Genomic DNA, 72,089 nt, shown 5'->3' on the forward strand with positions numbered 1-72,089 from the left:
CTGTACTATTAGAATTTTAATAGGTTTGCACTGAATCTATAGATTGCTTTGGGGTTCCCATGGACTGCTTGGGTTGATCCACAGATGAGACACTTCTAGCGTCTCATGTGCAGGCTTCTTGATGGAGTCCAGGTTGTGCGTGGTGTGGTTCTTGGACTTGACCATACCTGCACCAAAGCCCACAACTCCCAAAACACCTGTGACTAGAAGAGCTCCTCCAGTCTTTACTAACTGTCTTTGAGAGAGAATTCTCTTCCATTATTCCTCCTATAACATAGAATGAAAAGCATATAATCTGTATACAATATTGTACTAACCAGAATTAAATGTACTTACTAACAAACTAACAAGTCCCTTGGAACAAAAACAGGGACCATATTTCTTGCTAAAAACCTGTATTTTAGCCTTTATTTTAATACATTGCAGGGACCAGCAGTTCCAGTTCCTGTTCAGGTAGGAGCTGATTGACTGCAGGAATTCATCTGATGCAGAAGGGTTCAATATGCTGACACCAAGATTTTTGTTGGAACTAACAAGAACGTTGCCTGCACATCCTCACTTCCCTTCCCTCTTCTTATAAATGACACTGGCTTGACCAGAGATGTTAAGATAGTTTTAAGGACAGGAGCCCTCCATCTTCTGGGGTCACTGGCACCTGAATAAACCTCTTTCCTTGTCATCAGCACCTGTCTCACAGGTATTGGCTTTTATGGCAGCAGGCAGCTGAGCCTGTGTTTAATATCACTGTTAGTGATTCTGTGGCTTTCAAGGATTTGTAAGTCATGAATGTGACTTCAGAGCTATTTTGAAAAGATTTACTATTTTATTTATATGACTGTTTCTTTATAAATTCTAAGATAACACCATAGAGGAAAAAATTATTTTCTGTTCCACTATATGACATAGATTGATACTAAACAAACAAAAATTAAGTCTTCTAGCATGGGCTAAGTTAATATAATGAAAACATTTCTTCGTGAAAGAAATGACATCTCAATAATATTGCTTATTTTTAGAAATATAGAAACTTTCAACTGAGGTGGGGCCAAGAAATTATTTCTCCATTTCTAGTGCATGAAACTGTGCCAAGCAATATTAGTTAGTTGCCAAGATGGTGACCTGTTCTTCCTCCTGTCCCACCAAAGTATACATTTAAGATATACGGGATCTCTGCCATGTGTTCATCTTCTTACAATGTTCTAGTTGACATTGTATGTCCCTCTCTCAGTCCATTATACCTAGCTGGATGTTCTGAATAAATAGTTTAGGTTATGAATAAATAGATTCAAAATACATATTTATTAAAGTATGTTTGCAGATTTTTTACTGTTATATTTCTCAGCATGTCACTTCTGCTTCAGTATGCCCATGTATATCCAGACTCAGCTCGGTTTCTTCCAGTCCATTTAACTTACTTAATTGCTCATATGAATTTTAGAATTTGTCTTTTTGATATGTCCTTATTAATTCAAACACATTTACAGAAAAGTTGAGGCTACAACAGTTTAATTTTTTCATACCATACATCTTATGCTTTCATTTTTGGTCAACTATCCAATAAACACTTCTGACCACATAGTTTTAGTGTCACAACTTGAAGTGACCATCCTGCCAGGAGGACTCTCTCTCATTATAAAGTTGCACTGTGGTTTTGTCACCTCCTCCCCTTATGGTGGATAAACAGGAAGGACTTAACACATGCTCAGCCATGTAAGTTAGCCTGTATCTTACTTGCCACAAAGGCCAATTGATTACGCCTTGGTGGTATTCTCACTTAAGAAAAGTATTTTCTAAATATTTTGTTGAGGTGGTGATGGTTGTTCTCAAATAACTTGAATTGAGGCTGTTTGCAAAACATAATTTTCTTTCTCCAGTAGTTATAAGAGGTCAGATAAATATGCACATAGGAGGCCCATACATATATTTTTGCAGTCAAATTATTGTTTCTATGTAAATTCATTTTTGTTGATTTTATTGCATTTATTAGAAAGTATGTTTTCTGAAAGCTATGTCATGTCGTTTTGCAATTTCTCGTATCACCGAAGCATCACTAATGCTGAGCAAATCCTCAATAGATATTCCATTATGACAGATGCAGAGTGAGTATATGCTCACCACTGAGAATGAAATTAGAATTTCTTTGTATGTAGTATTTCTTTATACAAGTAAGGTTTATTTTTATCTCCACCCCTCCCTTTTAACTTTTTTTAATTCAACATCCCAGACTCAGAATATGTCTCTTTCAGAATCCTTAAAACTGAATGTTAACTAGATTTACTGTGGTGATCATTTCTCTCTATATATATATAGAGAGAGAGAATCATTATATACCTAAAACTAATATGATGCTATATGTCAATTATACCTCAATAAAAAATAATAAATAATGTCTGATTCTTTAATAAGTTCAACCTAATTATCTATCACTGAATAAAGTGAGAAATAGTACACTTTGAAAGTAATAAACATTCCTTGCCTTCAGTAATTCTAATCAAACACTTAACAAACAATTACCTTCTTGTGTAAATATTTTTAGAAACTTTTTTGAGGTTCAAACTTCAAGATATCTTCATTTACTGAATAATAATTGTTAGAAACACACATACACATACACACACACGCACACACACACACACACACCTGATCAGAGAAGGAACACCCTACTTCTTGTGAAAAATTTAGACGTCCTGAGTTCCACTTTTAAGCTTGTGTGCATATGTATGTATGTTTATATACTTGAAAAAATCTTTCTATAATTTCAACTTGCCTGATACAGCATATTTGATTCCACTCAAACTTATAGTAGCATGTGCATAGGATGATTAAAAAGTTTATTAACCATCAGTAGATGAGTGGATAAAAAGCTATGGGACATTTACACCATGGAATACTATGCAACTATAAAGAAGAAGGATCTCATACCCTTTGGGACAGTATGGATAAACCTGGAGAATATTTTGCTAAGCAAAATGAGCTAGGCAGAGAAAGACAAACATCACATGATCTTACTTATATATGGAATCTGAGGAACTTAATAAACTGATGGGCAAAAATGACTCTGTGCCCAGCCAGGCGTGGCTCAGCAGTTGAGTATTGGCCTAGGATCTAGGAGATCATGGTTCAATTCCTGGTCAGGGCACATGTCTGGGGTTATGGGCTCCATCCCCAGTTGAGGGCATGCAGGAGGCAGCCAATTAATGATGCTCTCGTCATTGTTTCTATTTCTCTCTCTCCCTCTCCCTTTCTCTCTCTAAAATCAATAAAGATATATTTAAATATATATATATTTAAAAAAAAAAAAAAGAAATGACTCAATGACATGGAAGCATGGATCATACTGATGAATCTCAGAGGGCTGGAAAGGGAGAGATTAACCAAAGAACATATATGCATAACCCAATGACACAGACAATGGTGTGATGAGAAACTGGGGAGGGTTGTGGGATGAGGTGGAATGGGTCAATGGGGAGAAAAAGAGACATCTGTAATATTTTGAACAATTTAAAAAAATAAAAATTTAAAATTTAAAAAAAATTTAAAAGCTTACTTAATTTTCCTTTCTGTTTTTATTTTTTTAATTTTTACACAGTACTTACAGCCATTTTTTATAATAATTTTTTACTTTTGATTCAGAAAGAGCTTATGCACTCTCACCATTTGTTTCTCAAATGGGACACTTTTTATCACTGAATTCAGCATTTTAAAGTCATAAAATCATGTTAGAACCTAACAGTTCTTTCACCAATTAGCAAAATCTACTGCGTAGTAAAGAGGTGGGAGGAAGTACTGTGGTTTGTGCTGTCTTTTCAACAGAAGAAGGAGATTAGAATAACAGTCATATTTTTCTCCAGGATCTCTTGTTTCAATCCTAAATTGGAAACTCAGGACACGTCTAAATTTTTCACAAGAAGCAGGACATTCCTTCTCTGATCAGGTGTGTGTCTGTGTGTGTGTTTCTAATCACTGTTATTTAAGAAATGAGGAACTCTTGAGGTTTGAACCTCAAGAAAGTTTCTAAAAATATTTACACAAGTGAGATAATTCTGTTTCTTAAGTGTTTGAATAGAAGGCAAGGAATGCTTATTACTTTTGATGTGTGCTCTTTCTCACTTTTTTCATTGATAGATAATTAGGATAAACTTTTTAAAGAATCAGAAGTTATGATGTAGCTATAAGGTGAACCTTTTCTCTAAACAAAACCAGAAGAATGACTCTTTACATTTGGGAATAAAAAATTAAATTTCAATTTGAATTCTCACCTTTATGAGTTTTGTGGTCTTATGCAAGGCACTTATCTGATGTGATACACAACTTATTTATAAATAAATTACCTCCGTTGCTTTCAACTGTCATGTTTAAATATGAAACAGGTTTTGTTTTTAAAATCTAAGGACTATACATATTTATTAAATAGCTATTTTTTGAGAGCTCTGCTAGACATGGTAAAATGTTACTGTATAAACAAATGTGAGATTATTTTTGTTAATGAAAATGCTGATAATAACTTGTAAATGAGGAGGAGGATGATATGAACAGAAGTGGAACTAAAATGCACTAAGAAAAAACATTCAACAAAAATTCATCTATGTATCTACCCAAATTTACCTTGCAAAGAAAGTACTTATCACCAAATAAAATAAAATATAACTAAAATAAAATATAATACAAAACTGTATGTATTGTCATTCAATATCAGTAATGGCAACATTTTTTATTAAATATCTCAAGGAAGGTAAATTTAAAAGAACTCATTATGTATTTTTACACTTTTGAAATAATTGTTTATTCTTTTATAATCAAAATATGTTTTAAAAAAGAATTTTACATGGCTTTATATGAATTCTTGCTCTCATTCTTTCCTTTTTTTATATATTCATGGGAAAAATTTTTCTGTATTCTCACTTTTCTGATAAAAATGGATCATCTCACCACACAGAAAATAATAAATAAATAAATAAATAAATAAATAAATAAATAAATAAATGTGTGTGATTGTATTTTATTCAGGAACATTTATAAATGAAGACTTTGGATTCATCTTTGTGGTAGATAAGCAGTCATAACTGTAAGATGGAGTTAGTCCAAGATCAGTGGGCTCTTCGCAACATGGGTATGTGCTTTCCACAGAGATGTGTAGTTTGACCTGTATATAATTTCAATATACCTAGAATCTGATACAAGTATGTAAGGCTTAGAAAAGGAATTTATTCTAATTGACTTATGTTCATTTTATGTTCATTTCACATTATGTTAATGTTATATTTTAAATCAAGTCTCAAAAAATTTGAAAGTGTTTTCCCCTTTACTTCATTAACTACCTAAAGTAAACTCAAAATTTGAGGCAACTTGAAATAGTGAAAGGAATTGAATTTTAATTAAACTTTTACCAGTCTCTAGTTTTGAGATCTGGGGCAATTCCCAGCCTCTATATACTTAAGTTCTCTTTCGTGTCAAGTAGAGATATAAAACATGTTATATTTATCTTAATGGATTTCTATGATATTCAAATAAAATGACATATATTTGAAAGTATTTCTAAAGCTAAAAGTATTATAAATTATTCACAGTTTATAGCATTATATTAAGTAAGTAATATATCATTGGCCACCTCTAAGATTCATTTCTTCATTCATAAAATAATACCTCCCTTCACATGTTTAATAATTAAATTACATATTGTCTGAACAACATTTTAGTTTAATTTTAGGTGTGAAAGGTAATTAACTTTAGCATTTCATTTGTAAAAGGCTTTTACATATTTAGTAATTTTTAGTATTTTAAGGAGAGTTACTTTTTTGTTCAGAGACAAGATTTTTTATCTGTCATTATCCTAAATAAAACCTTGTACTACTTTATTCTTTGTATATCCTTCACTATGAAGAAAATTAGACACACTAGCTTTTACTAAGTGTTTAATATGTGATTGACTTTATTGATATTAAGTGCATATTCTTTTATTTCACTTTTAAAAATAGCCAGGTTGTATTGATATCCTTTATTATTTCTTTCCTTTTTTTTTACATTTTTATTCAATTTGTGAAGTTATTAACTTAGTAAGTATGGCTTTGTAAGTTAAACATGTCTAACTCCCTAAGTAAGGCCCAGTCTTTTTCACTGAACAGTGTCTTTATTTTAATGATAGATTTTATTATACTTTAAGAATTAGCATATAGGATCTTGCTAAAGATATGTTGCTATAGAATAAATATAATTTTATTTATACTACAAAGTGTAAAAATCATAATAATGAAATAATATAAAACAAAACTAACTTGATCTTATGCTTTAAAAGAAATGGCAAATTAAAGTTTAAAAATTTATGATCCAAATGGCAAAAAGTCCGTGACTCATACTGACCTGAATTGTTTTTCTCCAGATATGTGTGAATCCCCTAATTACAAATCTAAACTCATAAATGATGCTACTTCTACACCATGGCAAAAAAAAAGACCCACATTAACCACAAACATACATGGAGAAAAACGTAAGTAATATGTTCCATTTGTCATCATGAGGTGAAAATTGGAAACTCTGATTATCAGCGATAAACATTCAGTTTCTTTTTCCTTTATAAGAAAAGCAGAAATGAGATTAACTCTAAAATTGTTGAGTTTAGAATCTTTTCATGCCCTAAAAATGATGAGATTATCATAATAATGACAATTGAGACTGCAGTTTCTAAGGGGTTACTGAAAACTAGCTGTAAGAAATGGAAAATAGAAGAGAAAAGAAATACAAAATATCCTTCAGTGTTATGTTTTTAAACAGTTGGCAGCAATGACTTGACTGCTACTCACAGAAAGGTGCCCGTGCAGTGAGGATATGCTCTCTGTCTTTTATCAATGCAGAATATGATTAAAAATGAGGCCTGGAATAGTTTAAACAAAAAGGAAAAAAACAGACTACTCTCACTTATAAATTTTGATTAAATGTTAAAAAAAGATAATTATCAAATGGCACAGATTTCAAGAGTTAAATATGGAAATGGAAATGTTTCAGATGGAAAGATTGTGGTGGACTGAGTGGAAGCTACACTGACACTCTCCCGGGGGAAAACTGGAATTATAACTAAAATATAGGAAAACCATCCTAAATAATTAACTGCAACTGAAGGCGAACTAGCAAGCACCCTCATAACCAAGGACCTAAAGCAGAGAACACACTGAGACTGGCAGGAAGTGTGGAGGTGTGAGAGGGCTAGCTGGGCTCCCACAGGTAGCAGCTGAAGGTCCAGAGGGATAGCTCATCTGTGGGAAGGGGAGGTCCCACTGAGGACTCTGGGGCCTAAACCCCAGTCTGGGCTTCCCAGCCAAGAGCACCAGAACTGAGAAAAGTGCCCACATAACAACTGGCTGTGAAAAGCAGCATGGTTTCTGTCTGCCTGGGAGAGATAGCTGGAAATGTAGGCACCCATTTAAAGAGCCAACACACAAAGTTTCATGTGCAGCTACTACCCTGGGCTCCAGCAGAGAAAGGACAGAGTGGATAGGAGCTGTTTGAGAAGAATCTAGGGTTGTGGACTCTGGAGATAGAGCTCAGAGGGCACCCCTCTGGATTCCTGTGCTGAGTCATTCCACCAATCTACAGAGGCAGACATTTACCTTCCAAGCAGCATTTGCCTGAGAGAAAACAATTTCCCCATCCTCCTGGAAAACCTCTCTCCCTACCCAGAGGAGTTTCTCCAGCCTGAGGCTCATTAAGAGAATCAGATTAATCCACCTGCAGGCAGAGGCAGACCTCAGGGTGCTTTGAGTCTTTACCTGATCTGCCTCTGGACTCGGGCCTTGGTAAAACAGTCTTTGGTGTGCATCTTGGCCCTGTCCAACCACACCCAGCCCCAGCAAAGGGAACCTCAAGCTGTGAGTTGTTGATAGCTCCAAACAGAGTACACAAAGCCAGTCACAAATAGCTACTAACATTGGCCCGAACCAGAAACCGTCCAAAAAGACTGAGACTCCTATCAGGCCTACCCAATACATAGAAACAAACCCAAACAGGCAGCTAAAATGGGGAGACAAAAAAAACAAGGCCAAAATGAAAGAACAAAAGATGACTGCAGAAAAAGAGCTAAATGAAACAGAGATAAGCAATCCATCAGATATGTAGTTCAGAATACTGATTGTAAGAATGCTCAACAGCATGAAAAAAGAAATGGAAACTATGAAGGAAATGAAGACTGTCATGGCAGAAATAAAGAATACACTAAAAGGAATAAACAGCAGATTAGAAGAAGCTAAGGATCGAATCAGAGAATTAGAAGACAGGGTAAAAAAAAAAAAATCAATCAGATATTCAAAAAGAAAAAACAATTAAAAAGCAGAAGGACAGTCTAAGGGAGCTGTGGGACAACATGAAACATAACAATATTTGCATCATAAGGGTGTGAGAAGAGGTTGAAAGTAAGCAAGGATTAGAAAACCTGTTTGAAGAAATAATGGCAGAAAACTTCCCTAACCTGATCAAGGAAAAAGTCACACAAGTTCAGGAGGCACAGAGAGTCCCAAGCAAGAAGAATCCACAGAGACCCACACCCAGACACAGCATAATTAAAATGCCAAAAATTCATGACAAAGTAAGAATACTAAAGGCAGCTAGAGAAAAGCAACCTGTTACCTACAAAGGAGCTCCCATAAGGCTGACAGCTGACTTCTCATCAGAAACTCTACAGGCCAGAAGGGAATGGCATGAAGTATTCAAGATAATGCAGAACAAGGATCTGAAACCAAGACTACTCTATCCAGCAAGACTAGCATTCAAAATAGGTGGTGAAATAAAGAAGTTCCCAAACAAAAAAAAGGCTAAAGGAGTTTACCACCACCAAAGCAGCAACTCAGGAAACATTAAAGGAACTGCTGTAATTAGTAGTAGAAATAGAAGCATTGCAAGAAATGTTAAAGGGACTGCTGTAATAATAAGAAATAGAGAGAGAAACATAGGTAAAAGGATTAATATAGCAATAAATAAGGGCCTATCAATAATAACCTTAAGGGTGTTAAGGGAGAGATCATCAGCAATACAGTCATGGTTGTGGACTTGAACACCCAACTGACTTCACTGGATAGATCTTCCAGACAAAAAGTCAACACAGAAACATTGACTAAATGGCACACTACGTCACCTAAATGGGACACTAGGTCAGATGGATTTAAATGATATTTACAGAACACTTCACGCCAAAGTGGCAGAGTATACATTCCTCTCAAGTGCACATGGTCATTCTCAAAGATAGACCACATGTTAGGACACAAAACAAGTCTCTATAAGTTCAAGAAGATTGAAATCATATCAAACATCTTCTCATACCACAATGGCATGAAATTTGAAATAAACTGCAGTAAAACACTAAAAAACATTCAAACACATGGAGGCTAAATAGCATGTTATTAAACAAAGAATAGGTTACCAAAAGAGACCAAGAAAGAAATCAAAAACTTCCTGGACACAAATGAAAATGAACACACAACTCCAAATCTGTGGTACACAATGAAAGCAGTCCCGACAGGAATTTCATAGCACTACAAGCCTACCACAAAAAACAAACAACAAGAAAAAAAACAACAAGAAAAACTTCTTAGAGGCTCTCTAACCCTACAACTTAAAAACTTAGAAAGAGAACAACAAGAAAAGCCCAGAGTAAGTAGAAGGAAGATAATAATAAAGATCAGAGCAGAAATAAATGACATAGAGACTAAAAAATCAATACAAAAGATCAATGAAACCAAGAGCTAGTTCTTTGAAGAGGTACACAAGATTGATGACTAATCAAGAAACAAAGAGAGAGGACCCAAATAAACAAAATCAGAAATGAAAGAGGTGAAGTAACAACTGACCCAACAGAAATACAAAGGATTGTAAGAAAATACTATGAACAACTATATGCCACCAAGCTGGATAACCTGGATGAAATGGACAAATTCCTAGAAAAATTCAACTTTCCTAAACTCAATCAGGAAGAGTCAGAAAACCTGAATAGGCAGATAACTGCTGATGAAGTTGAAGCAGTAATCAAAGGGCTCCCAGTACACAAAAGCCCTGGCCTGGATGGCTTCACAGGGGAGTTTTACCAAACATTCAAAGAAGAACTAACACCTACCCTCCTCAAACTATTCCAAAAAATCTAAAAGGAAGGAATACTCCCAAGGTCTTTTTATGAGGTCAGCATTAACTTAATTCCAAAACCAGATAATGACACTACAAAGAAAGACAATTACAAGCAATATCCCTGATGAACATAGACGCTGAAATCCTCAACAAAATATTAGCAAATTGGATCCAGCAATATATTAAAAAGATCATACACCATGAACAAGTGGGATTTATTCCAGGAATGCAAGGCTGGTACAATATTCACAAAGCAATAAACGTGATACATCTCATAAACAAATTGAAAGACAAAAATCACATGATCATATCAATAGATGCAGAAAAAGCATTTGACAAAATCCAACACCCATTTTTTATAAAAACTCTCAGCAAAGTGGGAATAGAGGGATCATACTTCAACATAATTTGGGCCGTATATGACAAACCTATAGCCAACATCATACTTAATGAGCAAAAACTAAAAGCATTTTCCCTAAGAACAGGAATAAGAGAGGGGTGTCCACTTTCTCCACTCTTATTCAACATAGCAGTGGAAGGCCTAACCACAATGATCAGACAAGAAGAAAACATAAAAGGCATCCAAATTGGAAAGGAGGAAACAAAACTGTCATTATTTGCAGATGACATGATATTGTACATAGAAAATCCTAAAGACTCCATCAAAAAACCACTAGATTTAATAAATGAATTCAGCAAGGTAGCAGAATACAAAATTAACACCCAAAAGTCAATGGAATTTTTATACACCAATAAGGAACTCTCAGAAAGAGAAACTAAAAAAAAAAAATCACATTTACCAATGCAACTAAAAAAATAAGATACTTTGGAATAAACTTAACCAAAGATGTAAAAGACCTGTACTTGGAAAACCACAGGACACTGAAAAAAGAAATAGGAGAAGATATAAACAAATGAGGAAATATACCATGTTCATGGATTGGAAAAATTAACATCATTAAAATGTCCATACTATCCAAAGCAATCTATAAATTCAATGCAATCCCTATTAAAATACTAACAGTGTATTTCACAGATCTAGAACAAACACTTCGAAAATATATATGGAACAAAAAAGACCACGAATAGCCATGGCAATCTTGAGAAAGAAGAACAAAGTTGGAGGGATCACAATACCAGATATCAAGTTATACTACAAAGCCACTGTAATCAAAACAGCTTGGTACTGGCACAAGAACAGACATATAGATCAGTGGAGCAGAGCAGAAAACCCAGAAATTGACCCATGCTATTATGGTCAATTAATATTTGACAAAGGAGGCAAGAACATACAATGAAGTAAAGACAGTCTCTTCAATAAATGGTGATGGGAAAATTGGACAGGTACATGCAAAAAAATGAAACTGGACCACCAATTTACATCATACACAAAGTGATTTAAAATATTTTTAAACCCTTAATAGCTTCACTCCCCAAAACAATAAGGAAATCTGATGCGTGGACTTGGTTAAAAACAGTATGTAATAATCAACTGTCTACAAAACCATAAAAACAAGGAAAATGTAATAAAAGGAAAATTCCATATTTATAATACCAAAATTCAGAAATAAACTAATTAAAGATGTTGGAAAAAATTTTATTACTTTAAAGTTGTACTAATGAATATAAAATAAGACATATATAATAGAAAAAGAAACTATTCAATGATAAGACATTTTAAAGATATAAGTTATATCTCTATATTTATATATTTAATGTGATTCTGTTGAAATATATATACATATTTAAAATTGATTTTAGAGAGAAAGGAAGGGGGAAAGAGAGAGAGAAACATCGATGTGCTAGAGAAACATCAATTGCTTGCCTCCTGCACTCACTTCGATTGGGAATGGAACCCACAAGCTTTTTGGTGTGCAGAACAACGCTCAACCAACTGAGCCACCCAGCCGGGCTAATGTAGTATATTTTAAATGTGGCAGGTTCTTGTAAAGCTCATTTTAAAGTTCTTAAGGCATAATGAAATGTAATGATAAATAAAATATTTTTTAAAAGAAATGTAATATAATATTATGGGCACTATAAGTACTCAAGCATATTATAAAAGTAGAGATATTTTACATATAGTTTGAGTAGAAAGACAGATTAGATAATATAGCAATAAATGTAAACACATATAAGAGTGTATTATATGCTACAGGTAGTATTTCATATCAATGAGATACAGTGATTTATTCACTAAACAGTGATAGAAAAATTTATTAACCATTTGGAAAAGAAAATTTTTTGTAAATTTGAGTTTCTGCCTCATTTATTGCACACACACACCAAATAAATCCAATAAAAATAAGAAACTATATAGCTTATGATGGATAATTTATTTTATAAACCCAAAATAAGGAAAGCATTTTTATTAATATCAAAAAAAGAGTAATGGTTTGGGCAACTCAACTATTATCCACTTAAGCACCCCCCAAAGTATCATAAATAAAGTTAAAACAAAAATGATATCTAAGATGAATATTTGCAAAACATATGGCAAAAAATAAACTAATATTTTAAACCTAAAAAATAAAATTAAAAAATTACTTTATACAAATACAAGAAGTCTCAAAGAAATAAAATAAAAACATGACAACCATAGTAGAAAATGTTCAATCTTTTGTTATCTTGTTATTTATAACAAGAAAAATAGTTAAAATTAAAAAAAATAATATTGGTCATCAGCTTTATACATTTAAAAATGTCAATAATATTTAATGCAGAGGAAAACGTGAGCAAAAAGGCTTTTAAATTTATATTTGGTACTTCAAAAATCGGTATAGTCTCTTTAAACTAAAATTTTCAATCATTACAAAAATTTAAAACGTAAGTGCTCTTTGACTCAGTAATTAGCCTTTGAGGAATCTTTCCCAGAGGGACACTAAAAAATATGTACAGGTGTGCATAAAATGTTGTTGATATCATTATATCTTAGTGCAAACTAAAAAACAATTTAAATATGCATTGGAAAAAAATTAATTTTATCCATATACCAATAAAACACAATGCAAGCAGCTATTTAGAAAACTATAACTTTATAAGACATGTTTAGAATAATTACTAGGATATTTTCTTAAGTAAAAAAAAGATAGAATATTTTGTATAGGTTCTTAAATATATGTTTTTAAAAGGGGTTTAGGAGAACTGTACATATTTATTATTGTATCTTAATGGAAAGTTTTAAAAACGATAACCATGGTTTACTCTGGGGAACTCGTAAAGAGAAATAGGTGGAAATGTTACATTTTTATAGTCTTTTTAAAAATCATTTACAAAACACTTATTTTATCTGTCCTGAGAAAAATAATTGAGGCACAAACGCTGATATCACCCCCACATAGAAAACATTCTAACGTTTATGTTAAACATGAACAAAGCAGAACCCTTTATCCTTTATCTCATTTTTCTCACTCGGTTTTCTTTGACAGAATCTCCATTTTTCCTTGCCCGGGCCATTGCTGTAGCGATGGGAATCCATTTCATTGCAATGCTAATGATATCCAGTGTCATCGTCACAAATTGTAAGTGATAACAGAGAAGTAGATAACATTGTTGACCTAATGATTGTAATACGTTACTTTGATAAATCTTCAGAATTAAAGAAACATATACTAGCAGTATTGAATGTGTCTTTACATTTTAGATATTAGTCTAGAAACTTGTCAGCTATTTATTTTGTTGGTTTTTTGGGGTTTTTTTTAACCTTATATAATCTTTTTTTATGTTTTAATTTATCTCTATTGTTGAAAGTATTACAAATGTCCCCCTTTTTCCCCCCTTGATCCCCTCTACCCTGCACCCCCTCCCCCCAGGCCTTCCCCACACTGTCGTCTGTGTCCATGGATTGTGCATATGTGCAGATAAGTTCTTAAATTAATCTCTTCCCACCCACCCACTCCCGCCTTCCCTCTGAGATCCCTCAGCCTGTTCCATGCTTCTATGTCTCTGGATCTACTCTGTTCATCGGTTTATTTTGTTCATTACATTCCACATATGAGTGAGGTCCTGTGACACTTGTCTTTCTCTGTCTGGCTTACTTCACTTAGCATAATACTCTCCAGGCCCCACCTCTTAAAGGGTAAGGGAGCCTTTTTTTTTACAGCTGCATAGTATTCCATGGTGTAAATGTCTGAAAAGATGCTTGATATGATTTCAATCTTCTTGAACTTGTAGAGACTTGTTTTGTGTCCTAGCATGTGGTCTGTCTTTGAAAATGCCCCGTGTGCACTTGAGGAGAATGTATATTCTGCAACTTTCGGATGAAACATTCTGTAAATGTCAATTAAATCCATCTGATCTAGTGTGTCATTTAGAGTCACTGTTTCCTTGTTGATTTTTTGTCTGGAAGAGGTTTTTTATTTTTACTGGAACTATGTTACAACAACACAAACCCTTCTAATCATTATAATTATTATTATTTTAATAGCATCATTCAACCAACCAGCTTCAATTTCTTTGAACGGTAAGAAAAAGTTTTTTAATATTTTGAAGCACAAATTGCATGTATCTGTGTATACTGGGTTTTAGGCATGTATCCAGTGCTGCTAACAAGAAAGTTTATAAGACACATCATGTATTATAGACATCTACACTTGAAACCTATAGAATCTTACTAACTAATAAATGTAATAAAAAGAATATGTATAAGAAAATAATTAATTCTTGTCCACAATTCACTATAGCTTTTTTAATCTTATTTTATTTTTTACAATAAGGGAGTACTTGTAAAAAGTAGACACAGTTTTGGCATAGCTATCTACCATCTATCTATAAATATGTAGAGGTATGTCATTGGGTATTACCATAATGATTTAATATTGTAATTTTAGAGTTAGAATAAAAAAGATATTTAACCTGCCTAGAAAAAAGTCTACTATAATCTTTAGACATATGCAGAACTAATAACATATTCTCCCTTTCTAGAAAGTTACTGTGGCCCATGTCCTAAAGACTGGATATGTTATAGAAACAGCTGCTACCAATTTTTTAGTGAGAGCAAAAGCTGGTTTCAGAGCCAAGCTTCTTGTATATCTCAAAATGCCAGTCTCCTGAAGATATACAGCAAAGAGGACCAGGTTAAGTATCACTTGAATCCATATTCCTAAATTTAGTCCTAACATATGTGGCAACCTCTAGAATGTGAACCTGAAATATAATAGATGCACTGGGCTCTGATACACCAATCCCAAATACCTCTGTATTAAAAATAAGAAAACACAAAAATTGCAGGTATTATATATGTGTTGTTAAAGTTGGAATTCTGCCAGAGTACAGAATGCATTTTCCCCAACTTTGGGAAAAATTATTACATGAATATAGCCTTGTATTTACTAAAATTCTGAGCACTGACTTTGTGATTTCAAACAGGATTTCTTTAAATTGGTGAAGTCCTTTCATTGGATAGGACTGAGACAAAATTCAACAGTTGGAACCTGGCAGTGGGAAGATGGCTCCATTCTCTCTCCCAATCAGTAAGTCTGTACCAACAGGTCTCTAGTTGTGGATTTGTCTCTAAGTTATTCCTGTGATCACTTAACTATCACATTTTTCTCCCCACAATGCCAGGAAATCCCCATATGCTAATAGAGTCAGCCAAAAACTCTTAAGGACTAGATTGAGTACATTGTGGAGCAGAGCAGCCAATACCTATAGTAATGAGTGACATCGATTGTTTGCTATGTCCTAATACTGGGCAAGATAGGGCTAATACCACGCTCATGTTACAGATGAGGAGTCCACGCAGATAGGTCAAGTATCACATACATTCTTTTATGAAGTTATTACCAGATTTGTTGAGATAATAATTGACATTCAATAAAGTGACATTCTCTTTTTATTTATGCCACAAGTGTACAATATAATAGATTTTGACAAACACATACATCCAGGAAAACATTAATAACATCAAGATAACTAACATATTTATGACCTGGAAAACATTCCCACTGCACCTTTATAATCCCTCCTTCACGCCCCTCCTACCTACCTCTTTCTGTCTCTAGGCAACTAATCTGTTTTCTCTCTATAGATTAGTTCGTAATTTATAGGATTACATAAATGGAGTCCTGCAGTATGTACTGGTTTTTTATGTCTGGCTTTTTTACTCAGTGTATTATTTTGAGATTAGCCACCTCATAACATATAAAGAGTTCCTTTCTTTTTATTCCTGAGAGTTTTTCCATTCATTGGGTGTTGCTCAGTTATGTTTATTCTTTCATATATTGATGGATATTTGGGTAATTCCCAGTTTTTTACTATTAAAAATAAAGCTACTTGCTATGAACACATGTGTGCAAGACTTTGTACGAATATTGCCTCTCCTTTTTCTTACATAAATACCTAGGAATGGAATGGATGGATCCTACAAGGAGTATATGTTTAATTTTTTAAGAGACTGCCAAACTATTATACAAAAGGGTTGTGCAATTTTACAATCCCACTAGCAAGGTGTGAGATTTCTAGTTGCTCAACATCTTGGTCAATACTTGTTACAACCAGTCTCTTAAATTTTAGCCATTCTAATGTATGTAGTGGTATCTCATTGTGGTTTGAATTTGCATTTTCTTAATAATTAATGATATTGAGCACCTTTTCTGTGCTTATTTATCATTCATTTTTCAGTTTTTTATGTCACTGATTTCTGTTCTGATCTTTATTAACTATCTTCTCACTCAAGGTTAACTTTTGTTTCTCTAGTTTCTTATGGTAAAAACTAATATATTGATATGCAACCTTTCTTTTTTCTAATTTCATGCTACTAATATGTGAGATGATTTGGCAATATCCCACATATTATGAGCTATTTATTTCCATTTTCATTCAGTCCAAAATAGTTTCTAAATTCCTTTTTGCATTGTTCTTTGACCCATAAAATTTCCAGATGTGTTAGTTTTCAACACTTGGTAATTTCCCAGAGATCTTTCTGTTATTAATGCCTAATTCCATCTTGATCAAAAAGCATGCTTTGTGACTTGAATCTACTTGCATTTACTGATAAGTTTTTATGGGCCAGACTATGGTCTATCTTTTTTTATTAGTGTTGACTCTAATACAGATGTCCCCCGTCCCTCCCCCTTTGCCTCCCTCCATCCTGCCCCCACCCCGCCTAGGCTTTCACCACATTGTCTGTGTCCGTGGGTATGCCTCCCTGCATATATATTCACTGGTTCATCTCTTCCTGTCCTCCCACCCTCCTGCCCTCTGAGATCTGTCAGTCTGTTGTACTTATCCATGCCTCTGGTCCTACTTCTGAAATGTTGTATATGTCCCTGTATACCTTAGAATTGATTTCAGATGGCCTCATTACTGTATGGGTTGAGATTTCATTTTTGACAGAAAAGAGCTTGTTCACTGGAAACATTAATAAGATTTTGTAACATCTTATCTCATTTTTTCCACTCTGCAAGTGCAAAAGTTCACTTGTGAAGCAAAACACCTAGCATGCTAAATTTCTCTTCATGCATATAATAAATATTGATTGAGTGCTACTCAATTTCCAGAAACTATGCAGACATAACTACAGAGATGAGTAGAACGTTACTCCTTCAAAACCTTCACACCTCAGTTAGAAATATAGTTATGAATAAACAAGTAAAATCCCATGTAACTAATACTCTGGCAGAAATGTTATGAGAGTGGTACAGAAAAACAAACATAGAAGTGGAAGAAACACAGGGAAAGAGTGAGATTAGAAAAAATGAGGTTCTAATGTGCATAGATTGAGACCAACTAAGAGCCGTTACTAAATATCTCTTAATTTTTTTCACTTATAGTGCCTAGTTGTTTCTGTATAGACAGAAATAATTCTCTTGTCCATTCTAATACTTATATAATCAGACCATGGTCCTTTTTTGGTGTCAATTTCATATTGAAGTATGTGTGTATACACTGGAGGATTTTATAATTTTTAAAATTTTTATTACCAAGTAAAATTGCATATATCTGAAAAATATTGTGTGTTTTTCACAAAACTTGACACTGCATTCTCAATTTATTTCTAACCTAAATATTTGTTTAAAAAACATTTTAAAGCTTTTATCTCACTTTGGTACACATATAAAGAGATTCCAGACTTTCTAAATTGATTAATTTCCAATGTATAAAAATAGTAGCACATAAATTTATAATAATATGCAACTTTTACTTCTTTTATTATCTGAGTTGGCAAATTTTGCTTATCTGTAAATTAAGAAAGGCCAGGAAAATCCTTAAATCTCCTGAAATGGTATTATTTAAGCACCTATATTTACATAAATATTATTTTATTTTTATATTTCTGCATTATGAAGTTATAAATGTAATTTGTCTTTCTCCCGAATCTAGACTCACACTGGTTGATGTGGCAAAAGGAAGCTGTGCAGTTTACGGTTCAAGTTTTAAAGGTTACACAGAAAACTGTTCAACTCCAAACACATACATCTGCATGCAGAGGACTGTGTAAAGGCTTATTGTTTATAGACTATAAAGGATTCAAAGACACAAACTCCATTCTCTGACTTTTCTCCATGAAGACAACTTCCAGAAGAAAATACCACCAATATTTATTAAATACTTTTTCATCTGACATGCCACACATCATAACCTTGTTATGAATAAAGGTTAACAACTAAAGATTTTATCTTCTATCACAATGTTTTGTTCAATTTGTAAATTATTGATTGATGAACAAATTCATTTTTTAAGTTTAATACTGTTGATAATACCTATGGCTGAACTTAATTTTAAACTGTGGTTTTATTAAATATTCACAAATATTAAACTAATAAGGCTTTTAGAACTTTTCAAACACAATACATTTGAAAATTAAATATACTTAAAGCCTGGTGAAGGGTATATGAGGGTTCATTAAATTTGCTATTTTTGAAATATTTCTAAAGTTGAAAAACCAACAGAAACATCCTCAAAATTTCAAAAGGCCACTACTAATAATATAACCCACAAGACCTTTGGTAGAAATTAAATTATTCCTTATAATATGAATATGGCACTGAAACTGCTGAAAAAAAGAAAAAAAAGAAAAAAGAAAGATTTGAGTTTAGGGAGGCCTTCCAAGACTTCTCAGAGCAGAAAGTGGCATCTGAGTTGAAAATCGTAAAATGAGTAGGAATCTGAGCAAATCATTAGGACACCAGAACCTTTGGCAGATGGAATAATACCTGCACGTGTGCAGCAGTTGGAAGAGCCTTCCATGGACACTTTAGAGTCATGAGAACTTTTAAAATTCTCTTGAGCTTTACAACTATTTCCAAGACATTGCTTTCCAGGCTTGTGAAAAAGCTGACTTCTCTAAAGGCCACGTGCTCTCTCCCCTGTGGGCCAGTGTCATTGTCATGAAACAGAGAAGGCTCCCAAAACAAGACAAGAACTGGCGTTCGATATGGAGCTACATATAGTGACTCAACTTCATCTACAGTTTTGAAGCATTTGGTGGCCTTAAAGCTTCAGTCATTAGGTGTTTTTTGGCTACTTCCTCCATTTCATTAGTTGTAGTCAGTCTGTTCATATTTTCTATTTCTGTTTTGTTCAGTTTTGGGAGAGTGTATGTTTACAGGAATTAACCGTTTCTTCCACATTGTCCAATTTGTTGGCATACAGTTGTTTATAATATTTTCTTACACTCCTTTGCGTTTCTGTGGTGTAAGCTGTTACTTCTGCTCTTCTACTTCTCATTTTATTATTTGGGCCCTTTCTCTTTTTTTCTTAAACTTCAGTCATTAGAGTTTTATATGGGATTCAATCATTTCAAGATACATCCTTTTAGGTAAATAAATGTTTTTCTTAAATAAAGTGGAAAATTACCCTGGAAAAGTGAATGTTTCCTTTTTTGGTTTTTGTAAAGTTAAATTTATTGGTGTGACATTGAGTAATAAAATGATATAGGTTTCAAGCGTTCAGTTCTGTGATACCATCTGTATATTGCATTGTATGCCCACCACCCAAAGTCAGTCTTCTTCCATCACATATTTGACCCCTTTTGCCCTTTCCTATTTCCATCCCCCCCTTTCTTCCGGTAACCACCACACTGTTGTCTACATCTATGAGTTTCTGTTTGTTTTTCTTGTTTCTTTATTTGTTGCTTTCAGTTTTATATCCCACTTATGAGTGATTCAATTTCCATATGTTGTCTTCTTACATATACAATGACCACGGTCTTTGCAATTACCAGCACATAACTGACCATTATTTATATATTCGCAAAGATTATTGGCAGTGTCAGGTTTTGTTAATTGGTGCCTAGAGAGAGAGAAAATTTTATTCTATTTTGTTTTATTAGTATTTTTATTGTTCAAAATATTACAGATGTCCCCTTTATTCCCCATCGACCCCTTCTACCCTTACCGATGCCTCTCCAGGCTTTCACCACAATATTGTCTGTGTCCATGGGTTATGCATATATGCATATAAATTCTTTGGTTAATCTCTCCCACCCACCCCCACCTTCACTCTGAGATTCGTCAGTCTGATCCATGCTTCTATGTTACTGAATCTATTTTGTTCATCAGATTATTGTGTTTAGATTCCACATATAAGTGAGGTCATGTGATATTTGTCTTTCTCTGCCTGGCTTATTTCACTTAGCATAATCTGGTAAGGGCTAATTTTCAAAGTGTACAAAGAACTTGTACAACTCAACAAGAGGAAGACAAATAATCCAATTTAAAAATGGGCAAAGGACCTGCATAGACACTTCTCCAAGGGGACATATATACAGATGGCCAAGAGACGTGAAAAAAAATGCTCAACGTTGCTAAATCATCAGAGAGGAATTTCTATTTTAAATAAAATTTATTTCATATATCAATTCTAGTTTTAAAAATTATTATGCATTTATTAAAGTATAAAAAACATACATTTCTTTGGCAGATTTATTTATATATAAATAATAAATAATATTTGTTCCATTCAAATGTTAAGGAAGGAAAATGGCAGAGTAAGAAACTCCAGAATACTGGTCCACTAAAACAATGATAAAGTTGACAAAAACTGTCTGACTCAACTTTTTCAGAAATCTGGAATCTAATTTTAAAAAATTACAACTGGTGGGCTTCTTTATTGAAGAAAAAAGCTTCTAAGTTTTGGTAAGAATGTATTTGTTTCATTCAAAAGTAAATGAGCCCTGGCTAGTGTGACTCAGTTACTTAGAGCATCATCCCTTATACTGAAGGGTCACGGGTTCAATTCCTGATCAGGATACACACCCAGGTTGTGAGTTCCATTCCTATAGAGGAAGGAACCTATCACACTGATATTTCTCTCTCTCCTGCTCCCTTCCTATCTCTCTAGAATCAATGAAAAACATATCCTCAGGTGAGGATTTAAAAAAAATAAATAAATGAAAGATGCTAAAAATGTTTTAGTCCTGATTGTTATCCACATGTGCTTGACAAAATAGAACTTTTTAAATTTATTTTAATAACATGCTAGGATGAACTGAGTACCTTCTATATGTTAGCATTTTAATAAGAAAATTGGTGTAATATTATAAGAGCAGTTTTCAAAATTTGTGTCAGGACTCCTTTTAACTATTAAAAATTATTGTGGGACTCAAAGCAATTTTGTTATCTGGGCTATAACTATCCAAATCTGTCACATTAAAAATTAATTCTTATATATTAAAAAGATTCACTTAATTATATATAACAATAATAAATACATATACATTTCATGTTAATACAAGACTAATGATATCCCCCCAAAAAAATAGTGCCAACATTGACACTGCTTTATAGTTTCGCAAATCCCTAATTGTCTAGCATAATAAAAACAACTGAAGCTTTATATCTGCTTCATATTTAGTTTGTTTTGATATATTATGTTATAAAGCTTCAGAAATACTTCTATTCACTCAGAAAAAAAATAAGACTGAAAGAGAAAATCACATTTCAATATTATTATGAAATAGTTTTGACTTCACGGTCCTCTCAAAAGTGTCTTTGTACATTATGTAGTAATTTACTATGATTCAGAGAAATGAAAATTAAGCCTATACTTAGAAAATCAGCTGATTTCTACTAGGGTATAAATTATTAGCCTCCATACAAAGCATTATTGCTATTCATTTCTAAGGATGAAATATTTGAAGAGTTCTGAGTTGGAGTAATCAGGATCAGGTTTAATAGAAAACTTCACATCATGCAATTTAACATCTAATCACATGCACACTAGATAATTAATATTGCTATTCTGGGTCTGGTGTTTTAAAATAGCAGGAAGATACTTACTGGTCCACCGTAAAAGCTGAGCCATCTAGTGAAGCCGATTCCAGGTGACTGCTGTTGTAATATGAACTGATCCAAATCTTTCCCTTTTGACACTGCATCATTGACAATTTTTTTACAAAATCCTGAATAGAATGAGAACAGAAAAAAACCAACAACCTGGTACCTTAGGTTGCTTGCCTATGTATATGCAATTTAAAACTTGGATTTACTTTATTAAACATTTTTATTTTATCTGGAATTATAGCACTATAATAAAAAATGCTAGGGATTTTTTTTTGGCAACTCACTAATAACCAATAATTTATTTATTCATCAAACAACTACTGTGGAGCCCTTATAACACTCTGAACACTGTGTTGCGTTTTGAGCATTGAAAGGCAATAAATAGACTTGTTATCCAAGGATTTAAGGAGGATGCAAATCAATTAATTAAGGAATTGCCTGTAAAGGGAATTACATAATAAAATGACAGTATTTATCAGGAACTTTTACAGGACCAGGTGATCAAAATAAATGTTTTCATATTATAGTGGTTTTAGGATAAACCAGAAAAATAAATAGGCATTTATTAGGGTAAAGTTACAAAGGGTTGGGGAGAGGATGGTAAAACTGTGAGGAGATTGAACTACACTTTAAGAAGCACAGGAAAGAAGTAGTTAAAATAAGTGGGTGAAGAAGTAGAAATGTTAAGTTGTTGGTGACTAAGGGAGTTGCAGAGAGGCAAGAGTCCAGACGTGAATAAAACTTGCACAGATATACGGCTTAGGGGCTTTGTACTAGGCCCAGAAGAGTTTCCAGAAAAGGAACAGCACAATCGGGTGTGTATCACATCAGCCTCCCTGCACTGAAACACTGATCTCAGAAGACAGAAAGCCCAGAGCCCAAGAAATGCCTCCTGGAGAAACTTACTACAACTTAAGAAACATATACTTATTTTTACCATCTCTTTTTCAGTCTCTAATTTAAGAAAACTTGAAAGCAAAACTGAACAACGAACTTCACAATCTTCCCAAGGACTCATATTGTTAGAAATAGAGTAGCAGTTTTCCCCATGTTGGTGCCAGTTGTCTTCACAAGGGTGACATTTCCAACCTAAAGAAAAAATTAGAGTAAGTCTAAGTGTCTCATGTTAGTATATTTATATATAGAAATATATATGTTTACATTGTGAAAAATAGATGATAAGCAATATATAAATTATATTAATTAATTAATTATTGTATATGCACACAAATAAACACACAGATATTGTTATTTTCTAACTCTTAGAAAGTATGACTTGGTCCCTAATTACCTTGAACTTTTGTTGGTAGTGATGGAATCCCTGAATTACCTGAAAACAATCCCTTCTGGTCTGTTTCCTGACTGGAAGTGAAATTTCCTGAACATGGCTCTGTTACTAAGGAACAAATGACAAATATCAGTGTGGTTTGTCACATTTGTCCTAAGATAAATTTGCTATTGCACAAAACACTTCATTTGTTATGTGACTACATATAGGAAAAAATACATTAGCAATGACATCTAAAAGGCTCAATATAATTGGAGGGGCATACACAGACAAATCTAATAATAATACAAGTCAGATTGGAAAATTAATGTAATACAGGTAAGAGCACAGATTATAGAGCAATTGATTCTGCTTAGGAAAATCCTCAGGGAGGTTTCTCAGAAGTAATCATGGTGTAAGTTTAAGTAAGAGATAAAGGTTAACAGGTAGCAAAAGAAAGACAAGCTTTTATTTCAGGTGGATGGGACAGTAGGAATGAGCCTCAGGGCAAAGTCATGAAAGTTCAATGGAAAGGCCAGGTTAGTAATTTGATGTGCCTCTTAAAATCACCTCTAGTACAGAGACAATCCCAACAATAAACTGGTACTGAGGAAATTACATTAGAAAATAAAAATAAAAAATAGTAAAGAGATTCCTTTCTATGAGAAGTGAACAAGCTGACTCCTTTTCTATCATAGAGACTTACACTTTGTGGCTAAGATCCCAACAGACACAAGGAGCCCCAAGCAGATGATCCCCAGAATCACTGAAATTAACTTCCATGAAGAAGGCGGAGCAGAACAGCCTATTAGAAAGAGATCAGTAAATTGGTTCAAACATTAGCTTCTATATGCTTATTCACAATTCTTTAAATTTTTCAATTATAGTTTATATTCAATATTATTTTGTATTAGTTTAAGGTGTATAGCATAGGAGTTAGGCAATCATTTACTTTACAACATGTTCTCCATGATACTGCAAGTACCCACCTGGCACCATACATACTTATTACAATATTATTGACTATGTTTGCTATATGTACTTTGCATCCCCGTGACTGTTTCGTAACTACCAATCTGCATTTCTCAGTCCCTTCACCTTTTTCACCCAGTCCCCCAAGCACGCTGCGCTCTGGCGCCCATCAGCCTGGCCTCCTTGTCTCGGAGTCTGTTTCTGTTTTGTTTCTTGAGTGTTTCATAACCAAACTCCAAAGCCATGTCTATAGGCCTTACGCAGCTGTGTGATTTCGCTCGTCTGCCACTTCATTATGTAAAACTGTTCTGGAGTTCATAGTCTTGATATTAATTTTAATATCAAATGCAGGAGTGAAATATTTATACTGTTTTTAAAATAAAATATATAAAAGTTACATGCAACACTTTTATGCAATTTGAAAATTTGAGGAAAGATTAACAAGAAATTAAAAGCCAATCACGAATTGTTTCACACAGAAGCACACCACCATCACTTTGTTTTATTACCTTGACTATGTCTATTTTAACAAATTAAAAGTTTTAACTAATTTTTACTATTTTAACAGGTCATTACATTTTTAATAAATGTTTGTAAGCTGACTGTATAATATTCTCTCTCATGTATATATCATAAATTTTGACTCCTCTCTTTTCAGACATTGAGGTAATTTCTGCTTTTTTCTATGATAAAATATATTGCAATATAGTTTGTCATCAAATCTGCTACTATCAAGGTTGACATTTTATAGGCAAACATTGTGGACTCTAGTTTCAATTTACATTTTTTTCAGTTTCTTGAATGTGAACTCTTTAATGTACATATTAACTATTTTTATTTCTTCTGTGAATAATCTGCTAGCATATTTTTGCCCATTGGTGATTTTAATGTTGTAAATATTTATTTTAATGAGCCTATTATATATTCAGAAGGAGAAAATAAGAAAACATTTACTCTTTATGCTCCAGTTTTTACATGTGGGAGTTAAGGGTTACAAAACAGTATATACAGATTAAAAGTTTGAACAATTAATTTTTAAATTAATTTATCTACATCAAGCATAAAATTGTTCAGACACTTAGATATTTACACTAGTGAAAATCTAAAGAATTAGATATTCAAAAAGGTGATTGTATCAAAAGGTTAAGTATGCATCACTGTGCTTTTTATATATGTTAAAATATGGAAACAAACTATTCAAATGGCACTATTTCCCCAAATGCATACAGTCATACATGGTTAATAAATGATGAAAATAAAACTGTGCTGATAAAATAGAAACATAATAATGGCAAAATGTTGAGTGAAAAATATATTTTATGTATTTGATAATGGCAGGTGTAGTTATTTTATTTTTCAATTACAATTTACATTCAATATTATTTTGCGTTAGTTTCAGGTGTACAGCATAGTGGTTAGACAATTACATACTTTACAAAGTGTTCCCCTGATATTTCCAGTACCCAGCTGGCACCATATACAGCTGTTACAATATTGTTGACCATATCCCCCATGCTGTGCTTTGCATCACTGTGACTATTCTGTGACTACCAATTTGCATTTCTCAGTCCTTTCTCCTTTGTCCCCCCAGCCCCCTTCCCCTTTGGCAATCATCAGTCTGTTCTCTGCATCTATGAGTCTGTTTCTATTTTGTTTGTTACTTTATTTTGTTCTTTAGATTCCACATGTAAGTGAGATCACATGGTATTTGTTTTTCTCTGGCAGATATAATTTTTTAAATTAAATAAATCAAATAACCACAAATTCACATAAAGTGTGAATCTGATTAATTTTCTTTATTTCTTAAATTATTTAGCATTGTGATTGTTAACTTCAAAGGATTACATATAGTAAATTAAATAACTTTGTGCAAAATGTATTTGCTCACTTGAACTGTATTTACTTGATCTAAAGTTTAGGTCCTGTTGGACAATGTTTGTCATTATCCACAGTCACAGAGTATTTTAAGATTGGGGAGGTTAGAGTTTCGTTTGTGTGTAAAATTTTGTGCATTTGTTGCATTCAATTTCAGACATATTTCAGACATTGTTTTAAAAGTGTCAAGTAAAACAATAAAATAAAAGTGAGAAAGCTACGAACCTGGGTGCCCAGAACACATGGTCCCTTTACTTTCAGAGACATTAGCTGTCCTCTGCCGTTGGGATGAAAAAACTTGCACCTCAGAGTAAGTCACACTTTCTTCTCCCATTTCTAAGAAACAGAAATGTATGGAAGGTGACATGAAAGATTTACTACGAATGCATTGGCCATAGACGTGCCATCGCCAAAATAAATGGTGTGTAAAGATGTTATCTGGATTATAGTTAAACATAATAAATAACTTGGCGCTTCTTTCATGTTACAGAATAGCTTTAAGAACAGATGATCATTAAAGTTTATAAAAGACTTAAAAACAAATTTTTATGGCATATCATTCTTTATTACACTCAAATTAAATATTTTTTAATTACAAGTTACCAAATTACAAATTGATCGCACATGTTGAATTAATCACCGTCATTGCATAATAAATAAAAGATTTTTTAAGCCAGGCTGTGGCAAGTTTCCCAGCTTTACTTAACCTGCACCTCTTTTGGCCTTTGTCCCACGGCATCTACCTCCACGCTTAGTAGCCCACTCTCCTCAATTATGATATGTTCTTATGGACCTTCATGCTTCTGGTTAAACTCTTCTCTCTTTTTAGTATAGATTTGTTTGCCTGTATTGCTCCATTATCATCAGGTAATTTAAAAAACTATGACAAATTCTACCTCTGTCAAGAAAACAGATCTTTCAGTAAGAATTTATCTCTCTCTTTGCACGAACTCTCCTTGTTTATAACATTTCTCTTTAAACCCATCACACCTTTTGTTTTGTTTTATACACCCATTTCCTCACTGGGACATACTCTGTCGGCAGAATTCACATCTTACTAATTTTATTATTATTACCATTACTTATTAGGTTCATTTGTGCACTTTATAATTCCAACAACTTGACTTTGATGCCAATCTGAATATTTTATACATCAAATACATTCTAGCTCAAAAGGAATCTTAAAACTTTTTTAAAAAGCTTTGCATATGTTTTCAGTGCCTAAACAGTCCATGGCTATTCCATGTATTACTGAATGTACAAATCTAATAGTAAGTTTTCTGCACTTTTTTTCCAGTAGAATTTTGGATTTCTTTATTTTCTTCAAATATCTTTCTATATAGAATTAAGAATTTCATTCCAAGTACTTCTAATGATCTCATTTCAAACGGTTATCCTAATCAAGAAAATATATTCAAGTCTGTTCTGGTCTGCCTTCTTGTCATCTATTTATCTATCAATCAATCTATAGATCTTTCATCTATCTGAATATGTACCTCCTTATTTATAAATATCACTTTTCATGTTTCTATTCAAATTATTTTGATCAAATTTTATTTAACAATTTTTAAAATACTATACATTAAGTAAGATAAATTAATATCATGAAAAGTACCTGCTTTTTAGAAGAAGATGCCAGGATCTTTGCAGAACACGTATTTCCTGGGAATGAGATTATAATTCTTGGGAGAAAAGTCTGAGTATAAGAATTTTTGATGATCCTTGGTATAAAATCCAATGCAGAATATAAAGAGAAGACAATAAATAATAGTCTAATGTCTTTGTTTGTCCTATACATGAAATTAATAGATGAGCAGAGTCTGAAAATAAGTGCTTTCTGGATGCAACCACACAGGAAACCCTTACATCTAAAAACGTCACCAGATCTGGGCCTTTCATCAATCTAATCTTTAGTTACTTTAAAACACCTGGTCTGTTTGCAGTAATGCTCAATATGGTTTACTCAGCTCTTGGACTTTGAGGCAACAAAATACAGATTTTTTTCATTAGGAAAGTAACCCACTTCCACCAACACCTCCTGCAAAGTATCATTAAACATCATATCTTATTTTTAATTACTGTTCTAGGAACTAGAGCTTTAAGAGTAATGTTTGTGGTGCCACTTTTTGGTCTCTTCCATTTCAAGAATAGTTATGCTATTTAGCTCTGGGAATTTTGCACACTTTTTCTTAGTACAAATGAGCGTTATGACTCTTTTGTCATAATGTAAACTCTTTCAAAAGTCAGTATCTGTGAAACAAGGATAAAAAAGAGAATTTATGAAACATACAAGTTTTAGCCACATTCAAATATAACCCATAACTCTCAAAAATAATTACATTCCCTCAATTATGAGGTTAGTCCATTATTTAGAACTTTAGCATTTAATATTTAGAATTTAATAATTTTTCTCCTTTGGCTACTTGAAAATTTTAAAAGACTTTGAAAATTATTATCCAGTTATATTAAGTGAATTTCTCTTAAAATTGGAAAATTGAACAGAATTCAAGCTCCTACATACAGAGAAAGTTGGTCATATTGAAGAAAATGGTCACTAGTTCACTTGTGAATACAGAAATGCTGCAGGAAAACTAACAGGGGCCTTTTTATGCTTTTTCCTAGTTTTCTGTTGGGAGGGTCTGTCTTCATATCCACTGTTTGGCTCCAACATTACATCAAAATTTTGCTAATAACTGTGCATATATTTATCACAGTTCCTTATATTTCCTTTCGTTTTAGCATCATTTGTCATTTAAATTTTTAATGGAATTAAATGTACCTGTCTTGCCTATGAGCTGAACTTATAAGGGTGAATAAAGGTTAACTAGAGGGGGAAGTAAATGGGAAAAGCTTAGTAGGCAAAGGAAATAGCATTTGCACATTTCTTATCCAGGAATGAACCTTGTATATTGGTGGAATTATTTTTTGTGTTTATTACTAAATATTTTATCTCATTTATCATTACATAAATAGGGTTTTTCATCCACTGTCTTCTAATTGGTTTTATTTGTGTAAGAAAATACTATCTATTTTTTAGCATATTAATTTCACAACCTGCTAATTTGCTGAATTTCTTATTATTTGAGCTGGGTTTATCATTGATTCTCATATTATTTCTGTGTGTTATCATATCTTGTGGAAATCAAAAGCTTTTTTATTCCATTTTTATCTTTTTATTTATTGATTTTTTTTCCTAGCCTAATTACATTGGCCAACTTGACCAGGACAACCTTAATGAAGAGTGGAGATAATTGGCATTCAGTGGAATATCTCAAGAGTTCTACAAAGTAGAACACTGGCTTTAAAATGCACACACACACATGTACACATAAGTATATATATGTACTTCACTCGGTAAAATGTCTCCATATGTTTTTACTTTTTTGAGTTTTATGTGAATATGTAAATATTATATATGAATATATAAATATATAAATATCAATATATATTGATTAATGTTTGTGGATGCTTCAGGTGCACTTGAAAAGAAGGAATATTTTCTATTATCAGTGTGTACTGGTCAACATATATCCAAAATACTGACAATATTACTTAATTATTTATAACATAATTTATTTTTTGTCCAAGTTTTCTGTCATATATTGAGTGTGGCCTGTTAAAATCACCTTTTTTTTCCAGTTAAAAATATTCTTACTATCCCCAATAAGCAGTTACTTTTCATTCTCCCCTCTTTCCAGCTGCTGGCACCCAGGAATCTGCTTTCTGTATCTGTGGATTTAGCTATTCAGGATATTTCATGGAAATGGAATCACACTATATATACAGGGTGGGGCATAAGCAGGTCCACAATTGTGAATGCGTGAAACACAGAGTGTATTCTTGTATTGTTATTAATTTTGTATTATTTTCCATACGAACTACTGTAAACCTACTTCCACCCCACCCTGTATGTCACCTTTTAATATCTTTCACTTAAGCGTAATGTGTTTGAGGTTCATTCACATTCTAGCCTGTGTCAGGATTCCATTCCTTGTTATGGCTGAATGACATTCCACTGTGTGGATGTGCCACAGTTTGTTTATCCATTCATTGACGGGCATTCAGGATTTAGCACTCTATTACTCTCCTGAGTTTGATCAGCTCCTGTTCGACTTCAATCTTTTTTAAAATTTTGCATCTCTGTTCTTTTTATGACTCTATGAGGCTATCTAATTTAATTTGCAGTACTGTGCTACAGTTTTCTTCGGCTTTGTGGTTGTTTCCTCTTTTAGGTGCACGACTTTTCTTAGGTAGAAAATATTCTATTCACATTTTTGAACACTTAAAAAGGTTTTAGATAAATGTAGTCTGTTGGGGACTTTTTATTCCTATTTTTATCTGGTGGCTAAGATCCCTTGTCAGAGAGCTTCCTCTCCTGTCTGATCTGCCCTATTTGGTGCAGTTTTCTTTATGGATGGTCCTGATGTGGAGCTGGGGAGACGAAAGCATACATTTCTTCTCTTTTATTACTTCAGGGTTCTTAAATCCTCCAAATTATTTACTGGCTTTTACCCACATCTCTAAGATGCATCACCCCTTCTTTCTTGTATGCTTCAACTATAGGAAAAAAATGTTTTTTCAAGTTTCTCATTTCTTATCTCACATTGCAAACCCTTCCTCAGTTATGAACTACCAAATTCCAAACTATTTTAAGTATTTTGGAATTTATTGTTGCAGCTTTATCTTCCTGGGTTGATTATGTGTGTCCTTCATGTATGGCCTCTGTTCTTCTCTTTGTAATGGAATATTTTAAGGACTAAACCCCATACCCCGTAGCTTAGACATTCAGTACTAGGCTGGAGTAAGCGCTCTTTTAATCTGTTTTCTCTACTTACAGTTAATTTGAAGGCTGTGGTGTTCTTTGTCACTGGAGGGGCTGAAAGGGAAAGAGTCTTATATAATTTTATTTGTTTCCTTATTGATTTTAAGGATTTGGGGGAGACATAGGGGATATTTGGAGTCAGGCAAGCATCTCTGCAATATGAAACTGAGGTTTAGCTAGTACATTTATTGAGGTGTCCTTTATTTTAGATTCTTACCCTAAAATCTATTTCCTACTCTTAACCAGTAAAATCTTGTATGGAAAACTTGTAAGTTCTCAGTGAACAAGATTTCTAAAGTATTAACCTGTGGTGACTGTGTTCTCCATGGACATATTTGCCCTATTGCAATTCTTCTATGTTATTTATGCAGTGTTTTAATAGACAGCTATAGCTCATAATGGCTGAAAAAATGCAAGTCTAACAATTTTCAAAAAATATATATCTTTATTGATTCAGAGAGAGGAAGGGAGAGGGAGAGAGAGAGAGAAACATCAATGATGAGAGAGTCATTGATCGGCTGCCTCCTGCACACTCTCTGTTGGGGATCAAGCCCGCAACCGGGCATGTGCCCTGCCCGGGAACTGAAGCACGGCCTCCGGGATCCTAGGTCGATGCTCAACCACAGAGCCATGCCCAGCAGGGCAAGTCTAACAGTTTTAATGCTGGACCAAGTAAAAACATAGAGAGAAAGAGGATCACGTTGGATTTTACAATATAGGTTTTATAGTAGCCGGAAGCATCTCAAAGGCTGTGGGGCAGAAAAATGTGGCAGGTAATTAGAAAATATTGGAAGTGCTAGTTAGTACTATACAGAGATGTTTTATGATATTGTTTAAAATGGCAATTGCTCCATCAGTTATGAGATTTCTCCCACTTACACATGGTAATATTTTTGCCCCATTAAAATCCAGTTAAAATGAATTTGATTGCAATCCAAATTCAATGTAGATATAAATTAGAAATAGAGTGACTAAACGTTTTTATTTTATATCACTTAAGGATGTAAATATATATATATATATATATACATAAATTATAAATATGTAATATTTTTCTTTATATTTGTACTAAGAAAAAGAAATTAGCAAAGTGATGTCATCAAGATGACAGATCAGGAAGCCCTTAACCTTACATCCAAGTAAAAACACACCGAATCAACAATAATTCATGATCAAATTCCCTTTGTGAGAAATTCAGAAACTAGTTGAGAGGCTCCTGGGTGAGGGCAAAACTTCCACTTTAAAGTGAGTAGGGAAAATTGAGACACACCGTTGCCATAATCTCTACCCTCTGCACAGCTCCACAGAATCAGGAAGAAAGTTTCAGTTCCCAACATTCTTTTAGGAGGAAAGACATAGGCTGAGTGTACAATCCCCCAACTCTAAAAGGGCTAGCCAGAACACAGGCTTCTGTCTTCTACCCAGAAGGTCTTTAGACTAAAATAATTTATTTATAATACTATGTGTTGGCAAGAATATGGAACACATGCATACAAACTATGGTAAGATCATAAATAAGCTTTATAAATACATTTTCATAATCTTTTTAAGCGTCATCTAATGGAACTAAATATATGCCATCCTATAACTTAGAAATGTAACTCCTAGGCATATATTCAAGAGAATTGAGGGCATGTTTCCAACAATGAGATATGCAAAAATGTCCATAGTAATTTTATTCATAATGGTCAAAAAGGACTCTCCATAATTCTTGGTCCACCCTTTAGGGTTTTGGTTTGTCCTCTGAATTATCCTTCCTTTTTAAGGTAGCAATTGTTTGTAACTTTATAGATTTCATAGTGTACTTCCTGCTTGTAAATATTTTGGGGGACAAAAATTCTCATTTATGTATGTTTGTACATATGTATGTATGTATGCATGTATGTATGTATTTTTACTGTCTGTTTTTTGTTTTGTTTTTTTTCAGATCAAGCTGGCCATCTTTATGCTGAAATAATTATTTTGCAAAAATATTTTTAGGGTCTCCTATAAATCTTATTGGGTTCACTCCATTCATAAAAGCCACAATGCATGAATCTGTGTGAGCTTCTCTTATGAAGCTTCTGCTAAGATGGCTGAGGAAAAATGCCCACAAGCTTCCTAGAAACCTTGTGGTTTAGCCAAGATGATTTGTAAAGTATACCCTTAATAGATCCTTTTGTGACTGAATTGAGGCACCAGCTTTGCACTTTCTGTGATCTTAATAGAGAATTTTATAGTCACATCTATAGCTTTTTCTCTAGAATATGCTTTCCTGAGAGTACCTGGATTTGATCTTTGCTAAGAATTCATTTCTTGATTTTAGCATTGTTTTGAATTCATTTTAAAAAGCTGGGAATCTTCTAAACCAGTAAGCTCTGGTGTACAAATCTTTGGTGGGGAGTATTGGTGGACATCTTGCACTTTGGCTATAACACATACCTTGTAGATTTTCACCTCTTATAATGAAACAGACTGATAATATAAAACACAACTGTTTTTGTACAGCAAAATTTATAAGTACATTTACAACTGGTAGGATATGACCTAGAAAAGAATAAGGCAATGTGGAGAGTAGGGTGGATGCTTATATTCTCATTTCACACACTTTGACAGGGGTTGTCAAACTATCACCTGTGAACCAAATTTGCCCCACCATCTATCTGTTTTTATAAATAAACCTCTATTGTAACAGTCATTCCATTCATTTATCTTTCTATGTCTTCTTTTAAAATGCTATGGCAGAGTTGAGTAGTTTTGACAGAGACTGGCCCACAAAATTGAAAATATTTGCTACTCACTTATTTAGAGAAAACTTTCCAACACTACACTATGATTTATTTAAAAAATTTTTTTCTTAATATATATTTATTGATTTCAGAGAGACAAAAGGACAGGGATAGAGAGACAGAAACATCAATGATGAGAGAATCATTGATCAGCTGCAGCCTGCAACCCGGGCATGTGCCCTGACCGGGAATCGAACCCCGATCGCCTGGATCCTAGGTCGACGCTCAAATGCTGAGCCAGGCCTTATTTTCTCTTTAAAATTTTAAAGAGAAAATTTTTCAAAGGTCCAAAATTATGGAAATAAAAAGGGGAGTTTAAAGATTCCAAAAATTTCCAGATTTAGATAATTTTTAAAAATAAGGCTCCAATGAACATATTCATGTAAAGCTTTAATAAAATCAAATAATATAAAGAGGCAGAAGAAACGGAATTAAAATAAATAGTTGGGGACCAAGAAACATCCAGTAATACACTCCTAATATATTTGCGTGAAGACATGATTCCTCTCTAGATGAAACTGCTGATATTTGGTTTCAGGAGAGCTCATGTGGAAGTATTCCTCAGATTTGGTCATCTAAATAGGATATCTAACTGATTATTTCAAGTGTAAGTTATCAAATTACCATAAATAGTTACTGCCCTTATCCTGGTCAAGAGTCAAAAACTCACTCCCAAGCCTATCTTGAGATAAGCAAAGGGCTGTCCCAGTGTTGTAAAATAAGTCTATTTTAAGGCAAACTTAGAAGCCACTAATGAAGGAACTAAGAATTAATCTGCAGCGTTTAAATTTAATGAACTATGAAGTAACAATTACAACATATTTTAGAGATATGTTGGTATAGTAGGCAAAGCTCTAAGATGACCCTTAAAATCCCCACGTCCTACTGCACTGTTCTTTCCCCTTGAATCTGAGTGGAGTTTGTGAATATGATGGGATGCTACATCTTGATAAGATTATGTTAAGTGGCAATGATGAGGCCATTTTTTTAATCTTTATTGTTGAAAGTATTACAGATGTCCCCCTTTTTCCCCCCCATTGATCCCCTCCACCCCATATCCACCCCACCCCCAGGCCTTCCCTATACCAGTGTCTGTGTCCATGGGTTATGCTTATAAACATGTCAGTTCTTTGATTAATCTCTCCCTCCCACTCCCCCGCCTTCCCTCTGAGATCCCTCAGTCTGTTCCATGCTTCTATGTCTCTGGATCCATTTTGTTCATCTGTTTATGTTGTTTATTAGATTCCACATATGAGTGAGATCATGTAGTATTTGTCTTTCTCTGACTGGCTTATTTCACTCAGCATAATACTCTCCAGTTCTCTCCATGCTATTCCAAAGGGTAAGAGATCCTTTTTTCTTTACGGCTGTGTAGTATTCCATGGTGTAAATGTCCCACAGCTTTCTTATCCACTCATCTACTGATGGGCACTTGGGCTGTTTCCAGATCTTAGCTATTGTAAATTGTGCTCCTATGAACACAGGGGTGCATAAGTTCTTTCTGATTGGTGTTTTGGGTTTCTTAGGATATATTCCTAAAAGCAGGATCACTGGGTCAAAAGGCAGTTAAATTTTTAATTTTTTGAGGAAGCTCCATACTGCTTTCCACAGTGGCTGCACCAGTCTGCATTCCCACCAGCAGTGCACCAGGGTCCCCTTTCTCCACACCCTCGCCCCGCACCTGTCGTTCGTTATTTGTTGATGGTAACCACTCTGACAGATTTGAAGTGATACCTCACTGTGGTTTTGATTTGCATGTCTCTGATGATTAGTTACTTTGAGCATTTTTTCATATGTCACTTGGCCATCTGTATGTCTTCTTTGGAAAAATGTCTATTTAGGTTCTTTGCCTATTTTTTAATTGGATTGTTTGTTTTCCTTTTGTTAAGTTGTATGAGTTCCTTATATATTTTGGAAATTAACCCTTTATCAGATGTGTCCTTGGCAAATATGTTCTCCCATACAGTGGGCTCCATTTTTGTTTTGTTGATGGTTTCTTTTGATGTGCAGAAGCTTTTAATTTTGATGTAGTCTCATTTGTTTATTTTCTCCTTTGTTTCTCTTGCTGTAGGACATGTATCAGCAAATATATTGCTGAGAGATGTCTAAGATTTTGCTGCCTATGTTTTCTTCTAGGGTTTTTATGGTTTCACAATTTACATAAGTCTTTTATCCATTTTGAGTTTATTTTTGTGGATGGTGTAAGTTGGTGGTCTAGTTTCATTATTTTGCAAGTACCTGTCCAATTTTCCCAACACAATTTATTGAAGAGACTGTCTTTATTCCATCATATGCTCTTGCCTCCTTTGATGAATATTAATTGATCATAATGGATTAGGTCAATTTCTGGGTTCTCTGTTCTGTTCCACTGATCTATATGTCTGTTCTTGTGCCAGTATCAGACTGTTCTGATTACAGTGGCTTTGTGGTATGACTTGATATCTCGTATTGTGATCCCTCCAACTTTGCTCTTCTTTCTCAAGATTACTGTGGCTATTCCTGGTCTATTTGGTTCCATATAAATATTCAAAGTGTTTGTTTTAGATCTGTAAAATATGCTTTTGGTATTTTAATAACGACTGAATTGAATTTATAGATTGCTTTGGGTAGTATGGACGTTTTAATGATGTTAATTCTTCCAGTCCATGAACACGGTATAGTCTTCCACTTGTTTATATCTTCCTCTATGTCTTTTTGCTACATCCAATAGTTTTCTGAGTACAGTTCTTTTACCTTCTTCAAGTTTATTCCTAAATATCTAAATTTGTTTGTCACAATGGTAAATGGAATTTTTTTTAGTTTCTCTTTCTGACAGCACATTATTGGTGTATAAAAATGCCATCGATTTCTGGGTGCTAATTTTGTATCCTGCTACGTTGCTGAATTCATTTATTAAATCTAGTAGTTTTTTGGTAGAGTCTTTAGGATTTTCTATGTACAATGTCATGGCATCTGCAAATAATGACAGTTTTACCTCCTCCTTTCGAATTTGGATGCCTTTTATGTTTTTTTCTTGTCTGATCACTGTGGCTAGGACTTCCAGTACTATATTGAATAAAAGTGGTGAAAGTGGACACCCCTATCTTGTTCCTGTTCTTACAGGAAATGCTTTTAGTTTTTTCCCATTGAGTATGGTGTTGGTTGTAAGTTTGTCATATATGGCCTAAATTATGTTGAAGTATGATCCCTCTATTCCCACTTTGCTGAGAGTTTTTATAAAAAATGGGTGTTGGATTTTGTTGAATGCTTTTTCTACATCTATTGATATGATCATGTGATTTTTGTCTTTCAGTTTGTTTATATGATGTATCATATTTGTTGCTTTGCGAATATTGTACCAGCCTTGCATTCCTGGAATAAATCCCACTTGGTCATGTTGTATGATCTTTTTAATATATTGCTGGATCCAATTTGTTAATATTTTGTTGAGGATTTTAGCATCTATGTTCATCAGCGATATTGCCTGTAATTGTTTTTCTTTGTAGTGTCTTTATCTGGTTTTGGAATTAGGTTAATGTTGGCCTCGTAAAAAGACCTTGGAAGTGTTCCTTCCTTTTGGATTTTTTGGAATAGTTTGAGGAGGGTAGGTGTTAGTTCTTTGAATGTTTGGTAAAACTCTCCTGTGAAACCATCAGGGCCAGGGCTTTTGTGTACTGGGAGCCCTTTGATTATTGCTTCAACTTCATCAACAGTTATCTGCCTATTCAGGTTTTCTGACTCTTCCTGATTGAGTTTAGGAAGGTTGTATTTTTCTAGGAATTTGTGCTTTTCATCCAGTTTGTCCAGCTTGGTGGCATATAGTTGTTCATAGTATTTTCTTACAATCCTTTGTATTTCTGTTGGGTCAGTTGTTATTTCACCTCTTTCATTTCTGATTTTGTTTATTTGGGTCCTCTCTCTTTGTTTCTTGATCAGTCATCAATCTTGTATATCTCTTCAAAGAACTATCTCTTGGTTTCATTGATCTTTTGTATTGATTTTTTAGTCTCTATATCATTTAGTTCTGCTCTGATCTTTATTATTTCCTTCCTTCTACTTACTCTGGGCTTTTCTTGTTGTTCTCTTTCTAAGTTTTTAAGTTGTAGGGTTAGAGAGTCTATTAGAAGTTTTTCTTGTTTTTTGATGTAGGCTTATAGTGCTATGAACTTCCCTCCCTTTCATTGTGTCCCATAGATTTGGAGTTGTGTGTTCATTTTTATTTGTTTCCAGGAAGTTTATTTATTACTTTCTTGATCTCTTTGGTAAACCATTCATTGTTTGAAAACATGGTTTTTGGCCTCCATATGTTTGAATGTTTTTTAGTGTTTTTATTGTGGTTGATTTCTAATTTCATGTCATTCTGGTCTGAGAAGATGTTTGATATGATTTCAATCTTCTTAAACTTGTAGAGGCTTGTTTTGTGTCCTAACATATGGTCTATCTTTAAGAATGTCCTGTGTGCACTGGAGAAGAGTGAATAGTCTTTGGCTTTGGGGTGGAATGTTCTGTAAATGTCAATTAAATCCATCTGATCTAGTGTATCATTTAGGGTCACTGTTTCTTTGGTGATTATTTTGTCTGGAAGATCTATCCAGTGAAGTCAGTGAGGTGTAAAAATCCCCAAGTATGACTGTATTGCTGTTGATCTCTCCCTTAAAGTCCTCTAGAAGTTTTTTTTATAAATTTAAGTGCTCCTATATTAGGTGCATATATGTTTTTCAGGTTTATATCCTCTTGTTGAATTTATTCCTTTAGTATTATGTAATGACCTTTCTTGTCTCTCTTTATGGTTTTCATTTTAAAGTCTATTTTGTCTGATACGAGTATTGCTACCCCAGCTTTTTTTTATTCCCATTTGCATGGAAAAATTTTTTTCCATCCCTTCACACTCATCCTGTTTTGAGGTGGGTCTCTTGTAGACAGCATATATTTGGGTCATGTTTTCTTATCCATTCAGCCACCCTATGTCTTTTTATTGGGGCATTTAATCCATTTACTTTTAAGGTTATTATTGATAAGTTCTTATCTATTGCCATTTTAATTCATTATGCCTATGTTTCTCTCTCTCTATTGCTGCTTCTAATTATAGCAGTTCCTTTAACATTTCCCGCAATGCTGGGTTGGTGGTGATAAACTCCTTTAGCCTTTTTTTTTTGTCTTGGAAGCTCTTTATTTCACCATCTATCTTAAATGATAGTCCTGCTGGATAAATTAGTTTTGGTTTCAGATCCTTGTTTTGCATCACCTTGAATACTTCATGGCATTCCTTTCTGGCCTGTAGAGTTTCTGATGAGAACTCAGCTGTCAGCCTTATGGGAGCTTGTTTCTAAGTAACAGGTTGCTTTTCTCTAGCTGCCTGTAAGATTCTCTTTGTCTTGAATTCTTGGCAAACAGGTTCTCTAACCCTTACTTACTTTCAACCTCTTCTGAAACTCTTATGATGTGAATATTGTTATGTTTCATGTTGTCCCATAGCTCCCTTAGACTGTCCTCCTGTTTTTTTCATTGTTTTGTGGTTTTTTGGCTTTCTGATTGAGTGATTTTTTTCTACACTGCCTTCTACTTCACTGTTCCAATCCTCAGCTTCCTCTAACTTGCTGTTTATTCCTTCCAGTATATTCTGTATTTCTGCTATGTCATTCTTAATTTCCTTCATAGTTTCTATATCATTTTTCATGTTGTTTAGCAGCCTTATAATCAGTATTCTTCACTTTATATCTGATAGATTGCTTATCTGTTTCATTTAGCTCTTTTTCTGGAGACTTCTCCTGGTCTCTCATTTGGGGTTTGTTTTTTGTCTCCCCATTTGAGTTTGGGCTACCTGTTTGGATTTGTTTCTATGTATTAGGTAGGTCTTCTGGGACTCTCAGTCTTTTTAAAGGGTTTCTGGTGCAGGCCAATGTCAGATGCACTTTGTGACTGGCCCTGAGTACCCTGTTTGGAGCTATCAACAACCCAGAGCTTGAGGTCTCCTCTGCTGGTGCTAGGTGTGGTCGGACAGGACCAAGATGCACACCAAAGTCTGCTTTTTCAAGGCCTGGGTCCAGAAGCAGATCAGGCAAAGACTGAAAGCACTCTGAAGTCTGCCTCTGCCTGCAGGCTGATTAATCTGATTCTCTTAATGAACTTCAGCCTGTAAAAACTCCTCTGCATAGGGTGAGAGGTTTTCCAGAAGGGTGGGGCATTTGCTTCCCCCCTCCTAGGCAAAAGCAGCAAAGTGTCTGCCTGAGAAAGATGTCCTCTGCAGTATGGGGAAGTGACCCAGCACAGGAATCCAGAGGGGTGCCTTCTGATCTCAATCTCCAGAGACCACAACCCTAGATTCTCCTCACACAACTCCAATCCACTCTGCCCCCCTTGTGCTGGAGCCTGAGATGAGAGGCTGCATACAAAACTTTTTGCTTTGGCTCTTTAAGAGGGTGCCTTCATTTCCAGCTGTCTCTCCCTGGCGGACAAAACTCTGCTGCTTTTCACAGCCAGTTGTTATGTGGGCACTTTTCTCAGTTCTGGTGCTCTTGGCTGGGAAGCCCAGACTGGAGTTTAGGCCCCAGAGTCCTCAGTGGGAACCCCCACAGCTGAGCTATCCCTCCGGACCTTCAGCTGTTGTGTGGGGGATCCCAGCCAGCCCTCTTGTGCCTCCACACTTCCTACCAGTCTCTATGCGGTCTCCCCTTTTTCTCCTTGGTTATGAGGGTGCTATCCAGCTCATCTTTAGTTGCAGTTATTATTCAGGATGGTTTTTCTATATTTCAGTTATAATTCCAGTTTGTCTCTGGAAGAGTGTCAGTAGCTTCCACTTAGTCTGCCCCCCATCTTTAATCCTTTGAGGTTATTTTTTTACAAGTGCCTTCTGAAAAATATTTTCTATTGGTTTCAGGAGAGAAAGAGAGAGAGAAACATCAATGATAAGCGAGAATCATTAATGATCTGCCTCATGCACACCCTCTACTGGGGATCAAGCCTGAAAGCCAGGCATGTGCCCTGACTGGGAATTAAACTGTGAGCTCCTGCTTCATGCACTGATGCTCAGCCACTGAACCATGCTGACAAGGAAAAGATGAGGCTATTTTTCAAAGGTTGAGATTCCAAATCAGTCCATTGTCAGTTAATCAAAACATTATTATGGGTGGTAATTAGGATATCATTCAGATGCAATTAAGATACCAAATCAGATGAACATTTAGACTTTAGAAAACAGAGAAAGTCCAAGTCAGAGATGCTCTCCTTCTGTTCTTCAAGGAGCTAGAAGCCATGGTGTGACTGTTTATGGAGAAGGGCTGTGTCTGGAGCTGACAATCTCAGTCCTACAACCACAAGGAACTAAATTCTACCAGCACACTGAATGAGCTGGGAAGAGGACTCTGAGTTTCAGATGAGAACACAGCCTGGCCAAGACTCTGGTCCCAGCCTTTAGACCCTGAGCAAAGGGCAAAACTAAGCCATGCAGAGTTCCTTGTCCATAGATACTATGAGATAATAAACATGTGTGTTAAGTTTCTAAATTTACTGTAATTTGTTATGCAAAAAACAGACAGCAAAAGAAGAAAAACAATGTGTCTTTCCCCAGAGAATATATCATAAATCTCATTTCAGAAGAAAAAAAAGTCCATGATAAAAAGATATTTATAAAAGAAGTCTTTCCTACCCCAAGACTACAAAGATATTTTCAAGATGAAGGAAAGCAGAATGCAGTAAGAGTGGGAGGAAGAATATTAAAAATGAAATGGGTCACATGGTCATGGCCTGAGTATGACTAATTGATGTGATCACACCGTGAGAAAGACTAGGCATGGGTGACTGGTATCCTCTATTTAATCCAGAATTTTCCATTTTAATATTCTGACATAATTTGGGAGCTGAAAAACCTCGAATCTGTAATTGAGAGGCAACAGGAATTTCTTCTCTCAGTGAAGACAATTTTTTACATAGATAACTCTCTGAAATTAAACATCATCCACCATACTTAATACCTGCTGTTTCCTCATTGCTCCTGCAACCATAATAAATGTTCCTGAGTTCTCAGAGGGAAAAAATGCAGCTATGGCCTGGACACCTCGTAAGATGATGATGTGAAAAGTAACAATTTGAACCTATATTTGGATATAGCTAAATGAATACAGCGTACGTTCATTCTCAACAAAATTTGTGAAAATAAACCATCCTTGGTTCAGTATAGAGAAAAAACACTCAAAGCAGGAAACAAGCAAACAAAACAAACTAGAAACCCACAGGAAATTGCCTTAAGGGAGGCACATAGGGACATGGGCAAGTGGCACACAAAACTATTAATTTTCATTATAAGTTTATCTATGCCATTTTTAAAATTGAATTTAAAATGTATTATTTTGAAATCACATGGACAACAAAGCCAAACATTTCAAATATCCAGAAAGTACAACGTATGTTCTTAGTTAAAGTTAGACATTTGATAAACTTTGTGTTTATTTTGCTTAAAGATGCGTTGATTAATGTAGTATAGGAAAACAAATCATAGCATAAAGTTTGTCATGTATGATGCTGCAAATACCATGTTTATGAATGAAAATAAAATTTTAAGATTGTTAATGTACAAAAATAAGCCCAGAATATTTAAAACATGGAGGGATGCTAAAAATATTGGGCTTCACCTTGGTAAAGAAAAGAATAGCTATCCTGTTCTTTCTGGACAGCTTGTGTCTGGGGGAATCTGTACATGTTCAACATAGCCAAGTACTTGGACCAAGGCAAAAAACACACACAACTATATGTCAAAACCTCTTTAATGGTCATAAGTACACTAACTTCATGTCACTCGATCATACACATGGATGCTTTAGAAGGGGTTAAAATTGTTACTCACTTGTATTTATTCTCTTTTCTGCATACACATACCTTAGACAGGTTATCACAGCTACAGTGTTCCCATATGTTGCATTCTCTGGTCAGATCTAAGAATAAGCTCATAAAGAACTGAAAAGATGTTGATTGCCAGAAACTTACCAATCTTGGGAGAGAGCAGAGCCATCCTCCCACAACCAGGCACCATGTCTTTCACCGTAAGAAAGTCCAATCCAGTAAAAATATTCATTGGAATTCATAAAACACTGCTTGGAAACAGAGACAAACATTAACTTAATTTGTCTACTCTGGGAATAATGTACTTTCAAGAAAGTCAATGTCCAGCATAAGATCCAGCCTTTAAATCACTCAAATTGAAATGATTTTTAACGTCTAATTTAAGAGGTATAGTCAAATGCCCCATATTTTCTCATTTATCAGGTCCACTCATTATAGAGGGGAAAAAATCTCACTTCTTGGGGGAATAAATAAAGTTATAAAGGGAGTTAGAGATTCCCTGGAACACTTGCTTCATAGTGGATCAACGATCAAGTCTGATCCCAAATCAGCAGTATCTTGAGGAATCAATTTCATGGATCTAACCTACTCAACCTATACTCAGCACATGTCCCTCATGCACCTAGAGAAATTCTTCACTTTTTCTTAAGAAGTAGGCAAGTTTATGAACATATTCTCCAGGTTCATGTGACCTAATATCCCAGAGTGTTGACAAAACTTATATAATTACAAAAGAAATTATAAATTCAACTATAGAAATAAAAATTACAAAGTTGTTTAGTTGGATCTTTGAATAAAATATAATGACTCATTATTTCTCGCTTGTTTTCTTTCTAAAAAGTCTCTTTTACTTCCTCTGGCATCTATCTTGATTTTTGTTCTTATAATATATGTCTTTGAGAAATTCTGTGTAGGTTGCATAATGATTGTTGCAAGGTATTGGAAATTAGTCAGTTATTTGTTCAAATGTAACCATCCAGTTACTATCTGATTAAAGACTTGATTCAAAATATTCAGTTTACTTAAATAGCATTTTCCTAGGTCAAAGAAAATGTAATCGGAATTGAATACATGCCAGTTCATCTCCGTTTTGCAACTGAAGTAGACTGGAATTCTGAGAACCACAAAAATCCCTACTTTCTGCCCAAGTTTTTCTTTCATTGGAAATGAGGTATCCAGTCCACTTTTCTTGACAAGAACAGCAACCAGAGCCTAAGAGAAAAAGTAAAGCATGACTTTTCTTGAAGTCATTGAAGACTCAATATAATCAATGAAGATTCAATATAATCAATGCTATTTACTCATTCAAAAATCACTTGTTATTTATTCTTTCTACAGCCCAAGTGCCCCTCAGTAGATGAGTGGATAAAAAAGCTGTGTGGCATCTACACAATGGAATAATACTCAGAAGTAAAAAACAAATAAACATACAAACAAAAAATGGAAATACTACCTTTTGCAACAGCATGGATGGATCTGGAGAGTGTTATGCTAAGTGAAATAGGCCAGTCAGAGAAAGACAAATACCATATGATTTCACTTATATGTGGATCTAATTAACAAAATAAACAAAATAAAAACAGATTCATAGTGGTCAGAGGAGACAGGGGAGGGGGGCTGGGTGAAAAAGTTGAAAGGATTAAGCAAAAAAAACACAAATTCATAGACAACAGTTTGGTGATTACCAGACGGAAATGGGATGGGAGGGAGGCAGGAGAGAGTAAACGGGGGATGAACAGTGATGGAAAAGACATGACTTAGGGTTGTAAACACACACTATTCAGATTGATGTATTATAGAATTGTACAATTTAAACCTATATAATATTATTAACCAATGTAACCTCAATAAATTCAATTTTTAAAAATCTACTACTGTGCTGGCCAGTGTGGCTCAGTTGGTTTGAGCATCCTGCCATACAGCAAAAGGTTGTGGGTTCAAGTCCCTGTCAGGACACATACCCAGGTTGCGAGTTCAGTCCCCAGTTGGTTGGCGAGCATTCGAGAGGCAACAGATCTATGTTTTGAACACTGAGGTTTGTCCCGTTTCCCAGAATCACTTAACTGGGCTAACTTTCAGTCTCCTCTTCCAGTAGCTACATGCAGAGAGCAGCCCTCTTGTGTCCTGCCTGCCTCTCCTGTATTAACACTCTCTTTCTGACCATTCTTCCATGCACATCCAAATAAACTTTTCACTCAAAATCATTCTCAGGGTCTGCTGCAGAGAGAATCCAGGCTGAAATTTCACTGAAATGTTCAGATTCAGTTATATGTTTGGTTTTGAAAAGTTGGGTGTCCTTCCAGAAGATGCCTCCCTCTTTCAAGATCTCCTATTGGAGGCAACCACACTTTTTCTCCACAGTTGCCGGAAGCCATCCTTGCTGCTTGACACGGTCCTTCAAGGAGGAGACATCTGCACATCCAGTGCTCCATGGGACTTGGCGTGTGGCACATCCCTCTTCCCATGCTTGTTCCCCTTCCTGACGCTCTGTGTCCTTGCCCGAGTCACTGCACCAGAAAAGGGCATTGCCCCAGCTGGAAACTTTTCCCTAGCAGGGGAGTCGGATAGAACTGGAAAAGACAATGATTCAGTAAAAGCCCCAAGGAGTAGGGGAAAATCATGTGCCGCTGTGAGGAACTCAGGCTGTCAGCAGAGAGTATAGGGCTTGTTAGGCCCATTACCACAGGATGTTCCCCACCAGGGAAGAGGCCTGGGTCCGGGCCCTGCTGACTCGCCGGTGCAGGGCCATCCACAGGGAGGCCACCAGTGAGTCCCCACTAAGGAATGTATTACTGGGGGATGTTTATATTAATGGAAAATTCTGGGAATCCCCACAAGGAAAGAGCAGTCTCGGAAAGAGATTATTTCAATCTACACCTGGACCCTTATTGTACACAGAATAATCACACACAGAATAATCATACACAGAATAATCATACACAGAATAATCATACACAAGATATCACAATGAGGACGGACTGCTGCAAGGAACGTAAACGAAGAGACCAAGGCCGGGTGCCAGGCAGGCGGTCAGTCACCACAGCTAAAAACAATCACACGCAGGCTACATAACCCTTACTTAGGACTTGCATAACCTTTACATAAGAAAAGTTGACTTAGTTATTCTCCTTTTAGTTATGTGGTAGAGCAATAAAATAGTAACTTCAGAATGTAAATAACAAATTAGAGAGTAACCTGTAGAATAGCCTATAGGAATATAAACAATAGGTAAGACTAAAATTAACATACCTAAAGAGATGTAAATTCTTTAGTGAAGGTCAGATAAGAAGGTATATTCATTAACTGTGAAAGGCCAAAACAGAAACTGGAACAAAGCATGATGTCATGTTGTTTAACCAGCAATAAAATCAAATAGTATAAATATAGTTGTAACAAGGCAATAAAAATGAAGCTGATTGTCCTGATGCTCTGAACGCTGTCTCCGTGTCCTTCATTCTTCGCTGACGCCATCCACACCTTTGGGGACCCCTGGACCACTGGGGCTGGCCCCCGGCACACAGTGATTTACTATTGCCCTTGTTCAAAGCACGTGGTGACTCCAATAGCTACATCATTCAGACTGAAAGAAAGAGCTAAGGAATATAAACTAACGTCCCCTTAAAATATGAACAGTGAGATCTTTTGTCTGCCCAGCAATTTCTAACTAAAATATTGCAGAACATACTCAATAGTATACATGCCAAGAGCCCCAAATTAAAAATTCATTTTGATCTCATTGCTTTGAAAATGCATGCATTCTCTGAGCAGAGAGAACTAAAAAAAAAGCTGAACAAAAGTGACCAAGGTACACATTTTGTTTCTCTTAGGAAAATCTGGATGCAATCACTGTGTGAACCGATGGTTTCAAAGCAAGAGGTTAAGATAATTTTTTTTAAAATAAATAAAAGAAAATAAATTAAGTTCAATAAAATCAGGAAATTTAAAAATAGTTTTTCTTTTTAGTTAGAGACATAAACGGAATCATTACCAATATGATTATATTTATATAATACAGTACCAATATATTATATTTATATAATATTTGTTCCAATTAGATAAAATACATTTTGATGTGTTTCACTGCCTTCTAGTGGCAGAGTAATGAGTATGATTTGTAAAAATGTAAGAACTTCTGTTTTTAGTCATAAGTAGAGTTTTTCTTGAGAAAACAGTTAAATAAGCTGTTTCTTACTAATATAATGGTTTTGACTTCATCACTTTCCCCACTCCCTGCACTGTGCAGGATAATAAAATAGAGATGGTGTGTGTGCGTGTGTGTGTGTGTGTGTGTACTCACACCAGATTACAAGTAAGCAGAACTTAAAATCTGTATGGCACCAGAACACTTTCATCTCCTGAGCCTAGTGGGGTAATCTGGGTAGAGAGAAATTATTATTGTTTCCTATGCTTTCTTGTCTCAGGTTTCACACCCTAGCACCTTACTAGTAGTTCAGTTCTATGAAATATGAATTGCTTACTCCAACCTTAGCTTAAACTCAAAAAATGCAAAGGAGCAGTCAAACTCTGAGACACTTAAATTATGTGCGAAAGCAGAGCCATCTTCCTAGGATCGGTTGCTGAGTGTCTGACCCAGTACAAAGATGGTAGAGAGTTCCTAAAGCCCCGGTCGGGAACAGAATCAAAAAATGGAAGTGAATCCCTTGCAGCCCTGATATAACAAGATTTGTTTATTTCCTTTTGCTTGTGCAACTCCAGGCCCCTGGCATTTTCAGTGAAGCGAGTGAATGCCGTCAGACTCAGCCACCTATCCTCATGCCCCAAAGTTACAGCAAGAGAAGAATCACATGGCTCGTTGCTCTCTCTTGCTCTCTCTCATCTTTTCTTTATTATTAGTTTTTCACATTTTGATATAGAGTACAAATCACCACCAAACTGAGCTTATCTTAGGAGAGGTCAGAACTTAACTGTTTTAAGGCCCACATCCTTCCTAGTGTTTAGAGATTCCATCTCAAGTCGTCTTTGCGGGTATGTCCTAGTTGCATAATCAGTCAGCACGGGATTTGAAAGCAGCCACGGCAAGACGCTCCTTCTTAAAAGGATGAACTAATTTTTATTTTCATACCTCTACTATGGTCCCACATGTTATTTCAGAGACATAGAAAAGGCTAACTAGTTAAAACTGAATTACAAAGATGAGTTAAAATTATAATGATTCAACTTTGTTGAGTAAAGCAGTGGAAAACAATGAAATTTTACTGTGTATTGAATGAAGCCAGGTGTTAGAATTTTGATCACCTATTTTATCTCTAATTACCTAAAGTATAAAACATGGACTTATTAAGTTTATTTAAATGATGCATCAGATGGTAAGAATATTGAATATATATATTTTATTTATGATTTAGACCATTTCATTTTCACAGAAACACAGGTATCTATAGCTTAATGTTTAATAATGACTTATTTTATTTATTATAAATTTACTTGAGTGTTTTATAACCTTTTTCCAAAAATAATCTTGTGCCCTTCATATAATTTCTTAAGGCACTTATGCCAGTTTTATAATGATTATTTTAGAGTAAAAGTAATTTATTCAAAAGTCCAGATAATTTGTTCAAAAGTCCACTCAATGTCAATCAAATTAAAAGTGTTCAGCTTAATTTTGAAGTATTTTTCAATATCCCCCAAAGGTAACATTGTGATACTTGGTTTGAGAAAATATTGATTCGTCTCTCCTCTGTAAGTGAAACACTGAGATTCTGACAATCACAGTGTCCCAGCTCTCTTATTAAAATTTTTGCATCATTAGAAAGGAGGTAATGCTTGAATCTATCCCCAGTGTACTCTGGAACAGACCAAAGTCACAGAGCAGAGAGATACAACTTCAGAAAGAAATGAAGGACTCATATTAAAATTAAAGTTTGAGCAAGATTGTGTAAAATAAACATGGCTTGGAAATACAGAACTGTGGTTGCTGTAAAGTGAGAAATGGATAACAGACCTGCCTCATATCAAAACCTATTTAAGACAGAAAAAAATCAACAAATATTTTCTTCTCACCCTTTGGAATAAAATATAACTTACATAGTCAAAAGCAATAAAAACATAAAGCTTAATAACCATCGGATTTAAAACCCATGCAACTACCACCCATGTCAAGAAACAGAAAATTTCCAGGATCACCAGGATCTTTGCTTATTTAAACTTCCAATTACCATCTTCTTTCTCCTTCCATATTTTACCACCATCTTTACCTCTCGCATTATCTTGATGTCTAGTTTAGTTTTGCCTAGTTTTGAGTTTTATATAACAAGAACAATGCAATGCAAACTCTTTTGTGTCTAGCTTATTTTCTTCAAGTTCTTGTAAGAGTCATCCAGGGACTTATCTTCATCTTATTGACAATGACTAGGCTAGATGTAAATTACTGCAGCTGGTAAATAAGACACACTGATCGATGTAAATCGGTTGGGGCCCAATTTAGATATTGGAGTGGGGTCGTCAACTTTACTGAAAACAAAACTGATGGTAATATATTATATAAAGGAAATTTTTGAGGCATGGAACTTCTAGGAGGATGAACTTTGGGAAATTGTTGACTTCTTTCAATAATTGTTTTTGTTGTTTCCTTTTTTTTCTTAAGATGGGTCTTTATGAGTGAGTCTACCACTAAGTCCAACAAATAGCAGCTTAAAAGAATAAACACTTATTATATCACACAGTTTCTGAAGGTTAGGAATCCTTGAAAAACTTAGGATGGATGTGACTCAGGTTATCTCATTAGGTTGCTGTCAGGTTGTCAACTAGGGCTCTGTTATTGAAGGCTTGACTAGGGCTAGAAAGTTGACTTGCAAGAGAGGCTTATTACATAGCTGTTAGAAACAGACTACTTCCCCCAGCCGGGCGTGGCTCAGCGGTTGAGCGTTGACCTAGGATCCAGGCGATCGGGGTTCGATTCCCTGTCAGGGCACATGCCCGGGTTGTGGGCTGCAGCTGATCAATGACTCCCTCATCATCGATGTTTCTATCTCTCTCTCCCCCTTTCCCTTCCTCTCTCTGAAGTCAATAAAGATAGATTTGAAAAAAAAAGAAATAGACTACTTCTTTTTATTGAATTTATTGGGGTGACATTTGTTTGCAAAACCATACAGGTTTCAAGTATACAACTCAACAAAACCTCATTGCCAGTTGTTCATAAGAGTCTTCAGCTCCTTGCCACATGGCCCTGTCAACAGGGCTGCTCATGATATGATGTCTGGCTTTCCCTTGTCAAGTGATCTGAAAGAGAAAAGAGAGGAAGAAATCACACTGTCTTTTATAAACTAGAGTTAGAAGGGGCATACTGTCATTTCCACTGTATTTCACTGGTCACACAGGTCCACCCTGAGACAATGTGGAAGGAAATTGAACAAAGGTATGTGAACTTGAAAGTGGGGGTCACTGGTGAACATCTTGAATTTGGCTATAGCATATGCTTTATGGATTTTCACCTTTATAATAAAGAGAGACTGATAATATAGGACACAACTCTTTTAGTACTGTGAAATGTATAAGTATATTTACAACTCTTATTTTGTGACCTAAAAAGAATAAAGCAACTTAGTAGGGTTGGTGCCTCTATAATGTCACTTTATCCACTTTGACCGGGGTTGGCAAACTATGGCTTGAGGAGCAAATTTGTTCTACCGTTTACTTTTTCTAAATAAGTTTCCCTTATAAGTCAGTTAAACCATTCATTTACATATTATCTGTCTTCTTTTGCTCTACAATGGCAGAGTAGCAGTTTCAACAGAGACTGACCCACAAAGTTAAAACATTTACTATCCACTTCTTTATAGGATGCTTTGCAACCCATGCAGGAGGATGTAAGGAGAAAAGATTCAAAAGCTCCAAAATTACGGAAATGTAAAGGGAGGGTGGGGTTGAATGTTCCAAATATTTCCAGGCTTATTTAATTTAAAGAAATGATAAGGGTCCCATGAACATACTCATTTAAAGCTTTTAATAAAGGCAAAAAGTCTGATACAGCAGGAGGAAGAGGTTTCACATGAGTTGGAGACCAAGAAACATCCAGGAACAAACTTCCCAATGTTCTTCTTATTTATACAATGATATAACTTTTCTCTGGAAAAAACTGCTGATATTTGTTCTGATATTTATTTGACGAAATTTGGTTTCAGGAGAACTGACGCAGAAGTTTCCTGCAGAGTCTGATCATATAATGAAGACAGGATGTCTAACCAATTATCTCCACTGTAAGCTGTCAATAGATTGGCCCTAGGTTCCACTCAAGACGTTTGAACTTTAAAAAAACACACAACTTACCATAGTTAGTTAGTTAGTTAGTTAGTTAGTTAGTTAGTTGTTAGTGAGTTAGTGAGTTAGTTAGTTCACTGTCCTTACCATGACCAAGAGGCAAAAATTGATGCTCAAGCATCTCTGGAGATAAGCAAAAAGCTATCCCAATCCAATATAAAATAACTCTTTATTAGGCAAATTTAGATGCCACGAATGGAGTAACTACGAATTAATATATTGGGGTCACTATAAAACCGCAATGAGATATTACCTCACACATTTCAGAATGGCTTTTATCAATAAATCAACAAACATCAAGTGCTGGCGAGGGTGTGGAGAAGGGCACCCTCATGCACTGCTGGTGGGAGTGCAGACTGGTGCAGCCACTGTGGAAAACAGTGTGGAGGTGCCTCAAAAATTTAAAAATGAACCTGCCTTATGACCCAGTGATTCCACTTCTGGGTATATATCCTAAGGAACCCGAAACACTAAATCAAAACAATATATGCGCCCCTATATTCATTGCAGCTTTATTCACAACAGCCAAGATATGGAAGCAGGCCAAGTGCCCATCAGTAGACAAGTGGATAAAAAAAGCTGTGGGACATGTATACAATGGAATATTACTCAGTCATAAAAAAGAATAAAATCTTATCATTTGGGACAACATGGATGAACCTAGAGGGTATTATGATAATTGAAAAAGTCTGTAAGAAGAAGACAAATAGTAAAGAACAAAATAAAACAAAATGTAAACAAACTCATAGGTACAGAGAGCAGACTGATGGTTGCCAGAGCAGAGGAGGGTTTGGGGACTGAGTAAAAAAGGTGAAGGGATTAAGAAAGACAAATTAGTAGTCACAAAATAGTTATAGGATGTAAAGTACGGCATAGGGAATATAGTCATTAATATTGTAATAACTATGTATGGTGCCAGGTGGGTACTGGAACTATTGGGGGGAACACTTGTAAAGTATATGACTCTCTAACCACTATGCTGTACACCTGAATCTAATACAAAATAATATTGAATGTAAACTGTAATTGAAAAATAATTTTTTTAAATGAAGAAAAAATATATTGGGGTAACTAAAATATGATTTCTTGTCCTGGCACACATGAATTATATTTCTACTTAACAGAAATCAAAGGCAGTGTTTAAATTCAATGAACTATAGAGTAGCAGTTAAATATTTGTAGGGGTTTGTTGATATAGTAGGCAGAGGTCTAAGTTGACCCCCCCAAACTTTTGTGCCCTAGTGTACACCTTCATAATTCTCTCCCCTTTAAATTTAGTGGGATTTGTGGATACAGGCATACCTCCTTTTGTTGAGGTTTTCTTTACTGCACTTTGCAGTGTTGCATTTTTAGAAATGGAAGGCAAGACCCTGTACAGGCAAAAGGATTGTCTCATTTTCTGCAATACTTGCTTTATTAAGGTGGAGAGAGATTAATCAAAGAACCTATATGCATATATGCATAGCCCATGGACAGACAATAATGCAAGGAAGGCCTGGGGAGGGGGTGGAAGGGGTCAAGAGAAGACACAAATGTGTTCCCATCTGCAGCCAGAGGATACACATGAGGAAAATGTCATATGGCACTTTCAGCTCTACATTAAAGCATATAGAAATATAGGTATCCAGAAAGAACTAACATCCAGAAAATTGAGGTGAAGATGGGAATCCCCAATTTAACATTCCACACCAAGTCTGAAATGATGTTGATATATATCATTTGATGTAAATTGCTTTGTTTAAATTTCTGCACAGAAAATTTACCAGAATGTATACATGAAAATATATTACACTCAATATTGATCATTAAATCAAAATACTCATGAAATTATTTATCTTATCTTGATGCTTTATAATTTCAGGTGTACACGCACAAATTTCATCAATTTTAAAACACATGTTTTCAAATACAAGAAAATTGTATGCTAAGATATAATATGAAACATTTTAAAGATCCCAGAAGTAGATAATTAGTAATAATGTAAGAGGTAAACCTACCTTAGTAATACTGGACCTTCCTTGTCCTTCCTTCCCTTCTGCCCTCAGCAACACCTAGATAAGCCGCTGTTTACAGATATAACGATGTTGTTCTTCACAGGGCTCATCTACAACATTCTGGCTTGGGTTATATGCTATGCAGTTCTTTGTATTTGTCCTTTGAGGGAATACAAATCTGTAGAGAAAAATAAAATGTTAACATACAAGAAAAGAAAACGTCCAAGGATGGTGTTCTGTTGTTGTTGTTCGGCATTGTATCCTTTAATTCAATAGGCACAGTTATGGCCTCAATAACCAATAGCATTGAGTCCAGGAATTTGTTGTTGTTCTTGCCATTGTTGTTAATGGTTCTGATATGTGATCAACTTTGCCTCTACTTTGTTTAAAGGTGTATTTGCTAATTAATCTAGGAAAACAAATCAGAGCATTAACTGTGTCACTGTAGGATGCTGCAAATACTATGTGTATGGATGGAAGTGAAATTCTAAGATTACAGATACGCAGAAAAGAAGCTCAGAATATATGAAACAGGGGAGGATGCTGAGAATATTGGATCCCACCAAAATAAAGAAAAGAATGGCTCTCCTGATTCTCCGGGACAGCTGTGTGTGAGGGCAGCTTTTTATCTCTTACGTTGTTACTGATGATCTACTCATACAAGTGCTGGCACCAAGGCAACAAGGAAAAGTCAGAACTTGTTATGGTCACAAGTACAGTAACTTCAAGGGTAAAATTGCTGCTGTCATGTATCTATTCTCTTTTCTGTTCTCTGAGATCTAAAGATAAACTCATAAGAACAGGAAAGGCTTGACTGTCAGGAACTTACAGATCTTGGGAGAAAGCAGAGCCATCTTCCCACAGCCAGGCATGGCGGTTTTCACTGTAAGTGAGTCCAATCCAGTAAAATCTACTGGTATTTATAAAATCCTGCTTGGACACAGAGACAAACATATTAATCTAATTTGAATCTACTCTGCAAATAAAGTACTTTCAAGAAAGTTAGTGTCCAGAATCATGTGCAGGCCCTCAGTCACTCAAACTGAACCGTTTTTAACGTCTAGTTTAGGAGGCATAGTCACATCTCATAAATAAGACCCATTCTCACCTATAATGTCCCTTCACCTATGGAGAAAATATATCACAAATCTCACTTCTTGAATGAATGAAAAACATTAGAGAGGGGTTAGATTTTCATGGAACACTTCCTTCACAGGAGATCAACAATCAAATTTGATTCCAAACCGAAAGCATCTCGAGGACTAATTTCTCAGATATAACCATTTTGACCTGTACTTCCCACAAATTCCTCATGCAACTGGAGAAATCTTTCATTTTTCTTAAGAGTTTGTAATTATTATAATCATCCTCTCATATTCATTCCACTTTATATTCCAGAATAATGACAAAAGCTATATAATTACAAAAAATTACATATTCAATTAAAAAATGAAAAATTACAAACTTGCTTAGTTGGTTCTTTAAATAAAATAATGACCTATTATTTCTTCTTTGACTTCTTTCTAAAATGCCTCTTGTACTTTATCTGGCATCTACCTTTATTTTTATTCCTATAAGTTTTTGAGAAATTTTGTGTTGGTTATAAAATGATTTGTTTTAAGGTATAAAAATAAGTCACTCATTATTAGTTCAACTATAACCATTCATTCACTATCTGATAAAACCTTGAATCAAAGTAGTCAGCTTACTTAGATAATATGTTATCCTAGGCCAAAGAAAATATAAGAAACCAAAATTAAATACATGCCAGTTCATCTCTGTTTTGTAACTGAAGTAGACTGGAATTCTGAGAAGCACAGAAATCCCTACTTTCTGCCCAAGTTTTTTTTTCATCGGAAAGGAAGTAACAGTTGCATTTGTAACCGATCCACTTTTCTTGGCAAGAACAGCAGCCAGGACCTAAGAGAAAAAAATACACATGACTGATGACATTGGTGATTCAGTTCTTTTAAGCACTTTTTACTCATTCAAAAATCATTTGTTATTTCTTTCTACAAATATTCCCTGAGAGTCTACTTCTTAAACCAAACTTCAGAAGAAGTGATGTGAATGCATCATGGACATTACATTCTAGAGGTAGCATCAGAATTATATAATTTTCAATCATTTATTAATTATATTTAATGCTAGTTTGGGTAAGTATACATAAGAAATTCAGTATGTTAAAACATCCTGTAGCAGAGTGTAGAAAGTGACCCAAAGTTGAGGTCTCCTGTGAAAAATAGGAGTAAGTTAGATGGAAGAGATATTTAAGGGAGGAAGACATTTTAGCATATTTCCTGAGTCAGAAATAAATATGGTACATTGGGAGAATGATGATATATATTATATATTTTATATCAAAATGAAGATTAAAAAAAGCAATTAATTTGAACAGCCATTGTACAGTTAACCAGTAATAGTGCCTTGAATATTTTATCCTCAGAGATAGGGGTGATAATACATGGTATGTACTCAAACCTTTGCCAGGTGAGTGATGCTCAAGTTACAGAGTAGAATGGTCCTTACAGGGGGTGGGAGGGGGGAGAACTGGAGAGAAGTTGGGTACAAACTTCCAGTTAGAAGATTAGTGTTCTGAGGGTCTACTGCATAACATCGTGATTATAGTTAACAATACTGTATTATAGACTTGTAAATTGCTAAAGGGTAGGTATTAAATGTTCTCAGGACAAAAAAGAAATGTAATTATGTGACATGATGGAAGTATTAGCTAGTGCTACTGTGGTCATCATATTGTAATATATAAGTGTATAAAATCAATACATTGTTCACCTTAAACTTACACAGTGTTGTACATAAATTATATCTCAATAAAGCTGGAAAATATCTCAAGAAGAAAAACATAGATAAAGTGCTATATGATCACAGAAGATGATGAGACCATTTGGACAGAATCTGGAAAAATGTATTTCAAAAATTGGACTCAGAGCTCACTCACAACAGAAAACTAGGGTCAGATTTGTAGAAATCACTGCACTATATTCTGAGTCATGCAAGAAATAGAAGCAAAGGTAAAGAGATATAAAATTATATGTTATGAGCAAACACCAGCAGCTAATTAGGATTAGCTGTAACATGTAGTATAATTTATTCTTTGTTTGTTACTTAAACATGAGCACTCATACAGGAAAAACATGTCACTTCAGGCTCATGCTTTTCTTATTCAATAAATATATAAATGATGCATATTCAACGTAACTTAAAAATTCTTGTATTAGAGAACAATGACGTGAGACTATTCTACAATTAGTAGGTAAACTTGTATTACTCTATATAATATTCCACCATGCTTCCGTGTGAGAAAAACAAGAAACAATTTCATGCTCTACCAAGGTTTTTCAAAGTATGGAACCTACCTTCCTGGGGTTCAATGGTGGGTCCTGGAGATGATGTTGACTGAATACTTTGTTTAGTAAATCCTGTAAGAAATAATTAGAAACGTACTCAGTGAGATACAGGTTTGTGAAATAACACATTACACATCAGTAAAATGAAACCTTTCATACTGAATGGTTTCATCACACTCTTGATCTTTATTTAAACTTGCCTAGAAAAACTTACTATTTTTCAACAAAATTCCCAGAGTAGCCATCAACACAAGGCAGGTTACTCCGAAGATCCCAGAAATCAACCTCCATGGAGTGGCCTGAAAAGCTGTAGAGAAAGAGATGTAGAGGGATGAGTTAAATAACAAACACAGGATCTGAATCTGTTGAAGGCAGAAACCTGGGAGAGAGAATCCAAAAATTTCTTCTCCCTGACAACCCAACTGTCTTGCCAATGAAACAGTAGGAAATGAAGACATTCAGAATTCCATACAATACTAAAAGTTTCATGTGGTGTACTTAATTCTTTAGTAAGATTATCTGTATCTTTTCTTCTTTACCAGCTCTGTCTCAGAAAATGGATTTAACATTTATTTTTAATTTGGCAAAGAAGCCCAGAGATCTGGAGTAAGAAGAGATGAACAGGCACCAAGCTCTGTTTTATGGGCTTACATAAGATGGTCACTTTATTTTTCTCAATAAAAATCACAAGATAGTAATATGATTCCCGTTAGGTAGATGAGAAAATTTAGAATTTATTATTAATGTTATTTTCTCAAGGCATCAAACCTAGTAACTACCCAAGTCAGAAATCAAATGAAAGTTTGTCTAGGACCAGAGTCTTTATTTAACATATTCTATCATTGTCACAATAACACTGCTTGGGAACGTGTCCTTTTGAGACTGTCCTGAAAAAGGCCAGGTGCTCATAGATTTGTAGAGGTTTTACAGGGTAGAAAAGACAGGTGCATCTGGATGTTGTGTGAGGAGAAGTTCCCCAGCCAACACATGGGCAATACTTGGGGAGCTGGATTCATTTCACAGAACATTGAATTATGATACATAAGCAACCATTTTTTACAAGAATATTACATTTTCCGTATACTTGTAATTACTTTTTATAGTCATTGCCCCCAAACAATTCAACATTAGGAGATTTTTCATTAACATTAACACCCCCCCAAAGAGTGTTGTCGTTAACAACAGTCCAATGTGTCAGACTGTTAATCTGGGTGGTGTTTGGGTGTCACAACACAAATGCAAAACTTTTAAATAGCACTTGTAAGCATTGCACTTTAAATATTTGTCATTCTCTATTTATTCTAAGCTAGAATTAAGTTGCTCATAATTTAACCTGGTAAATTCAGTTCTCGCTCAGAATTTAGAGTTTTCTCTGTCATTAGTCACTGTTTAAACCTGTTAAAGGAGCTTCACAAAATCATTCTTAAGTTACAGAATGAAGAATCAGAAAAATAAAATTAAGTGGAAAATGCTGAAACACAAGAAGCCTAAAATTTTCCATATTTTTTTCTTAAAGCATTCCCTGAAATTAGCAATATCCACGAATACGTTTTCTGCTTGTATTTATTTTTAAATTTATGACTCAGGTCAACATACCTGCCATGAGAAATGTTCCGGTGTAGAAACAGATAAGTCACGATGTTTGTTTAAAAAGAATGGTGTTGGATCACGGAATTGAGCTGGAGGCTAAGAATCTGAAAGTTGTGTATGAAGAAATTCAAAAGGAAAAGAAAAATTGTGTAGTTAAGCGATATTCTTGATGTTTCGGAAACCACAATACAGGAAATTCTCACTACACTCATGTAACACAGATTCTTTGACTATCAGAAAAAAAGATAAAGGGGTTTTTGTGGGTTGTTTTTTTTAAATGTGTCAACAGGGGTCATCTTTTAAAAATATTTGGAAAATAGGAAAAAAGCTGGGCAAACCAAAGGTAAATTTACTTCATATAATAAAGTTCCACAAGAATTTTCCTCTTTTAATAATGACAAACATTTATAATTTAACTGTGCTAAACACAGATTCGAGCACTTGGCAGTTATCAGCACATTTGTTTCTGAATATTGCTTAATAATAAAGATACATAAATATACTCATATTTCCAATGAGAAAACTAAGGCAGAGCTAAAGACTTGACCATGGTCACTATGTTTGAAACCCAAGGTGTCTCTCTCCAGAACACACATGTATATTTCAAGTCAGGCCTATCCCTCTCTGTCTGTCTTGTGATTTTGATTTCTTTTCTTTAGCACAGAGTGGTTGGCATCTCCGTCTCTCCCTGTGTGCTTCTGATCCTTGCCTCATTAACCCTGTTATGGAAGGCAAAGATCAAAAAGGTAGAGCCAGAGTACTTCCCATTACTGTTCCATGCACACACACACACACACACACACACACACACACACACTCACACAGCTGCCTCGGTTGGTCTAGGCCCACCCTTCAGTGCCTCATTCAGGTGAGCCCTACATCTTCTTTAAACATTTAACCCTCCATTGTTCAGTTCCCTTCAACTCCTTTGAATGGCAGCTGCTCTATTACCCTTATTTGTACTAATATTTAAGTATTATATTTTTACTGTCTTTTCTCATTCAGATAGTATACTGGTAGTTCAGTTTACAAGTTTTCGTCTTCAGATGAATAACCTTAGTAGTGGGAAATTTAAATGTGGGACAGATGGGTGACTAAGAATCTTAAGAGTAGAGGACTCGATCTATGATTATCTGGAAATATAAACTGCTATTCACCCCCAAATAAAGCAGACTCCCATATAAGTTTCTTGTTGCTTAGAATATTTATTTTCAAGCATTATAATAGTACCATAGATGAAACTCACTGTAAGAGATGGGCTATTCAACAACAACAGCAAAAACAAAGGGAACAGCAAAAAACAAGGAATGTGATTTTATTTTTCAGTTCCCATGAAGTTAATTTTTCCATCTGTTTAATTTTCATTGTGTGCATAGAGCTGCTTTTACTGAGCCACAGAAATTGCTAAAATTTAAATTCTTGCCTGAGGTTATAAACATGAAAATTCTTCATTCACATTTTATGCAAATCCGAGTTGAGAGAACTAATTTGTAAATGATCCTTTGTCTACGTGAAACCTATTCATTTTTATTTTTATGTTTTAATTAAATTTATGAGGATGACATTGGTTAATAAAATTATGTAGATTTCAAGAATACAATTCTATGACACATCATCTGTATATCGCATTGTGTTTATCACCCAAAGTCAGAACTCCTTCCATCACCATGTATTTGACCCCCTTTGCTACCTTCTCACACCCTTTCCCTTTGGGAACCACCATATTATTGTCTGTGTCCATGAGTTTTAGTTTGTGATTATTTTGTTTTTTCATTTGTTACTTTCAGTTTTATATCCCACATATGGGTGAAATCATATGGCTTTGGACTTTTTCTATCTGGCATTTCACTTAGCATGATACTCTCAAGGTCCATCCATGTTGTGGCAAATGGCAGTGTTTCATCTTTTCTTATGGCTGAGTAGTAGTCCATTTATATATGAACCACATCTTCTTTATCCAGTCACCTATCAAAGGACACTTCGGTTGTTTCCATGTCTTGGCCACTGTCAATAATGCTGCAATGAACATAGGGGTGCACATATCTTTGTGAACAATTGCTCTCAAATGTTTCGGGTAGATGCCCAGAAGAGGGGTTGCCAGGTCATATGGTAACTCTACTCTTAATTTTTTTGAGGAACCTCCATACTGTTTCCCATAGCGGCTGCACCGTTTACATTCCCACCAGCAGTGAATGAGGCTCCTTTTTCTCCACAGCCTCTCCCACACTTGCGATTGCGCGTCTTGTTGACTCTCTAACCGGTGTGAGGTGGCATTTCATTTGAGTTTTCATTTACTTTTCCCTAAGAGCTAGTGAAATTGAGAATCTTTTCATATGTCTGTAGTCCATTTTTTAAGTCTTCTTAGGGGAAGTGTCTGTTCAAGCCCTTTGCCCATTTTTTAGTTGTTTTAAAAAAATAAACTGTTTGCTTATTTTTTGTTGAGATGTATGAGTTCTTTATATATTTTGGATATTAATTGATTGTCAAAGCTATTGTTTGCAAATATCTTTTCCCATTCAATTGGTTGCATTTTCGTTTTGTTGATGGTTTCTTTTGCTCTGCAGAAGCTTTTTAGTTTGATATAGTCCCATTCATTTATTTTTGCTTTTACTTCCATTGCCTTTGGGGTCAAATTCATATTTTTAGTTTTAATGTTGGACAAAGCTGAACTAGCAAAAACTACCTAATTTTGCTCATTTTTTTGCCCCATGTAAATAAAATCACCGTAACTAAATAGAAGTTTAAGAGATTTTGTTTTCAGCTTTAGTTTTGAGATGATACAAACTTATGACAGAATATAGAGTAGGTACTATTGCTACACTTCCCACGCTAATAAGACCACCTTCATTTGGAAGTTATTCTAAGTTTTCAGAAGCATACTTGATAAAACTTACATCAATTTTTTTTCATCTTAGTTCACTGACTCAAAAGTAAAACTCTATCAAAGATATGTTCAGGTCAAGAACTCTAGGCTCAAGTCATAAATAAAATAACAACATACAAACATATACACTCACACACAAATATATATTTGTATGTATGTATGTATGTATATATATACATTTTAACCCCTTCTTTTAATTCTTTCTGACTTGCCAACCCAGGTTGATTCTTTGATTCCTTCCTGTGCATAAGCAGTTGAATTGTTTTTGTGCCGGTGTCCCTGTCATTTATCTCCACTTGGAGCAGAGGTTATCATTGCTGCACCCGTATCCTTCAGAATATTCGGTGACCTCTGGCCAACCAGTCTCTGCAGCTCAGTACTTGCAGGCTTTTTTCTGCTAGTGCTTCTGGAAGTCTTGCTAATGTCACACACAGTCCATAAGTGCTAGCAATTCTCACCTGCGTGAGTATCAGCCAAAAAATCTCAGGTCTTGGTGCAGTCCAGCGACCTCAGCCCTACTATCAGGCAATTCTGAACATTGAGTCTTGTCCCATTTCCCAGAATCATTTAACAATGTTTACTTCCAGTCTCCTCCTCTAGAAGCTACATTCAGAGAACCTTTATTGTGTTTTGCCTTCCCTTTCCTGTATTAACACTCCTTTTTTACATCTCTGTGCCTGGGGCCTTCTTTTCCCACTACACCTGCTGAGAGCTTTGCTGTCCTCACACCAACAAATTGAAAGATTTGATATATAAATATCCCAGCTCTTCTTGACTCTCAAATACTCAGGAACTCTTTGGGGATAAATTCTTGAAAAAAAGAAGTGTTTGAAAACGTGTTAGCCATTCCTAATACTACAAAAAACTTCCCTGATGTGAGGGGAAGCGGAATAAGCTCATGGTGGAGGGCAAGTCAGATAAAAAGGAGAAGTCACAGTGGCAGGACTGGTGCTGCTAAGAAAACATGCTGTGGGCAGAGAAAATGCTTTGGGTGACGCTCCTGTGTCACTCAAGTCAGCACCACTTTCTCAATATCTTGCATCACAATGGGACTTGATTAAACATGTGAAGGCAGCTCTATTATTATTATTATTATTAGCAGCAGATAATTTTCCTTCGAAAGAGATCGCATCACCCTCTTTAATACCATCAGACACCTCTGTTTCTTGCCACATCCAATTCTGTTTGTAAGACTTTAAACAATAATAATAACAATAATTATAGTAATAGATGAATTCAAAACCAAGATGTAACCCTAATGGTCAGGTAGAAAATGATATTTCTGAACCTCATTTTGGTTTGACAGAAGAAGTGCAAGGTTCATGCTCAGCTGGAGAGTAACAAAGCCCCTCTCTCTGCGTTTACAGGGACGGCTGATAAGCGGGTAAAAGCCAGACTGAAAACCACGTGCTCCTTGGATCAAGACAAGGGTGAGGCTAAGTAGGAAACATAAGTGATCGTTTTCATAGGTCATTCCGTATCGTGGATTTTTAAAGCATATGCATGTTTTGCATTTCTTTAAAATAGACAAATTGAGGAAAAAACAACTCCAAAAAACACTATTCATACATTATTTTAAACTTTAAATGGTTTAAATTTGCCATTTTCTAATGTGCATCTGTCACCATATAACTTAAGTTCATTTCTCCTAAATCTCACTTTATTCAAGAGTAAAAATGTTTTTCACTTGATAGTCACACTGTCCCGATACTTCAGGGAATAAACAAAGGCGCTTCGTTACCCTGCATTGGCCCCGTATCTGGGAAAATGGTGAAATTAAGTCGGATGTACCTCAGATGTATTTTTAGTGCTTGGACTATGCAATTGCATGCAAAATAAGAATTTCAATCCAAGTTTTTAAATATATCTGTGTAACATTATCATAAAAGTGACTTTTATAATATCTGACATGTGATATTTAGGGAAAGTGTTTTCTGGACTGATGAGGGAAAAAAGGACAAGTGAGTGACTCCTTTACTGAGAAGCATAAGAAAAAACACCCAAGGGAAAAAGTAAAAAAATGCTGAATTAAAGACCAGGGCATAGATTATGTTTCTTTGAGGAAAATCTGGAAGTAATCACTGTATGAACATGGTTTCAAAGCAAAAGGTTCAAATTATGTTTAATAAAATACAATAAAATCAGAAATTTAAAAAATATTTTTATTCTTTATATTTCAAATAGAACACAAATATAATCAATAACAACGTAAGTGGTTTAAAATTTATTTATGTAATATTTATTACAATAAGATAAAGTACACAATAATGCATTTAAGTACACTTCTATTGATCTCTTTTTTTCATTTTTTATTTGGAAATGAATATAGATTGACAGAAAGTTACAAAAATAATACAGGTCAGGGGCTACGTTGTACCTTTCACTCAGTTTTCCCCAACTGTGATACCTTACTTAGGGTGCAATAGCAAAACCAGGACGCTGACATTAGTACAACCCATAGACTTTATTCAGATTTTACCAGTTTTATAAGCACTCACTTGCTTGACTGTGTCTGTGTGTGCAGGTTTAGTTTATGCAATTTTATCACATTTGTAAATTCTTGTAAACACTATCACATAATCTTTGCTTTTATATTCTAGAAAATTATTATCAACAATTATTTTGTTATTCAGAAGTATGGCTGTTAAAGAAAAGGCAAAGTATATGACTGAAACTTTTCCTGTGTTTACCAATTTTCATTTTATTGAGCTGGTTCAGTAGAGGAGAACTTTAACTCTTATTGAGCACATATTACATCCCTATTGTAGTGCTTAATGTAAATGTCTCACTAAGTATAAGAGTATACATTAAGTGTATCAGCATATTTAATCCTAGTGAACTATTTTGGCACTTCACTATTTTACCACTAAAGAAATTTATTAATGCACAGAAATTCTCTTATGTGCATTAATATTCTGTCATGTGAAGATGACAAAAGCCTAACTAGCAATAGGAGATCATTTACATGTCTCTCTCACCTGAATGTGCCTGTTCTAGAAACAAAGATCTTGACATTATTTTAAACTGAGTAGCCAGTTTCTTATTGGTCATTCAGTTCCCCCAATGGACCCTTTCTAAGGCTTGACTAGGATTCTTTTTACGGGTCTTGCTCTGGCCTTCTCTGAGGTGTGAAGATGATCTCTGATCAAGTGAGGAAATATTTGCTGTTGGTAAAGATGCTGATTTTGATTTTCAGTGCTTATTCAACACCTCGGTTTTAATTGATCTCTGATATGTTACCCAACATCTTTGCAATTATATTATGGGATTTGGATATCGTGTTGTTGGTTTTATGGTAGCATTTCACTGTTGCAATTTTAACTGACAGTTACGAATTCACACATGGATATTGACCAGAGACATTACGCAAAAAGCATGAAAAGTACCAAGAGAACGGCTTCCCATCAAAAGAAATAAACAGATAACAAGAAATAAAACCAAAGCAGCAACCAATTCTGACTCTGGTTCAGGAGCAGCTTAATCGGATTCAAATGAAAGAAACAAAACAATGTGAAAGTTTTCCATGTATTTAGATCTTTCTCAGCCTGATAGCGATTTTTATTTTGCTTTCTTTTATTTTATTGTTAACAGTATTACAGATGCCTCTTATTTTCTCGTTTTCTGCCCTCCTCCACCTAAGTCCCCCCGCGCCACGCCACGCCAGGCCTTCCCCATGCTATTTTCTTATACAATGAGATGTCTACACAGAAAAATAAGTGTTTGAATAGTGGTGATCTAATTGGTAATGCACATTTTAGAAAGAACATTGGCATTCTCAGATTGTTTAGGGCAATGAGGATTTTCAAACTGTTTCATCTCATGGCACACATAAATTAATTATTAATATTCTGTGGAACACCAAAAAATATATTTTTTTGACAATCTGACAAAAAAGTATAATTTTGATTCATTCACACCAGATGGCTATTGTTGTGTTGGCTATTGTCTTTTTTTTTTTTTTTTTATTGGCAATCTAAAGGAAAGAAGTCAGTGGCCCTGACTAAATAGTCAAGTATTGCAGGTTTTAAAAATTCCTGTGGCACACTCGTTGAAAATCTCTGGTTTAGGATAAGGAGAGGTTTATAAAACCAGAGTGGCAGGAATGTACAATTTGTTTCAAAATGTCTTTATTTCAGTCCTTAATGCTCATCTATTTAATAAGTCCCAAAATGTAAAAACCTCACTTGCGAGCTGCAGAGAGCTTGCTGGCTGCAGCTGCGGCTTGTCAATACCCTTGAAACTGGAAAACAGGTTCTCTGTGGTGAGCTATTGGGTAGGCCGTTGGGTTCTCGCTCTCAAACAACACACCAAATGTGACAAATTGGTTACTTCTTGAACTTTAAAGCCCAAGAATTTTTACTAAGTATCACTGAAATGGCCCAGAGCCTCATTCTCAGCCATTATGCAAAAATAGCTACATTTTAAAGGTCAAAGATCAGCTTTAAAATATAGCTATTTTAAAGCTCAAAGGTCAACTGATCTGTTGCTAAAACTTGGGCATAAAGAAAAAGACAACAGAAGTAAAAGCATTCTGTAAGAGAAAGTCACTTCAGTACCCAAACAGCAGATTATTCCGATCAGTAAAAATCCCTCAGTCTAAGGAACTCACCTTTTAACTTTTCTACTAACCTCTTGCCCAGTGTCAGCACATTACCAAGTTCCAGTATCCTGAAATGAATTCTGAAATAAAGGATTATTGTTCAAATTGTAGAATATGTTTTCTAATGCATTAGTAGAAAAGTAGCCTGTAACTTATTATACTTAATCATTATCTATAAAACAGTAAGACAATTTGAGGGGTTTATTATGTGCCAGTTTTGTGTTGGATATTTTGCATAAATTTTATTTAATCTTCATAAACCTGTTATTAATACTATTCTTTCTTAAATTTCATAGTTGAAGACAGAGAGTATAGAGGAAATATGCTCAAAATTAAGTAGCTGGCAATGGCTGAGCTGAGCCTCACTACCTCTAATAGAACAATATGTAGGGAGACACTTTGCATAATTGTAAGGTGATATATCATTTTGCCTCAATTATCTTGGTAACTTTTATTACATGCAAATTTTATTACATGCCTCAATTATCTTGGTATACTTTTATATACAAGCAAATATATATTTGCATGTAAGTATACCTGTGTAAATGCATACACACTTGACTGGGTCCCGCTGGTTGTTCTTATGGAGGTAAAACACAGATTTACATAATTAAACCAAGTTGTCACCACAATTTTGTGTAACATAAGAGTGGTTTTTTAACATCCTAGCAAACTTTTACTTACATGCTTTATTTTCTGGTTTTCCTGTTTTCATGTCTTCTGTCTTCAAAGAAGTATACTTTAATTTTGAAATATCTGTTTATATACATTAATATCAATTTGTGAATTTTTTGATGCTTTCAGATATAAAATAATTCATGTGAAGAGGATATTGGCAGCAAGATTAATGGTTCTTTTTAGAATTTATTTGGATTTTTTGAGGATAGATTTGAGGTGGGGGGAGGGATTACGTCTTGCTCCCTCCTTCTGCTGTTTGTGTATTTATATATGTGTGAGGGTGTGGGTGGCATGTGTGGTGGGAGAGGTGAGAAATCTTTGACAGGAGAGATGTAAGTGAAAAATAAGCATTAGATTTGGCAGTAGCAGGTAAAGGATATTTACTATTCACTATAAGTGAGCATTATTGTTAGATAGCACAAGGGTCTCAAGGTGTGGACAATTCTTACTAAATGCTAGTTTTGCTTAATGTTAAAATGTAACACAGTATTTTGTAGACCAGCTGTAAACAGGATGAGCTTGAGGAACTCAAACCAGGATAAGTGTAGCCAATTGCAAACTTTACTATTGTAAAGATGTTTATCATTAAATTATTAAAGTTCCCCCCCCTATTATGGCAACAAGTATCAACACTTGCTTTGAAAATATTTCAGACTAAAATTAATTTTTTTAAGAAATGATTGCTGGTTACCTACTAAGGGCCAGACCCAAAAAAGAAACAAAACCCTTGTTTCGTGGTAATTTTACCTTATTACTTGAGTCCAAGAATAAGACCATGCATGTGTAAGAGAGTTTATCAGAAGGAGAAATGTGAAAAAAGGAGGGTTTGAAAAACTGGGAAAGTCTGATGCGTGATAAATTTTTCAATCAGATGGTGAGGGACAGCCTCACTGCGAGAAAGAGAACTGAGCAGACACGAAAAGAGGGACCGAGCAGCTGGGAGAGAAGCACCAAGTGCTCGGTGGCTTCTGCAGCTGAGGGCAAGATTCATTTGGCTCCTTTACTGAAACAGGCCTCGCACTGTTCCCAGGAATTGTATACTCCAATCCTAGACACGCTTCCCTGCGCTAAATCTAGCTAAACCAAGGACAAACGGCCAAAACTCAGTCAAGAATCCTGAAATATTTATTTATTAGAGATTGTAGATTTTTAGTTTGTTTCCAAAACAGAAGTATCCAACCTCTGTACTCAAACTATTTTTTGACTTTATTATTATTGTGGACACTATTACAGGTGTCCCTACTCTCCCCACCCCTTTGCCTTCCTCCACCCACCCCTCGTCCACCCCCTTCCCTGTGGCCAGCACCACACTGTGGTCTGTGTCTAAGGGTTATGCATATATGTTTTTTGGCTAATCCCTTCACCTTCTTTCATCCAGTCCCCCTGCTCCCTCCCCTCTGACAAGTGTCGGCAAAGTGCACTGCTGGTGGGAATGCAGACTGCTGCAGCCGCTGTGCAAAACAGTATGCAGTTTCCTCAAAAAAATAAATATAGAATTGCCTTTTGACCCAGCAATCCCACTTCTGGGAATACTATGTCCTAAGAATCCTGAAACACCAATTCGAAAGAATATATACACCCCTGTGTTCATAGCAGCGCAGTTTGCAATAGCTAAGATCTGGAAACAGCCCAAGTGCCCATCAGTAGATGAGTGGATAAAAAAGCTGCGGTACATTTACACCATGGAATACTATGCAGCTATAAACAAGAAGGAACTCTTACCTTTTGCGACAGCATGGATGGACCTGGAGAGCATTATGCTAAGTGATATAAACCAGTCAGAGAAAGACACATACCATATGATTTCACTTATATGTGGAATTTAATGAACAAAATAAACTGTACTCAAACTTTTTGACAAGTATATGCAACAACTTTCAGATGCTTTCTTGACTAGTAACAAAATATCAGTTACAAAAAATAAAAATGAGTGATTGTGGAGGAGGGGTGAACTACAATTGATATATTTCTAAACTTTTGTCAATTTTTACTTCACAGACAAAATATCCGTATAAGAACAAAAATTAGTAGTAACAAGAATGATAAGGTTTCATTCAGGAGTATTGCCTACAAAAGTAGTAAAGGATGGGTTAGCATAGCTTATCCATACCTGAAATACAAAGAAAGGAAAGTTTATTCATCTTTTAACCCCTTTCTGCTTCCCTGGATGAGGTACTTTCCCATGCTTCTGACGGACACCTGGCATGCCTCTCTGGAAAGCCCAGGCTATTTGTCCCTTGCCGTGACTGAAGGGCTCAGCAGGAACCTAAGAGTCACTATTCTAGCACTAAAGGAAATTCCAGGAGATACAAGAGAGTGGCTGCACATGAATAAGAACTGACTCAGTGTTCTCTAATTTCAGGGCTGGAATACAGAGAAAACATGGACAAACATGAGCAAAGGTTAGGTCAGAGTGGCCTTTCTGGTATAAACACCCCATGCCGTCTTGAAGCATAAAAGTGTTTCCAAATTAGTGTCCATACGGTTGTGTACCCTGCTCATCCACCTTGGTGAGCTTGGGAAGAATGCTGTGACATGCAAGCGATGTCTTTAGTGGCTGCTACTGTTAAATGTATCTGCATGTGGGCAGGGACACAATGCACTGAGCTCAGATGACAATGTCCAGGGGAACTGGAGCTATGGTGGCCCCTTTCTCATTAAGGACATCGCATCTTCAGCCGGACACCAAGTGGAATCCTGAAATAAATTTTCAGGGTCTCCTTTGTTCTGTTTCATCCCTTAAGACATATCATCTTAGAAGAACTAACCTGTCCCCTTGTAGACATGGTATTGGCTCTTCCAACTGTTTCAATAGCTGAGATTTCAAACATTTATTATCTCAAATTTCTATTTTTCAGAGATCACCTGGTCCATGATTCTGTAGTCCCAAGATATGATTCCCATGATCACCTATCACTAACCACCCCTTTCTGCTGAATGTTCCCCCAAAAGGAAATGCCTCCCATTTCCAAACAGGGTGCAAAAAAACCACTTGTTTCACTTCCAAAAGGCTGTATCTCAGGAAAGAGTAGTTTCTGTCCAATGTTGGGCACCAACTGTTCAGTAATGAAATAGGACAAACACCACAAATGGTGTATGATACAACTCAAGGAAACTCAGGAATAGTAGGATGCTCATGGTGCCTCAGACTCTGGTCATCCATAGAGAGGCATGCTCAGCTGGACATAGCTAAGCCACTGTGGGTAGTGTTGCAGGAACATGATCTTGATGCATATGTTTATAGAGAAGTCAAAGGCGTCAGGAAGCATCTAACCTGAACCACATCCACCAGGCCATACAGTAGGCTATCACTCAAAAAAGAAATAGCTGAAAAAAGTCAACAGTAAAAAAATAATCTTTTGTCTCAGATACAAAACATATGCATTACAAAATATTAGAGAAGCACATCAAAGGGTTACATTAAAGCTTTTGAAGTGACAAATTAAGAGTTTATTAAAATTTCTTCTCACATATCAGTTTACATCATTTTGAACATATTTTTAATTTATCTTTATTGTTTAGAGTAATACAGGTGTACCATTTTCCCCCCCAATTGACCCCCTCCACTTCCCTCCCACCCCCTTCCCAGGCCTTCACCCCGTTATTAACTGTGTCCATGGGTTATGCATATAACTTCTTTGGTTAATCTCTTCCCACCCTCCACCCCCCTTCCCTCTTTCCCCTGAAATATGATCGTCTGTTACATGTGTCAATGTCTCTGGATCTATTTAGTTCATCAGATTCTTTTGTTCATTAGCTTCTTGTTAAAGAAGACCCTTCAACATTTCCTGTAGTGCTGGTTTAGTGGTGATGAACTCCTTTAGTTTTCCTTGTCTGAGAAGCTCTTTATCTGACCTTCAATTCTAAATGATAGCTTTGCTGGGTAGAGCAATCTTGGTTGTAGTTCCATGTTTTTCAACACTTTGAATATTTCTCGCCACTCCCTTCTGGCCTGCAAGGTTTCTGTTGATAAATCAGCTGACAGTCGTATGGGGGCTCCCTTGTAGGTAACTAACTGCTTTTCTCTTGCTGCTTTTAAGATTCTCTCTTTGTGTTTAACCTTTGACATTTTAATTATGATGTGTCTTGCTGTGGGCCTCTTTGGGTTCCTCTTCTTTGGGACACTCCTGTTTCCTGGACTTGTAAGTCGATTTCTTTCCCCAGGTAGGGGAAGTTTTCTGTCATTATTTTTTCAAATAGGTTTTCAATTCCTTGGTCTCTTTCTTCCCCTTCTGGCACCCCAATAATACAAATGTGGGGCCTCTTAAAGTTGTCCCAGAGGCTCCTTATACTATCTTCATATTTCTGGATTCTTTTTTCTTTTTGCTCTTCTGGTTGGATGTTTTTTGTTTCCTCATGTTCCAAATTGCTGATTTGATTCTCAGCGTCCTCTACTCTGCTGTTGATTCCTTGTAAATTATTCTCCTGTAGCCTTCATTTCAAATTGGTACTTTATTATGTTATCAATTTCCTCAGTTATTTCCCTAATAGTCTGCTTAAACATCCTCATAACCAAAATTCTGAACTCTCTATCTGTTAGCTTGCTTGGATCTATTCCATTTAGTTCCTCTTCTAAAGATTTCTTCTGTTCTTTCCTTTGTGAGATCTTTCTTTGCCTCTACATTTTGGCTGCTTCCAGGTGTCTCCTGGAATTGGTAGAGTGGCTTTGTGTAGTAGGTGTCCTGTTGGGTCCAGTGGCTCAGCCTCCCCAGTCACCTGAGCTGGGCCTTCTAGGTGCTCCCCTGTGTGGGCTGTGTGCACTGTCCTGTTGTAGTTGAGCCTTGGTTGCTGTTGGCGTCACTTGGAGGAGTTGACTCCCAGGCCAATCAGCTGTGAGGACCAGCTGCAACTACAGCCAGAGAGCTGCTGTGCTGGAGACACCCCTATGGAGCAGGATTCAGTTCAGTGGAGCTTTGGTGTTCACCAAGTGTGCCCCTTGAGTGTCACTCGTGGATGTGGTAGGGTTGTAATCCAGCGTGGTCAAGTCTGACCACCAGGTGCACTGTCTCTGGGGCCTCCCGGGAGGTGCAAAGTCAGCCTGTGCCAGTGCCTTGCCCAGGGCCACCCAGCATGAGCGACACAGCAAACCATAGTTGGCTGCTACTTGTGCTGGGCTTGGCGGTGTCCAGGAGAGGCCAAGCTATGAGCCAATGCAGGGTGCCGCTAGTGCCAGGCCTGGGGCCACTTATCAAGCCCTATGGGGCCCGCTGCTGCTTGTTTGAGAGATTTTAGGAAAGTCCTAAACATGAGAATAGAGAGGCCACTTGCACAGAAAAGCCCCTGGAAATGGCCTGGATGAGCTGCAGGTGCGGAGGGGCGGGGCCTCCGGGAATCAGGGGGCGGGGCCAAAGGTGTGAGTCAGGTGCTGGCGATTCAAATATGGCGCCTGCCCGCCGGCTGTGTGCGGGGAGGACTCGCCACAGGAGCAATGTCCTCTGCAGCTTCTCTGCCTGGGAGGAAGCGGCCCCCCCACCTCTCGCCCCAACTTCAGGCAGGTTAGTTCCTCCCCGAGTGTCCCAGGTCCTTTCAGGCTGCTGCCCGGCGCTGGGCTCAGAGGGAGCGTCCGAGTGAGTCCGTGCGCCGGCCCTTAGGAGGAGCTGCTGGGGCTCCCGCAGCTTCCGTGACCCTCAGGGACAGTCCCCGCTGGTTTCACAGCCTGGAGTTGTGGGGACATCTCTTCCCGGCCCTGGAGCCCTGGGTTGGGGGCCTGTTGTGGGGCTGGGCCCCCTGCCTCCTCCGGGAAACCTCCGCCACCGAGATTCCCTCCTGGGTTTACCCCACGGCACCGGGTGTGGGCCCGAGGCATGTCTTTGTGATTCAGCCCCGATCCCCCCGTGTCTCCGCCCCTCCTACCG

General features: G+C 35.6%; 3 protein-coding genes across 3 annotated transcripts; 1 reads left to right on the forward strand and 2 right to left on the reverse strand.

Moving 5' to 3' along the window:
• Window positions 1-3,802: 3,802 nt before the first annotated feature.
• LOC308552957 (NKG2-D type II integral membrane protein-like) lies at window positions 3,803-19,898 on the forward strand. The gene is made up of 8 exons (XM_081128433.1): window positions 3,803-3,934; window positions 5,008-5,110; window positions 6,377-6,484; window positions 13,530-13,622; window positions 14,528-14,563; window positions 15,025-15,176; window positions 15,469-15,572; window positions 18,424-19,898. Exons 2-8 carry the CDS (start codon window positions 5,071-5,073, stop codon window positions 18,539-18,541), a joined length of 651 nt encoding a protein of 216 aa, XP_080984559.1. The 5' UTR covers window positions 3,803-3,934; window positions 5,008-5,070; the 3' UTR covers window positions 18,542-19,898.
• Window positions 19,899-41,272: 21,374 nt separating this feature from the next.
• On the reverse strand, window positions 41,273-47,945 carry LOC308552603 (natural killer cells antigen CD94-like; the record flags this gene model as incomplete). The annotated part of the gene is made up of 4 exons (XM_081127818.1): window positions 41,273-41,312; window positions 42,988-43,091; window positions 43,919-44,055; window positions 47,927-47,945. The coding sequence occupies 4 exons, from the start codon at window positions 47,943-47,945 to the stop codon at window positions 41,273-41,275; spliced, it is 300 nt and encodes a 99-aa protein (XP_080983944.1).
• Window positions 47,946-49,899: 1,954 nt separating this feature from the next.
• KLRD1 (killer cell lectin like receptor D1) lies at window positions 49,900-58,214 on the reverse strand. The gene is made up of 7 exons (XM_081128462.1): window positions 58,079-58,214; window positions 56,697-56,789; window positions 56,492-56,554; window positions 54,883-55,034; window positions 53,944-54,044; window positions 53,118-53,292; window positions 49,900-50,082 (listed from the first exon to the last, which is right to left on the reverse strand). Exons 1-6 carry the CDS (start codon window positions 58,083-58,085, stop codon window positions 53,172-53,174), a joined length of 537 nt encoding a protein of 178 aa, XP_080984588.1. The 5' UTR covers window positions 58,086-58,214; the 3' UTR covers window positions 49,900-50,082; window positions 53,118-53,171.
• Window positions 58,215-72,089: the final 13,875 nt, after the last annotated feature.

Source organism: Miniopterus schreibersii (genome assembly GCF_964146895.1).
Source record: "Miniopterus schreibersii genome assembly, chromosome: 2".
NCBI classification, from domain to species: Eukaryota; Metazoa; Chordata; class Mammalia; order Chiroptera; family Miniopteridae; genus Miniopterus; species Miniopterus schreibersii.

Excerpts from the sequence above, each read along its gene's own strand:
- LOC308552957 (XM_081128433.1), top strand. The coding sequence starts at position 5,071 with ATGGAGTTAGTCCAAGATCAGTGGGCTCTTCGCAACATGG. Across the intron at positions 6,485-13,529 it reads AAACATACATGGAGAAAAAC|AATCTCCATTTTTCCTTGCC; the intron begins GTAAGTAATATG and ends TTTCTTTGACAG. Across the intron at positions 13,623-14,527 it reads CAGTGTCATCGTCACAAATT|CATCATTCAACCAACCAGCT; the intron begins GTAAGTGATAAC and ends TTATTTTAATAG.
- KLRD1 (XM_081128462.1), bottom strand. Across the intron at positions 55,035-56,491 it reads CACCATTGAACCCCAGGAAG|GTCCTGGCTGCTGTTCTTGC; the intron begins GTAGGTTCCATA and ends TTTTTCTCTTAG. Across the intron at positions 54,045-54,882 it reads TACAAAACAGAGATGAACTG|GATTTTATAAATACCAGTAG; the intron begins GCATGTATTTAA and ends GTGTCCAAGCAG.